Raw genomic sequence first — 72089 nt, forward strand, 5'->3', positions numbered from 1 at the left:
CACGCCGTTATTCGGAGCAGTATTGTAGGATGGCCACACCAGTGCGGCAACTTGCTAGACATCACCTCGGTGGTAACCGAATCTCAACGCCTTGTGGTGTCTTCTATTCAAAAAACATTGTTATGCTGCCTTCGACCTATTCGCCGCAAGTGCGCACACAACTCAACTGCATAGCTTGCTAGACACCACCTCGGTGCCATCCGGATCTTGGAATCTCAGCACCTTTTGGTGTCTTCTCTTCAGAAAATATTGTTGCGCTGCCTTTGGCCCCATTCGCACATCAGTCCGCTACTGACGCCATCTCACAGGCTAATGGGGCGCCCCACGCCGACTTTCAGCATTGTAGAATGACCACACCAGTACAGCAACTTGCTAGACATCACCTCGGTGCCATCCGGATCTCGGCGCCCCACTGCAGATGAAGTGCCTCTCAACTATGAAACCACCACGGTGACATCCGGATCTTGGCGCGTTGTGCTGCCTTCGGCCTATTCGCACATCGGTCCGCTACTGACGCCATCTCACAGGCTAATGGGGCGACCCACGCCGAGTTTCAGCATTGTAGGATGACCACACCAGTACAGCAACTTGCTAGACATCACCTCGGTGCCATCCGAATCTTGGCATCTCAACGCCTAGTGGTATCTTCCATACAAAAAATATTGTTACGCTGCCTTTGGCCCCATTCGCACATCAGTCCGCAACTTAGACATCACCTCGGTGCCATCCGGATCTTGGCATCTCAGCGCCTTGTGGTGTCAGTCAGAAAATATTGTTGCGCTGCCTTTGGCCCCATTCGCACATCGGTCCGCTACTGACGCCATCTCACAGGCCAACGGGGCGCCCCACGCCGACTTTCAACATTGTAGGATGGCCACAGAAGTGCGACAACTTACTAGACACCACCTCGGTGCCATCCGGATCTTGGCGCGTTGTGCTGCCTTCGGCCTATTCGCACATCGGTCCGCTACTGACGCCATCTCACAGGCCAACGGGGCGCCCCACGCCGACTTTCAGCATTGTTGGATGGCCACACCAGTGCGGCAACTTACTAGACACCACCTCGGTGCCATCCGGATCTTGGCGCGTTGTGCTGCCTTCGGCCTATTCGCACATCGGTCCGCTACTGACGCAAACTCACAGGCCAACGGGGCGCCCCACGCCAACTTTCAGCATTGTAGGATGGCCACACCAGTGCTGCAACTTGCTGGACACCACCTCGGTGCCATCCGGATCTTGGCGCGTTGTATTGCCTTCGGCCTATTCGCACATCGGTCCACTACTGACGCCGCCTCACGTGCCAACGTATTTTCTCCGCATTTTATACCCTATGCCGCATAACAGGTCATGTGACTTGTTTATAAAACTTTTCATTGGTTCATTTTACTTTTGGTTTCCTAATGATGGAAGGCTTGATCATATGACCTAAAAACAACACTTTTCATTGGATGAAAACTTTTTTTTTTCCCAAACGATGAAAGCCCCACCTTGTTTCTGGATGTTTCAGACTAAACTGGCGTCAGCATGAGAGCACCACCATCTCGTAGCTCCGTCGTGGTCATTCCGCGAGCAATCATGGCAGCCGCTCCCCACCAGAAGCCTGCAGGAGTCGGGGCCCCCAAAACTTTTGATGAATTCTCAAGGCGGAGGGGACGCTTTCGAGAATGGGGTCCAAGACCTAGCAGACAAGCGTCCGATTTCCAAGGTGTCCCAGGGCCATTTCAGTGGACCAGGCCCAAAAAGGAAAGAGCCTGCCGCCATTTTGAGAGTCCTGTGACAGCCGCCTATCGCTGCACCGCAAGAGTGGGCGCAACTCAGCTGAATTGCGGCTTTTGACACAGTGGACCAAAAACGGACGGAATGGCAACTGAAACGGTAAAGGGGCGCCCCACTACAACAGATGACACTCCACCTGGAGAGGCCCGTTCACGCCGCCTCCCCCGGGGAGCCCCACGCCGTTATTCGGAGCAGCATTGTAGGATACCAAAACCAGTGCGGCAACTTACTGGACATCACCTTGGTGCCATCGTTCTGCTGCCTTGGAACTATTCGCACAACAGTTTGCTACTGATGACCCACCCCCCGCGACGCACCACGCCGTTATTTGCTGGGTGGCAACTTACTAGACATCACTTTCGTGTCATCTAGATTTCGGCGCGTTCTGCTGCCTTGGAACTATTCGCACAACAGTTTGCTACTGATGACCCACCCCCCGCGATGCCCCACGCCGGAAATCTGGACGTTGTGCTGCATTGGGACTATTCGCACAGCCGACCGCTACTTCGTTGTTTTTCCCTAAAAATGTTTATATGTTATTACTATTTTTGTTTTCTTGTATATATTTATAAATTATTAAAGTTTTATAATCTTACTACTTTGTCGGAGTGCTATATATTTTTAATGTGACACATAATTGTAAAAACTTTGATGTACAAAGAGTCATCCCTGGAATCTTCCGCTTCACGCTCGGTCCCCTCCCCAATCACAATACAGGATGGTTTTCAGATAATAGCAACGCTTCTGCTGTGACGGATCTCATCGAGTGTGGGCCTTGATCTACTATAACTCCTTTGAAGAGGGGTGATTCTTTACAGCTGTGGCCATAAACTACATCTGCAGGGCTAGCTGATAGCCTAGGACCGGCCTGGACAATCGGACACAGAGGAAAAGGAGTGTCAGAGGGTGCGGTAGTGAATAGGGCGAAAGGGAGGTGTCGGGCGGGCACAGGGTGTGATTCTCAGGGAAGAGCAGCGCAGATGGGGGGAGGTTTATTACCCATGCATAAGACAGAGAGCGGGGTGACCACTGCCTGGGTGAGATGCTTGCGAGGGTGGGGAGCCATGCTAAGGATCGACAGCGTGCACAGAGTGGGTCTGGTCAAGGCATCTAAAATGGCTGCTGTGCACGACAAAAGTGTGGCATTTGAAAAAAGACAAGATGGCGCAGACAATGTTTTTCAACACTTCCTGATTTCCTTCGAATCGAACGTTAACAGACGTTGGGGCATATTACCAAAGTTAAGCGATATTTATCCCTAACGATGCATTGCAAAGATTTTTTTACCGTCAGAAATTATCGCAGATAAACCTTGCTATTATCAAGGTTTATCGCAAATACGATAAAAAACGACCGCAATGCATTAATATCGCTGAAAACTCAGCGATATTCATGCATTACCGAGCTAATGCTCTTAGCCATGTTATCCACCTCCCATTGCATAACATGGCTAAGAACTGCTCAGGGCAGCTGTTACTTTTTGGAGATATTCGCGCTTATCTCGAATATTTCCAAAAGTTGATAATAGGAGATAGCGATGTTAGCGACTGTTTCCAGTCGCTAACATCTTGGCATGCCCACTTTGCATGTCATTAGTGATAAATATCACTCACATGCAAAGTGGGGCCCAAGATGGTCGCTATCTCCTACTAGCCGTCGCTAACTGGTGTTAGCAACAGCTAGGTAATACAGATATAATTTTATCTCCGCGAAGCGGAGCGCTGTTACAGATATATATCTTGTTTTTGAACGTTAATTTCTCAAAATGCACTGAAGCACATATATTGAGACCTAGCAAAGGCACATCGGGCTACCAGTCCCTAATATTTTACCAAGTTTCGTGCAAATCCATTCAGCCGTTCGATTATTATTATTATTATTTTTTTTTGCCCCGCGGGCCCTTTTTAAACCTCCACATCAAACCTAGGGGGTCAGCGAGGATCTACTATGCCCCCTTATGGTCATTTGCCCCTTCGCTTTGGCCTCCTCTTGTCTCTCGATCCTACCGAGAGACAAGATGGCGGCCGCTACGTACTGTTTGGAATGTTTACAGACACCGGAGAGCCAATCAGCTTCGCTTCGCAAAGCTCCGTAACGCGAAAAGTACGCGAAGCGGTGCGCTGTTACAGATATATATCTTTTTTTGAACGTTAATTTCTCAAAATCCACTGAAGCACATATATTGAGACCTAGCAAAGGCACATCGGGCTACCAGTCCCTACAATTTTGCCAAGTTTCGTGCAAATCCATTCAGCCGTTCGATTATTATTATTATTTTTTTTTTTGCCCCGCGGGGCCCTTTTAAAACCTCCACATCAAACCTAGGGGGTCAGCGAGGATCTACTATTCCCCCTTATGGTCATTTGCCCCTTCGCTTTGGCCTCCTCTTGTCTCTCGATCCTACCGAGAGACAAGATGGCGGCCGCTACGGACTGTTTGGAATGTTGACAGACGCCGGAGAACCAATCAGCTTCGCTTCACAAAGCTCCGTTGCGCGCAAAGTACGCGTCCTGGGACGCTGCCCGGTCCGCTGTTACAGATATATATCTTTTTTTAAACGTTAATTTCTCAAAATCCACTGGAGCACATATATTGAGACCTACAAAAGGCACATCGGGCTACCAGTCCCTACAATTTTGCCAAGTTTCGTGCAAATCCATTCAGCCGTTCGGGCTAAAAGTGAGGCCAACCGCCCTATGGAAAACTCAATGTTAAAAACACGTTTTGGGACCCCCCTTTTTTCTCGGCCCCCCCTTGACGACCCCCCCCCCAAATTTTCAAGGGCTGCTCAGAAACAAAATGTCCCATTTTCCTGAAAATTTCAGCCAATTCCGTCCACAAACGCCAAAGTTATTAGACATAGAATTTTCAAAAATCCCATAGAGAAAAAATCCTAACTATATATACCTACTGGCGACCGCCAGTAGGTAATATATATTCCACAAGTTGTCGCTTCCGGTGAACAGACGTGCACCAATAGTGTCCCGCAACAAAGAGTCGACCCAAAAGGTGCTGGTGCAAGGTGAAGTTTATTCTTGTAAAGCCAGCGCTGCCGCCATGACGCGTTTCGCCTCCAGGGAGGCTTGATCACATGATATATATATAGCAGCACAATCAACCAATCTTGGTCAATAAATGGCAAGCACACGGATATCCAGTTGAAAAATATTTATTTCAAACCCCCTTCACCCTTGACAGACGCGTTTCACTATGAAAAAAAATAAATATATATATATATAACCCCAGGAGAAGGAGAAGCGTTGTTGTGGCAATTCCGCCTCACACTGGGCTCGGTGCATGGCCACTCGGATCCACGCGGAAAGGACACCTGGGTGCTTAAGGTTGTTGCGATGTGGGGACCCGAGGGAGCGCCTTTAACTCAAGAATACAGAGAAATGGTGGCACGCTACGCTCCTTGACTCACCTGCCAGCTATTTCTTTCAATGTGGTGTTTCCCTACCCTATGGATCCCTTTCGCTGGAACCGAGTATTCTGGGACGTGTAGTCCATTGAACTCTCGGGGACTACACGTCGGACATCCCGCTCCGGCTGGAGTGGGAGGGATTGGGTCACAACCTATCAGAACTGAGCAGGATGACTATAGCAGCTCAGGGAGAGGGGGCCTGTTCATTTCAGCATTACTGGGCACCGAAGAAGGCCTCACGGCCGAAATGCATTTGCCTGATGCACTCATGAGAATAAAATGGCTCCTTGGTACCCCCCCACTGTGGCTTCTACTCTTTTCTTTAAAGGAGATGCGCACATATCAATTCACCGTGTTTTGCCTGTGACACGGTACAGAAGCCCACGCTTCACAAGTGACATCGGAATCATTGGCAGCGGCAGCTCCGGCTGCTGATTGGACGTTTCTGTGGTAGCAGATTTTCCGGAGTCCACCTCATAACCCCAGGAGAAGGAGAAGCGTTGTTGTGGCAATTCCGCCTCACACTGGGCTCGGTGCATGGCCACTCGGATCCACGCGGAAAGGACACCTGGGTGCCTAAGGTTGTTGCGATGTGGGGACCCGAGGGAGCGCCTTTAACTCAAGAATACAGAGAAATGGTGGCACGCTCCGCTCCTTGACTCACCTGCCAGCTATTTCTTTCAATGTGGTGTTTCCCTACCCTATGGATCCCTTTAGCTGGAACCGAGTATTCTGGGACGTGTAGTCCATTGAACTCTCGGGGACTACACGTCGGACATCCCGCTCCGGCTGGAGTGGGAGGGATTGGGTCACAACCTATCAGAACTGAGCAGGATGACTATAGCAGCACAGGGAGAGGGGGCCTGTTCATTTCAGCATTACTGGGCACCGAAGAAGGCCTCACGGCCGAAATGCATTTGCCTGATGCACTCATGAGATTAAAATGGCTCCTTGGTACCCCCCCACTGTGGCTTCTACTCTTTACTTTAAAGGAGATGCGCATATATATATATATATATATATATATATATATAGATAGATATATGTAGATATATATATATATATATATATATATATATATATATATATATATATATATATAGATAGATATATATAGATATATATATATGTATATATTTTTCATCTCAAATGCCCTGAGCTTTACAGAGGTCACACGATGCAGCCCTTTACCATCCGGTTTAGAAGCCTCGAGGCTGCTTGCAGTTATTTGCATCCATTTCTTTTCTCGATTCCTTGCTTGATTCCCGACGCGTTTCGAGGCAGAATGCCTCTTCCTCATGGGTGCTACACAGAAACAATGAATACCTCACCAATGTTGTCTCTCTGATTATTTTATTGAGAACATCGCCCTCAATGGGCGTGGCACACAAGAATTGCCCGATGGCATGCTGGTCCATGTAGTTCTTGGGGTGAGTGTTGTATTGAAAGTTCATTTGAAAGTTCATTGTCTCTGTGTTCTTTTATTAAGCTTATTATAATCCTTAAGTAGGCTGGATTGCAAAGCTGCAGGCTTCGTTTTGCCATAGAGCTACATGCTTTCACGGAAAGAAAGGGTTTCTTTCCAAGCCTTTCCATTCAGTTCGTAGGAAATGTGCTCCTCTGCCACGGCCAGGACTGCCGTGTGTTTAATCTTCATCTCAAATGCCTGAGCTTTACAGAGGTCACACGATGCAGCCCTTTACCATCCGGTTTAAAAGCCTCGAGGCTGCTTGCAGTTATTTGCATCCATTTCATTTCTCGATTCCTTGCTTGATTCCCGACGCTTTTCGAGGCAGAACGCCTCTTCCTCATGGGTGCTACACAGAAAAAATGAATACCTCACCAATGTTGTCTCTCTGATTATTTTATTGAGAACATCGCCCTCAATGGGCGTGGCACACAAGAATTGCCCGATGGCATGCTGGTCCATGTAGTTCCAGGGGTGAGTGTTGTATTGAAAGTTCTTTTGAAAGTTCATTGTCTCTGTGTTCTTTTATGAAGCTTATTATAATCCTTAAGTAGGCTGGATTGCAAAACTGCAGGCTTCGTTTTGCCATAGAGCTACATGCTTTCACGGAAAGAAAGGGTTTCTTTCCAAGCCTTTCCATTCAGTTCGTAGGAAATGGTGCTCCTCTGCCACGGCCAGGACTGCCGTGTGTTTAATCTTCATCTCAAATGCCCTGAGCTTTACAGAGGTCACACGATGCAGCCCTTTACCATCCAGTTTAGAAGCCTCGAGGCTGCTTGCAGTTATTTGCATCCATTTCTTTTCTCGATTCCTTGCTTGATTCCCGACGCGTGTATATATATATATATGCATAAGCATTTATATATATATGTATGTGTGTATATATTATTATTATTATTATCATTATTATTATTAGTGAAATTTGTAAAGCGCCTGGTTACGCACACCGGAGTGTCCCCGTGCTTTGGTAAGTAGGGTAAACTGTCCCAGCAGCCATCACAGCCCGCCTACCTCCCGTATAGGTGAGTCTTAAGTTTCCTTCTGAAAGTGGGCTCTAAAGGCTCCAAGCGTAGCTCTAATGGCAGGGCATTCCACTGCTTAGCAGCCAGATATCTAAAAGACCTGCCCCCCATTCGAGCCTTCTTTATTTTTGGAATTTTCAGTAGCCCTGTACAAGAGGAACGCAGGTCCTGTGTAGGCTCATAACGAGTAACCAGACTCTGTAGCGGGACTGGGGCTTTGCCGCTCAGGATGCGGTGACACGTGAAAAGAGCCTTGAACTCCACCCTGCTCCTGACAGGAAGCCAGTGCAGGGCCTGGAGCGCTGCCTTTGAGGGTGATCTCCTGGGGAGCCTCAGAACTAAGCGTGCAGCTGCATTTTGCAGCACTTGGAGGCGGTTGATGGCCCTTCCCGTGGTCCCCAGATACAGCAAATTGCCGTAATCTAGGCGCGAGGTGACGAGGGCATGCACCAGCGTCCGACAAGCTGTAATAGGCAGAAGGTCCAAGACCTTCCTCAGAGTTTTTAGAACTCCGAAGCATACCCCCATATATATACATCTGCATATCTATATAAGTACAAATATAAATGCATACATATATTTATACATATATGCATACATATGCATGTTATGCACATGAAAGTTTGAAAAACACTAATAAAAGCAAAGCTAAAAAGCTACCTAATTACAAACAGAATTGCTTTAACTTAAACGAGGGTGAGACCTATTGCATTTTCAATGCTTGTTTTAACATGGAGAATTGTGTTTACAAACCCTTCTCATTTTGCAGTCAGAGAAAAAAAGTAAAGTGAATTACGTGACGATCTTTCTGGGGTACAGGAAGTGTGGAAGGAAAAGCTGTAGGATATCATTTTTTTTGTAACACACCAAAATGTAAATACCTGTAAAAGAACTGTACATATTCAGCAGTTAGGAATGCAAATATATATATATTTTTTTGCAATTCTGAAGTGTGAATGAAACAAAGGTTTTAATAGGATCAAAACAAATCAAGATACTTTACTTGGTGATCCACACATGATATTCGCTGACACCCGATTTCCTCACATTATCATTTGTGTGTGATATCATTTTATCAGTAAAAACATATCTGTGCAAATTTTGTGGCCATTTCAATTGAAAATGTACTGTCTGTAAATAACAATGCGTTACCACACAATTCTTTAGTAACTTTGAAACAATCCCTCACCTCTTATCCATTAAATCTAGGTGAGTCGCGAAAGTTTGTTCTAAAAATTGAGTTGTGGTTCTGAAATATTTGGGAAGTAGTGGCTTAACACGTTTATCCTGACACTTTTCATAATCCCCCAATGGGACCTTAATTCAGTTCTGACGTTGCTCACCTGTACCCTATTTGAGCCTATGCACAATTGTTCCTTAAGGTTCTTCACTGTCAAGACAGTGATCCGCATTGTGATCATCTCTATGAGTTACATTATTGAGCTGCAGCCTCTGTCAGTTCAGCCTTCTTCCACCACCTTCTTTCCAGACAAATTGGTGCAGAGTACCTAGGACACCTTTTTATCTAAAGTGGCATTGCTCTTTTACAAAGGATAATCAATCACTCTTTTCTCTCAGTTTTTTCTCTCCATTTCACCCCTCGAAAAAAGGAACAGATACTTTATTGGCTTGACCCCGATAGAGCCTTAAGCTTTTATGTTGAATGTATGTGGAAACATTGTGCGCATGATCAACTCTTTGTCGAGTTTGCTGGTGCTAAAAAGGAAAAAGCAGTACAGAAGAAGATTTTGTTAAGATGGATTGTCCAGTGTATAAAAATGTGTTATGCCCTGACCAAGAAGGAACCCCTTGAAGGCCAGCTGACTTACTCCACCAGAACAAAGGCCAACCCAAAGGCTTCAGTGGAGGGTGGTTATATGTTAAACATCTGCCAGGCTGCAAAATGGGCTTTCGGGCAAACATTCACCAGGCACTAACGCATTGCCAGACAGGTCTTCCAAGAAGGCCATTTTGCCTACTCTGTCTTGTAGGACATTTTAGTTGTAATCCACTCCTCATACCTACCAAGCTTTGGAAGGAACTGCTTGGGCACATATCCCAAAGAAATCTGCAGTTGGAAGTATTAATCAGAAGAACAAGTTATTTACCTTTGGTATAACTTTCCTTGGTGTATACTTTATTTAACGCAAAACAAGCACTCTCTGACCTTGACCTGAACATTTTAAAAAGGCCCAAAGTTAGAATTTTGCATACTGTCACCTGCAGTTTGTCTCAGCTGATTCGTGTCTGAGGGCGCAGAAAAAGCGCAATGCATAAACTGACATCGGCACAGAAGGGTGGCCCCTATATGCTGCTCCACTCTATTACTTAAGGGGTGGTGCAAGGTCCCCAGTGGGTCATGTGGTGCGACATGACCGCACGCAGGATCATTTACTTAAAAATCTTTACTCTAGCCTGGTTCTACAGTTGAAGTATATGCAGTTAGATAGAATATCTGCTAGAGACATCTAGCTGCATATTCCTTATCTTTGAATTTTGCAGGCGTCAGTATTGATCCAGAAGATTTCTCTTCGTTCAATACCCTTGCGCGTTATTAGGTGGCATTGGTCGGCTCCGTGTAAAGTCATCGGTGTTGTCTCCGCCATTGTGACATCCACGTCACCTACATAGGTGCCACCCCTGTTCACTGAAGTCAGTTTTTTTCTTCTACGCCAGACAGCGCAGAGCTGTGAAGAGAGCTACCCTCTGTCACTTTTTGACAAGGTTTTGTCAACATTTTGTTGAACGTTTTTTGGAGTGTAGGTTCTTTTCACCATGTCCAAGGAGACTTCTGGATTCAAGCTGTGCGGCGCTTGCCACCGTGCCATGTCAGTGACGGATACACACTTGGTGTGTCTTTGGTGCCTGGAGCGCCAAGTCATGCTCCTACTGCCGAGACATGGTTCGGAAAGCTTTGAGGGAGCAATCCATAAAGCTGCTTGCTGCCCGGCTCTCGGCACTGCATCCTTTGCCTCGGCGATCTCGTCAAAGGTCCCGGTTGAGAGGAAGGTCTGGGCATCGCTCCAGGAGCCCCAAGTCTTTGTCCTCCTACTCGAAGTCTTCGAATCGGGCAGGTAAAGCATTAAAAAAGCTGATGCGACGGTGGAGCTTTGGTGTTCTAGGCCTCGTTCCTCGGAACTTGCGCCTGGGTCGGCTCCATGCTTCCTAGCTTTTTCGGGAGTCGGAGGGTCCCCCGCCCAGATCAAGGATTTATAAGATGCCATTTGCCTCATATTTGGGTGACCAACCCCTACCGGCGCACCTTCAGGCCCCCGTAGGCCCAGACAGGGCTATACCGGTTTCTGCGCCGGCAGCTCCAGTGTCGATTCCTTCCCATGGATCCGAACTGTAGCCAGTCATACCCTTGTGACTTTCCCTCGTGCTGGTCCTGACACCGAGACTCCCAGTGTCGCACAAGCCCACAGGCGGTGCCAGACCCTTTTATATCCCCAACAGTGTGGAGCCGGATCAGTGACATCCGGTGCTGATAGAACCCATTGGGTTCTAGATTGTTTCCCCAGCCCTATTCTGAAGGGCTAGGAATGGAGGAAGATGGGAGTGGTCGCTGGACCCTTTACGTGATCAACCTTACCACGACATGGACTGGTGTGAGGAACTGGGAGAGACCAGCAGGCTGGATATCTCCAGATTCTGGCCTGCTTTCTACCCCTACCGTGCCTATGGAAGAAGGAGCATCCTACTCTATGGTGATGCGAAAGGCAGTTTATGTCCTGGGCCTTGAGCTCCCTTCGCTGGCAGTCAAGACAAACATCTTGATGGAGGTCCAGCAACCTGGTGTCTCCTCATTGGAACCCTTTCTGCCTTTCAACAAGGCCTTAACTGATGTCCTACTGGGCACCTAGGCCAAGTCCAGCACAGGTGCTCCTGGGAATAGAACAATAGAACATTGACCTGGACCGGGTGACCTATCGCTCCTCACCAACCACCTTTCCCCCAAGAGTTTGTTGCTCCAAGCCTCTCCCTCCCAAGGCGCGTTCCGTCCTGCTCCCGTAGATAGGAAATCCAAGAGGCTGGATAGTTGGGGTTAGAAAATGTTTTCTTCCTCCAGCATTGCATTGCGTTCGGTGAACACTGCGTGCTTTTTGGGCCATTAGACCTACACTATGTGGGAGACAGTTGCGCAAGTGCTGCCTCAGGTTCTGGAGGAGGCCCGGCCATCCTCTTCCAAGCAGTGTCAGATGGTAGAGATGCAGCATCCTATGTGGGCTCGACACAACCGACTCACTGGACAGACCAATTTCAACAACAGTGGCTGTGAGACACAGTGACTGGGTAAGCACTCCTGGCTTTTTGGAGTATGTCCAGGCCTCTTTCATGGACATGCCCTTTGATGGCACCTGTCTCTTCGGAGACAAGACAGACACAGTGCTTGAGCGCTTTAAGGACACCCGGGCTAGGGCCAAGTCCTTGGGCCTCTCAGTGGCCTCTCGTCCCCAGTCTGCCTTTCGCCCGTTTCGTGGCCATGGAATGGGCTTTTTGCCGTGCCAGCTATATCCCAGCCTCAAGACCGCGCAAGTCCAACAACCTCTGCGCAGCAGTGGGCGCGGCTCGTTCCAGCCCTTGGGGCGGGCGGCCAAACCTCCCTATTCTGGCCCTTCAAGATCATGGGCAGCCAGTTGGTTGCAGGATAAGTCATCACCTCCACCAATGGCACAATATCTCCTCGGACAGGTGGGTTCTTCAGACAGTCCGAAGGGGTTACTCTCTCCTCTTCAAGACTACCCTTCGCTCCATGCCTCGAACATTTGCCGGCTGATGAATGATCACCCAACTGTGCTTCTAGAGGAAGTTATGACTCTCTTAGCCAAAGGAGCCATAAAGAGTGTTCCAGCGGCAGAAGTTGGCTGTGGTTGCTATTCCTGCTACATTCTGGTACTGAAAAAAGAAAAGGGTCTGCGCTCTATCCTAGATCTGTAAACCCTCAACTACTTCTGCAAAAAGGAAAAGTTCAAGATGCTCACTCTAGCTCAGGTCTTGTCTGCCCTAGACCCTGGAGACTGGGTAGCACTGGATTTACAAGACGCCTATTATCATATTCATGTCGTGCCTGCCCATTGGCGCTACCTGCTGTTTACGGTATGGCAGTTCGGGCTGGACTGTTCCCATGAGGCACAGGGTCAGACTGATTTGCATATAGCCATGTCTGAACTGGGTGGCAGAGTGGGCAAAAGAACGGTGATGGATTAAACCCAGATCTTTTGACTGGGTGTGAGTGTTTGATTGGTTCAGATTCTCGGTCCATCACCACCCCCTTTTGTACCGCTTTTGGCCGCCATAAGCGTGGCAGGGTATGCTCAGACGTGAGTCCCTTGCTCACTTTGCCACTGGATTCAAGCAAGCCGGGCTGAAGACGGCTGTCATGCCAGAAACCGGTCCTCGGAAGCTTGTTTCCGGTCCAGGGAAGGCATGGCTTGGCAGTTCGGGCTGGACTGTTCCCATGAGGCACAGGGTCAGACTGAGTTGCATATAGCCATGTCTGAACTGGGGTGGCAGAGTGGGCTAAAGAACGGTGATGGATTAAACCCAGATCTTTTGACTGGGTGTGAGTGTTTGATTGGTTCAGATTCTCGGTCCATCACCACCCCCTTTTGTACCGTTTTTGGCCGCCATAAGCGTGGCAGGGTATGCTCAGACGTGAGTCCCTTGCTCACTTTGCCACTGGATTCAAGCAAGCCGGGCTGAAGACGGCTGTAATGCCAGAAACCGGTCCTCGGAAGCTTGTTTCCGGTCCAGGGAAGGCATGGCTTGGCAGTTCGGGCTGGACTGTTCCCATGAGGCACAGGGTCAGACTGAGTTGCATATAGCCATGTCTGAACTGGGGTGGCAGAGTGGGCTAAAGAACGGTGATGGATTAAACCCAGATCTTTTGACTGGGTGTGAGTGCTTGATTGGTTCAGATTCTCCGTCCATCACCACCCCCTTTTGTACCGCTTTTGGCCGCCATAAGTGTGGCAGGGTATGCTCAGACGTGAGTCCCTTGCTCACTTTGCCACTGGATTCAAGCAAGCCGGGCTGAAGACGGCTGTAATGCCAGAAACCGGTCCTCGGAAGCTTGTTTCCGGTCCAGGGAAGGCATGGCTTGGCAGTTCGGGCTGGACTGTTCCCATGAGGCACAGGGTCAGACTGATTTGCATATAGCCATGTCTGAACTGGGGTGGCAGAGTGGGCTAAAGAACGGTGATGGATTAAACCCAGATCTTTTGACTGGGTGTGAGTGTTTGATTGGTTCAGATTCTCCGTCCATCACCACCCCCTTTTGTACCGCGGTAGGCCACAAGCACTTTCTATTCACAATGCTTCCTTTTGGCCTCAACAGCGCACCTCGGGTGTTCACCAAGGTGATGGTGGTGATCACAGCTCATCTGCGCAGATCAGGGGCGCCAGTCGTACCCTATCTCAACAACTGGCTGTTGAAGGTGAGTTTGCCCCAGGCTAGCGGGCCCCATCCCCAAAATATGGCAATCCTTCTGCATTAATTGAGCGTCTCTATCAACATGCCAAAGTCATACCTGACTCCCTCTTAGAGGCTCCTTTTTTATCAGAGCTATTCTGAACATAGTACAGTTTCGGGCCTATCCTCCCAAATGGCGAGTCCAGGATATTCAGACTATGGTACCGATGTTTCAGCCTCTATCCTGGCAGGGGCGGCCTTAGGCATGTGCAAGCTGTGCACCTGCACAGGGCCACCAAACCCCAGGGGCCACCACGCTAATATATATCATTAATATAATAATCCTCTGAGGATGGATACATATTTGCGTGGTGGCTCCTGGCAGGGATTTGGTGGCCTACGGCTCTGTTCCACTTCCAAACATGCTGAGCCCCCCTCTTTACTGGCCTCCGCACTCAGCCCCGCCCGGACCCACTCTTCCGGGGCCCCCTACCTATGCCCCCTGCCCAGGGCCACCATGAGCCTAGAGCCGCCCCTGTTCCTGGATTTCAGAAGGAATGGTTCTGAGGCTGCTGGGTCTCATGGTCTCCTGCACCACTGCTAGTGACACCTTCCAGATGGCATATGTGGGCTCAACAGTGGGACTGCAGTTCCAGTGGGTGCAGCATCAGGGAAATCTCTCCACATCTTGGAGAGAATTGCATAGGATCTGCAGTGGTGGCTAACGGATCCTATTTGGGTCAGAGGCAGACCCCTATACCTTCCCCAACCAGACCACACATTAGTGACAGATGTGTCACTCCTGGGATTGGGCGGCCATCTGGTAGAGGTAGAGATCAAAGGTCTCAGGCCTCTGGTGGAATCCGTACTCCACATCAACTTGCTGGAGCTCCGAGCGATTTGCTTGGCATTGAAAGCCTTTCTTCCTTCAATCAAGGAAAAGCTGGTTCAAGTGTTCACGGACAACACCACTGCCATGTGGTACTGCAAAAAACGAAGCAGGGTGGAGCCGTGGACTCTTTGTCAAGAGGATCTGCGTCTCTGGACGTGGTTGGAACAGCACAGCATTTTCCTGGTGGTTCAACACCTGGTAGGTTCTCTGAACGCCAAAGTGGAAAAACTCAGCCCTTGATGCCTAGTGGATCACGAATGGCATCTCCATCCGGAGGAGGCGCAAGGTCTCTTTCAGCAGTGGTAAGAGCTGTTCACCTCCTCTGAGAACGTGCAATGTCAGCAGTTTTGTACTCTGGAGTTTCCAAGGCAGCACTCGCTTGGCAGAGCTTCTCATCTCAAGTGGAGCTCAGCCTCCTGTACGCCTCTCCGCCAATACCTCTCCTATCCTGAGTGCTCAAGAAGATTAGGAGTGACCAGGCCCAAGTCATTCTATTGGATGCGGGCTGTGCACGGAGAGTCTGGTATCTCGAGCTTCTCCAACTGAGCATCAATCCTCCTATCAGGCTGCCCCTTCGGGAGGATCTTCTGTTGCAGCAGCAGGGGAGGGTCCTCCACCCAAACCTTTCAACACTACGCCTTCTTGCGTGGAGATTGAGCGGCAGCAGTTAACAGCATTCAACCTTCTTCCAGAAGTCTATAATGTTATTTTGGCAGCCAGGCATCCCTCTATCAAGACCGGGTATGTCTGCCGGTGGCACAAATTTGTAAAATATTGTATAGAAAGAACTATTGATTCTCTATCTGCTTTCCTCTCTCAATTCTTCTCTTTATTTTGACCCTTGCCCAGCAGGGCTTTGCTCTGAGCACTCTCAAAGGATACCTTTTGGCCCTGCTTGCCTTCTCGAGGCTGCCAGAACAATCCTCTTCATTTAAATCCCCTTTTGTAAAGAGACTTCTTAAGGGGCTTGTACATATGTTTCCACCGGCCCCTTTCATCATGCCTCAGTGGGACCTTATTTTGGTTCTCACCTTCCTGATGTGTGCTCGATTTGAACCTCTGCTCAACTGCCCCCTCTGGCTGCTTACCATCAAGACAGGCTTTCTAGTGGCATAACGTCTGGACCTACGCTTCTCCAGGGGCCAAATAAGTGGAGCACTCCACTTTCTGGACCCAAACAGAGCATTGTTGTCCTACCTTGACCGCATTGAAGAGTTCCGGGTGGACAACCAACTCTTTTTGAGGTACGTTGGATCAAAGAAAGGTTGGGCAGTGAGAAGAGGACTATCTCATGATGGGTAGTCCTTTGCATCTAAATATGCTATGCTTTGGCCAAGAAGCATCCTGATGAATGCTTAAGTGCTCATTTCAGAAGAGCTAAGGGTGCTGCCACGGCGTGACAATGTGGTGTCCCAGTCCTTGACATTTTTCAGGCAGCAATGTGGGCATCCCTGCACACACTTACCAAACACTACTGCCCGGACAGTCAAGTCTGAAGTGACAGTTTTTTTAGCCACTCTGTCCTGTAGGACTTCCTGGTCTAAACTTGTCTGCAGTCCCTTCTCCAGGGAATGAAATTGCTTGGGTATTTATTCAAAGGTGAGGAATCTGCAGCTAGATGTCTCTCTCAGAAGGACAAGTTACTTACCGTTGGTAATGCCTTATCTGGTAGAGACATGATCTAGCTGCAGATTCCTTGCAGACCCACCCATCCACCTCACACTGCAGACAGGTTTTAGGGTCAGGGTTGTTCCCCTTCAGGGCCCTAGTTCCTCAAAACACACCAATGTCAGTGCACTTCATGGCTCCGTGCTTCTAGCGAGGAAAGTTGTGAAAAGTAACTGACGTCTGTGCGCCGGGGTGGTGCCTATATAAGTGACACTGATGTTACAACGGTGGAGACGCCGAAATCACGCGGAGCCGACAGATTCCACCTAATGGTATGCAAGGGTATTTATCGAATAAAAATCTCCGGATTCAGTTTGAGGCCTGGGAAATTCAAAGATAAGGAATCAGCGGCAAGATCATGTCTCTACCAGATACGGTGTTACCAGTTACCAGTAACTTGTCCATCTAGCAAACAGGGAATTATCAAAGGTAAGTAACTTGTTTAGTACGCTAGATTATTAGCGTTTTCTTCCTCCAGAAACTGGTAATGACTCAAAAAAGGGGCTTTCTCTCTACAAATGTCCCATCCGTGTAATCCCCACTCAAGAAAAATGACAGTGATTAAATTATGTAGACCATGTAATAACTGTGCAAAAACATATATATAATATATATTTATATAATTTATTAAGCGATAACAGATATATAAAAGTATTGCAAATGCAATAAAAACAAGACAATAAAAAAATGAAAGATTACCTAAAATACATGTACCCATATGTATACCACTCTTTCTTATACAAATCATATGGTATTTAATACATTCTTTTAGAATTTCTAAACACTAGACGTAAAAGCAAGAAACCAGTTCTTGGTATTCATCGATGTGTTTTGGGGTATTTACATATGATTCAGATCACCTTCTTCAGGATAGATATATTTTTGATCTTCCTCATTTCTTTGCTGTTTTGCCTAATCCACGACCTCCCCATGAAGCGCATAAGTGCTGTTTCAACTGTAATCGAAATCGGCCATTTATAATCCAAGCATAATAAAGGGGAGTTGAGCCTACTCTTACCCTCTGGATGCATCAGTTAATATCACACCCAGTTTGTGGTTTCCAGTGAGTCTATACATCCACTCCTCAAAGGTGTCTTGATTGCTAATGGTGTCTGTATTATTGCGCAATCAGTGGTATCCCGTTCTACCATCACATGTGGTATACTAGGGCTAGAGCATAGCCATAAGACAATAAAGTGGGTTTGTACTGCATAAAAATATAATTCTCAGTTCAACACAGCAGATGCTGCCTTATGATAGGGTAATGTAAATATGTATCATTGTATTCTCAGCTGTTTTCACATCCTATTCTAGCCTAATCACCTTTGAGCTGAGAGAAGCAAAAAGATAGATACCCTGTGAGTGGTATAGGAATATTAATAAGTAATTATACACACTGTGGCAGTACAACAATTTTTAGGTCTTGCACCGATCTATTTTTTCTAAAAGAAAAAGAAAACCTCTGAAAAGGGGATTTAGCCCACCTTTTACCTACCAGTGGTTGGCTTCATTGTCAATCTTATTTTCTTCCTTTTCATTGGTTAGAGCTTGTTTAGCACGTCTGCGTCACTTTGTCTCCATGGGTTTGATTTTAGGTCGAGCCTAGAGTCAGCGCGCTTGCGCTGCTCTAGAGGAGACTTGTTGTAGTGGAGTATGTAATGGAGGCTCCGCCCACATTCTGGCCATATTTGCCATTGGCTTGTGTCAGTTTCTTTCGTAAATGCTGGTGTCTAATTTAGAAACAGGCTTGCTAGTCGCTCCTGGTACCGCCCTTTCTCCATTTGTACCCTCCCATGGCGACTGGAACTTTTACTTGTGTCCTTTCGATATTGCCTGCATTAGCCCTCTGGCGAATTCTTTGCCTAATTAAATTTCAAGAGGACTGGTAGGACGGCAGCTTTAGCAATGGTGGCCGTATTTGCAGCTCGCTGTGCATGCTTTTACCTTTGCTTATTGGTGTTGGCTTAACTTTTAAATATCACCCCCTTGCCGTCTCCGCGGAGGGACGCCACGCGATGCCGCCCGGTGTTGATTACGGAAATCCCTGGATCAATTCTTTGGTAGCAGAGTTCGGTTACTATGGTAACTGACATGTTACATGGTAATTACATAGGATCTATGACTAAAACATGTTAAGTTTGTCAAGTTGTTATATGTTGTCGAAAGGTTTTTTCCAGCAGTGTGAAAATTCCTAGTTGGACCGGTACAATACAAGAGTAGTGTGACAAGTGAAGTTGCACAGTGCATTTGTTCTGTTTCAAAATAGTGGTATTGTCATATATCACTAGTGTTGTGGACGTACAGCACAAGTTTAGGGATTTTAGGTGTGCTAGGTGGTAAAATGTATAGTGAGGATTGTCTATGAAATCGTAGCTTTTGAGTATAGGGACTTGGAGCCTGTGTTAAAACTCACTGCGAAAAGAGTAGTAGAATTTATTCAAGCTTGAGGAAGGGTAAGGTAAAGTTGTTTATTTTACTGGCAAATGTGAATTTCTATGGTTGGTTAAAGTCCTACCAGGATTTCATGTATGTATGGTTAGGGAAACTTTCCGTTTGAAAGTGCGTAAATGATTTTGTAATTATGTTCAAGTCAAACTTTGAATTGTTACTTTATGTGCATTTAGAGGAAAACGAGTTTGTTTTTACCTGTTAGAAGGGTAGAGTAAGTTTACTTTATCAACGATTGAATATTCAGTGAGAATAGCGTCGTCTATTCCACGCAAAAGAATACTTGAATGTCTGTAAAAGCTATCACTTTATTTTAGTGAAACAGGCAAATGGTTTGTTTATCTGTAGTTATTAACTGAATTTCATTGAAAAGTTTTGTTTAAAATGGCGTTGTGAAAATATTTTGTGAAGGAGGGGCTCTAGGAGCGAGAGACGAGAAGCTGTAGCGGCAGTGTACGTCACGGGGTCCGCGCTGTGTTTGGCTAACATACGTCACAGCTAGCGTGCTGATTGGTTCACGTGACTAAGTCAAGCTGTCAGTTGATTGGCTTATTCTGAAAACAGCAATTCTATTGGTTGAGCAAGGTGGTGACGTAGCTTAACCTGATTGGCTTGTTGGTGAGTTTCGCGCACGGATTGGCTGGTTTTGCGGAACAACCAGAAAACATTTACGATCATTTAGAATTAAGCGGATTTGTTTAAAAACATGAGTTATTACTACAAGAAAGAGGAAAAGAAGCTTTCATGGCTTCAGAAATTGAAAAATATATTTAAACCTGATAAGAAAATTGAAACGCGAGGTGGTAAGTTACTTCATAAGTACAAAACACCTGCAGCCTATATGGAAGGTGAATATGGTTATCATACTTGCCTTTGGTTTGATAATTGGATGGAATATACCAAAAATTATGGTGTATTAGCATGGCCGGAAGACGGATCATTTAATATAAGGGTTTTGAAAAATTTGAGAGAAAAAATGATGGCTCGTGTGCCAAAGCCTAGACCTACTCAATTTGAAGCTTTAGTTGAATGGGAGGATGAGATGTTTGAACTTGAACGGGAAACCAAAGGTGTAACAAGAGGTCCAAAATTAGACATTAATAGAGAAACTCATGAAGATAGAATGCGTCGGTGGAGACGTGCAGACATGTGTGATGGTTTGTACCCAGTGAGAGTGATGGTTACTGAAATACCAGGTCAAAAGAATACCCAAAAGAAAAATAATAATGCTGAAGAAAGTGAATTAGAAGATCCAGTTTTAGAAGAAATTTATATTACAAATCAGAAACAGACTCCTTATAAACCAGCTTGTACATGGTCTTCCCCGATGGTTTCTCCAGGAATTACTCCAAGTGCTCCTCCTAGAGAGATTATTAATGAAGAATCATCCAGATTATATCCGAATAATGCAAAAACTCCCGAAAGAGTAGAAACAAGAACTAATTCTAGTATATCAGGTGAAAATAGAAATTATCCTGAAACCCCAGTTTTGAGAAATGAGACCTCAAGAAATCTAATGAGAACAGAAAGATGTGAGGAAGCTCCAAATACTTCAGAATATTTTCGATCAAAAGATGAATTAATTCGACAATTAACTAAAAGCATGGAAGCAGTAACAGTACCAGTAACAATTGGTCCTGTTCAACCAGTATTTGATCAAAGGGAAATTAGACACTCAGCATTAACTATTCCATTAAATGCAGAATTCCAGAAAGTGGCTGAAAAATTTTACTCAGATTTATCAGAAATTCACCGAGAGAAAACAATGATGCCTGATTTAACTTTTAATCAAAGTCCAGCATGTAGAACTCCAGCTGGTGCAGAATCTGATGCTGATACTCCAGAAAAGAGCATTGAAAAAATAGATTTAACGACCCCAAAACTTGATGTTGCAAAATTAAAAGCAGATTTGGAGGAATTAATTATTGGCACAATTGGACCTGACAATTTAAAGCATTATCGGGATGAAGAATTATTGTTTATTTGTAAAAGCATACAATGGAAAACGAAAAATAAGTATGATCAATTAGAAGAATTAGCTACTGAATTAGAGGTTGATTTTAGCAGGCAGAAGAATTTGGGAAAGCATTACAGAATAGAATTTTCTGAAAGGGATTTTGAAAATATGAATTCAAATGGAAGAATATTGCATTTGATTGTGTATTTAAAAAGATTAGGGGATTTGAGTAAATGGAGAGTAAAATGGACAAAGAAAAGAGAGGAAGAAAGGAGAGAAAGAGATCAAGTGGCAAATCAGTTTTCAATGAGAGAAATAGCAGGTGGTGGGTATGTGCATGTTCCCTGGACAAGACAGGACATCTTGTTGTTCACAAATGATTTTCCTCGTCTGAGAGAAAAGCCTGTGGAATGGTATCGACAGGTGGATAGATTCATTAAAGTCTCAAAAGTTCTGTGGATTGATCTTGATGGATTCTTTGACATTGTTGTCCCATCAGATCTTTGGACAGAATGTAAGGTTTCTGTAAGTTGGCCGAAAGAAGAACCTGCTCGAGATGGAATAACAGGTGCTCCATCATCAGAAGTTATGAATCTGTATGATAAAGTAATTTACTGGTTGAAAAACAAGATTCCCCCGAAAGAAGTTGATTGGGTTAAAATAGCGAGAACAAATCAAGAGCCAAAAGAATCAGTGCATTCATTTTATGAAAGGTTACTGCTGGTATTTAAACAATGCAGTGGCTATGAAAAATTAAGTGAAAAGGACATGAGCCACTTCATATATAGGTTTGTTTATGGCTTGAGACCTGAAATTGGTGAGATGATTAGAAATGGAATTGTAGGTTGGCAGTCACTATTAGTTGATGACATTTTGAGAAAAGCAAAATACTGCAGTGATGAGATAGATGCAAAGCAGAAGAAGCTTAAGGAAAAGGCTATGTGGGCACAAGTGAAGGTTGCTGAACAACAGATAGCAACATTAGAAAATAAAAATGTTCAACAGAATCAAGGTAAATTTAGGGGTAATTATAATAAGCCAAAATTTAATGTGAATATTGAAGAACTTAAGCAAAAGCTCCCTTGTTTTAATTGCGGCGCAATTAGACACTGGAAGCGCGAATGTAAAAATCTGCCCAGAAATTTTTAAAATGCATCATTAAATCCACAGATGCCGAATGAGGTAAATCTGCAGCAACAGCTACAGTGACAGATTAATGAGTTAAATCAGCAGCAACAGCTACAGCGACAGGTAGTGAATCAGCAGAGTCAGATTCCACAACCGCCACTTCCAAACTGTGTGAATGTACAGAGGTACAATACAGAAACGGGATTCTGCGGAGGTGATCAGGTAAACAGACCACAAAGAGTGAATGTGCCAAATGTTTCTCAACAATTTTGGATGACAGAGAATGGAGGAAGTGATTCAGAGGATTACTTATGACGGTGCCTGAGAGAGGAGGAAGAGTGTGTGCTTGGAGCCACTCTTGAGGTAGACCAGTCCGGTCCATTTGTAAATGGTAAAGTGAATGATGTAGAAATCACTTTTCTTGTGGACACTGGTGCTACCCGTTCTACTGTTAGATCAGTGGAAATAGAAAACCTGCCTCTCTCTGGGGACTCCATCCAAGTAGTAGGTATAGCTAATCAACAAATTAAAACAATTTACCAGAGCCTGTCAAAGTTGAAATTGGTAAATTTAAAGACAAGCATAGATTTGTAGTTTGTAACAACAGTCCTGTAAACTTGTTAGGAAGAGACATCCTTTGCAAGATGAATTGCAAAATGTATTGCTCACCGGAGGGTATTGAGCTTCATACTCTAGAAGAAGATGGTTGTACAAATTAACAATGTTGATGTTGAAGCAGAGGAAAGTAAATTATTTCCTGCATTTGATAAAGATAATCTTCCTGAAGAATTAAAAAAGACAGTCAAAGCTGAAATTTGGGATTTGACAGGAAGTGAAATGGGCTTGATGAAAAATGTAGACCCAGTTAAGATTACAGTGAAACAAGGAGTAGATTTTCCAAATATCCCTCAGTATAAAATGAAAGCGGAAACTATTGAAGGTGTTATTCCTGTAATTGACAAATTTATAAAACAAGGTGTTCTAAAAGAAATTGAAAGCAGTCCATGCAATTCACCGATTATGGGGATTAAAAAGCCAAACGGAACTTACAGGATTGTTCAAGACCTGAGAAAGGTTAATCAGATAGTTGTTCCATGTTGCCCAGTTGTTCCAAACCCAGCAGTAATTCTTTATCAGATTCCGCATGATGCAGAATGGTATACAGTTATAGACCTTTGCAATGCATTCTTTACTGTTCCATTGCATCCAGATAGCCAGCAAATGTTTGCGTTCAGGTTCCAGGATCGCATCCTAGCATGGTGTCGTATCCCTCAAGGGTATACAGAGAGTCCATCTATCTTTAATCAGTTGCTAAAGAAATCCTTGGAGAATCTAGATTTACCTGGAAAGTCAACATTGGTCAAATACATAGACGACCTCCTTGTTGCTGGTAAAACACGAGATAATTGTGTTGTAGATACCATTACTCTTTTGAATCATCTGGCAGATGAGGGACATAGAGTGTCTCCTGCAAAATTACAGTTTTGCAAACAAGAAGTAAAATACCTTGGTCACAGAATTGCAAAAGGAATCAGACAGGTGACAATTGAGAGACTAAAAATGATTCAGGGAATGCAACCTCCGAAAACACAGAGACAGGTCAAAATGTTTCTAGGAATGGTTGGTTATTGTCGCCAATGGATTAGTGGATTTTCAGTTATTGCTAAACCATTGCAGAGACTGACAAAAGCAGACATAAAATACCTGATTATTTTAACAGAAACTGAATTAGAAGCTTTTGAAAAACTAAAAAGAAATCTGTGTGAAGCACCTGCTTTAGGCATGCCAGACTATGAAAAAGAGTTTGAGTTGTATTGCAGTGAAAGGGAAGGTTGTGCATTGTCAGTTCTGATACAGAGACATGGCAAACTGAGAAAGCCTATAGCTTATCTCTCAGCAGTTCTTGATCCTGTTGCAAAAGCATTACCAGGTTGTCTAAAAGCAGTAGCTGCAACAAGTGTGAGCCTTGAGCAAAGCGAGGGAATTATAATGGGATTTCCTGTAAAAGTCTATGTACCCCATTCTGTTGAAATTCTTCTTACCAGAAGCAAGACACAGCATTTGACAAGTAACATGTTTACCAAATATGAAAAGGTTATTCTGGGATCAGATAACATCTCGATAGCAAGGTGTGTGAATTTAAATCCTTCTACATTATTTCCTGATGGTACTGTAACGGTAATCAGAAATGAAAATGACATTGATCATGAGTGCTTGGATGTATTAGAATATTGCACCAAGCCTAGGCAGGACATTAAAGATGTTCCTTTGCCTGAGTCGGATTTTGTTTATTTTGTTGATGGTTCATGTTTGAGAACAGATGAAGGTTTTCAGAGAGCAGCATATTCTGTCTGTACAGTTGCAAATGTGGTTGAAGCTTCATGTCTCGAAGGAATTCGTTCAGCTCAAGTAGCAGAATTGATTGCTTTGATTCGTGCTTGTGAAAGAGCAAAAGAGTTAAAAATCACCATAGTGACTGATAGTCAGTATGGATACGGTATAGTCCATGACTATGGTCAACTCTGGTCTCAAAGAGGTTATTTAACTTCTGCAGGAACACCGATCAGAAATGCAAAATTGATCAAAAGATTGATCGATGGCATTCAGTTACCAGAAAAAATTGCTGTTGTGAAATGTGCAGCACATAAAAAGGGCAATGATTACATTACAAAAGGTAATGCCTATGCAGACGAAATTGCCAAACATTGCGCAAAGAACAATTTTTCAATCAATCGGGAAAAAGACAATGAACATGTTTTGAATTCACTTATGCTAATATCTGTAGTTGAAACATGGCAGGGAGTAAAAGATTTACAAGATGAGGCAAATGATGAGGAAAAAGACACATGGTTAAAAGCAGGTTGTAGGTCAGCGAGAAGAAGATGAGATTTGGGTTTACAAAGATGACAGACCAGTTTTGCCAAATAGCATTATTGCTGACATGGCTAGAATGTATCATGGTCCAGGACATATTGGAAGGGATTCTATGATAAGGCTATTCAGACAGACTTGGTACAATCCAAAGTTCAGAATAATTGCAGAATCTTTTTGTCAGAGGTGCTTAATATGTCAACAGATGAACCCATACAGAAAAACAGTTGTGAGCATGGGAACCATAGGACGGGAGGGTGGTCCTTTCACAAGACTGCAGATGGATTTCATTGACATGCCACCCCATAACAAGCTCAGATATGTCCTTGTGATAATCTGCTTGTTTTCAAGATGGGTTGAAGCGTTCCCAACACGTCACAATGATTCAGTTACTGTTGCAAAATTGCTTTTAAGGGAGATCATACCAAGGTACGGTTTTCCGGTGACTGTGGAAACTGATCGTGGAACACATTTTGAAAACAGACTGTTACAAATGGTTTTTGAAGCATTGAACATAAAACAAAAGCTACACTGTGCATACAGACCAGAAGCATCAGGTGTTGTTGAGCAAGTAAATGGCACAATTAAGAATAGGATAGCCAAGCTGTGTCAAGCTACAGGAGTAAAGTGGACCGATGCACTTCCACTTGTTTTGATGTCTCTGAGAAGTACTCCAGATAAAAAGACAGGTTTAAGTCCACATGATATTGTCATGGGCAGAGTCATGAGACAAGCATTTGTATCTGTAGGGAAATTGATGAGTATAATTGATAGCGTCATTCTGGAATACTGTAGGAACCTTTCTGACGTCGTGACTTCTGTGTTCCATCAGGTGGGAACTGAAGTGATAACAAGAGAAAAAGAGCAAACACATGATCTGTTACCAGGTGACTGGGTGAGGACAAAAGTTCACCGAAGAAGAAACTGTCTAGTACTCAGGTGGCAGAAAGCAAGACAGGTGATTCTTGTCACGACAAATGCAGTATAGTGCAGGGGTTTGAAAAGGTGGATTCATGCAAGTGACACCATTCGTGTACCACCACCTGAAAATCCTGACGACGGTGAGACTACAGCAGATTCAGATTCTGAAGAAGAACCTGAGAGAAATCCAGATCCTGAAGATCGACAAGGAAGTCGACATATGGAAAGTTCAATTGCGAATGAGGCATTGAATGAAGATACTGAAGAAATCGTGATAATAGACTCTGAAAATGATGACGATCTGCTAGAAAAAGAAGCAAAAAAAGAGTCTGATCAAGTTGTTATTCAAGATCAGGAGAGTATTGAAAAGCAGATTAGAAGCTCTGAAAGCAGGAACGGAAGTTCTGAAACTGGGAAGTTAGAAGTAATTCAAGAAGAAGACGAATTACCGAGTACCAGCTATAAGGATGATGTTCCTAACAGAGTGAAACTGCCGAGTAAAGACGAACCAAGATTCAGATTTGAAGTCTCAGATACAGAATCTGATGAAAGTGATGAAGATTCTGATATAAGAAAATTCAGAAAAAGAGCTTGGAGAGCAGAGTGTAATGTGACTGAACCTAAGAAGAAATTACAGAGAAAAGGTGATAACTGGCCAAATGAAAATGAAGGCCTAAAATTCAAGTTGGTGAACAGATCAAAGGATCAGGTGAATGAAGTTTCCAGTCAAAAAGGTGACTCTGAAAAGAAAAGTGAAACAGGAAAGAAAATAGAAGTGATTAGTAGTAGGGCAAAAAGGGTTATAAAACCTAACCAGAAGTACAAGTCTCCTGAGTGGACATATATAATCATCCCACCTGTGGTGGAGGTGAACAGCAGTAGTCAGGAAGAGATAGATGACACTAGTGACAATGATTGAAATATTTCTGTAAAAATTTGAGGTTTTGTTTTTGGCATAAGGCTGAGGAAATTGTGTTAGGTGACACAAGGTCGAAGAAATTGTGTTAGCTGGAAAAACACATTGTGTAAGACGCAAGGTCGAAGAAAAGCTGTTAGAAAGTAGGGTTTTCTTTTTAAAAAAATCAAAAATAGGGGGGTATTAAAAAGTAGAATTTTGAAATATTTTGAAATTTTTTGATTTTTGTTTTCTTTGTAAGGCTTTTGTTATCAGAGTGAAAATGCCTTATACTTATACTAATACCAACTCTAGATGCTCTATCTTAAGGAAATGCTGTAAAATGTCTTCAATTTGTGTGATTCTAATAATCTTGCTTTGGTTAATTTTAGCTGTCATCTTCCCTTTTGGAGTTGACAAGGAAATGTACAAGGCTAATATGACAAGTAAAGCTACAGTTAAACAAGATAAACATGGTGCAGCAGGCAAAACTAACAGAGTTATTGATCATAAACCAGAGATCCACCAAGATAGATCTGTTGATGATTTTTCTAGTAATACTTTTTCAAGGCTCTTGGCTGAATATGTGAAGGTCATGGAAGTCAAAGACTGCTATATCTGTGTGAAATTGCCCGCTTCTGTTTCGGAGGGAGTGACCTATAATATGCTTCCTCTTACCTATGGCATAACCTGCAGTGTGATTGCTAGTTTATTTTATCAGACTGGTCGTTTAGAGTACTACTATTCGAACCATGACGAAATCTTTGTAAACCTGAAAATTGACAAAAGCCTGAATAAGCATAAACATGCTAAGCAGATGAGGGAATTTTTCATTGTAACTAATGAACTTACCTATGAGTACGCTTTTAAAAACAATTTAACTTGTAAATTGAGAACTGAAGAAAAGTCTTTCTTGAATTTAGTTGAAGAGAGAAGAGCAATTTATAAAAGAAACGAAATGCTGAAACAAACCAAATCTAAGTTTTGGCAAATTGAGGATGAAAAGCTTAATGGCAGATCTTTTGAAAATGTTGCTATTTACATAGATAAACCTGTTAGTGGGAAATTTTGTATTAGGAGAGATAATACACTTTTTGACAATTACTTTGTGGGTGCCAGTCAATGTGAGGATACTTATCAAATCATGGATGGATAGGGATTTAAAGGTGGCAAAGATTCACTTTTTCCTGGAATTTATTTTGTTTGTGGGAACAAAGCTTATTACAACCTCCCAGATCACTGGTATGGGACTTGCTTTGTTGGATTAGTTTTTCCAAAGATTTTTCATGTTGACAGAAATGCAGAGGGTTCATTTGAAATCAGCAATCATCTGAATAGATTTAAAAGAGAAAGTTTTTCAGAAATTTTAGGAGATATTTTTGAAGCAGTAATACCTTTGGTGGGTATAACCCTGAATGCAATTAAAATCAGAAAATTGTCCACAATTGTTGACAGATTGTCAACTGATACAGCTAGTGGTTTTCAATTAGTGGATACTGAACTTATTGCTATAAGGTCCATGGTAATGCAGAATCGTCTTGCTTTAGACATTCTGCTAGCTAAAGAGGGAGGAGTTTGCGGTATTTTACATGTCCAACATTGTTGCACTTATATCCCTGATAAGAGCCAGAATATTGAAATGTACATCAAAAACATCACTGAGTTGCAATCAGAAATTGTACCTTTAGAAGTTGAGGATTTTTCAGAACGTTTGAGTAAAAGATTTGCAGCAATCAAAACCTGGTTTCAAGAGATTGGTAGTTCAATTTTAGGCAAAATACTGACACCTTTATTAGTTATAGTCTTTGTGATACTTTTGTTGAAAATCAGTTGCATGTTACACAAGAGAAAGAAATATCTTAGGGAAAAGAAGAGGATTTATAAGCTCAGAAAAGAACAGGAGAAAGAAATAGAACTGGAGGAGTTTCGTCAACTCAATATGAGAGTTGCAGACAAACAGCTGAGTCTAGACTTTAGAAACACTAATACAGTGAAAATCAAAACATGTTCAAGGGATAACATTTTGCTAAATTTTTGGGTGTAGTTTGGTGATTTTGAAATCACCAGATGAGGGAGTTGATGGAGCGAGCTTCAGAAAAACATTTTGTTTTGACTCGCAAAGTTAAACTTCCATAATGAAATAATCATATTAATAAGTTTGTGGTGAAATGTACTAATCAACCTAGTTTAAAATGCATACATGACACAAGGGATTAACATATGTGCTCTATGTTGCAACTGCAAGTACGTGAAAAATAATAAACTAACCTTGTCTATTGTTTTTGTCAATATTAAATGAGTCTGTTTAATTAATGGCATGTGCTTATTTGTGTGTGCTTATGTTAAGTCTTTTTGTCTTTATGTGGCACAAGCTCGAGGAGGCTTTCGTGGCCTATGAGAAGAAAAGTAATTATACAATTGTGCTAAGTGTGCTTCGGCTAGGTAACATTTATTAATGGGTTAATAATTAGCAAAGGGGGTGGGTAACAGAATGAATCCTAATTCTCTCATTAATTGATGTCTTGTGTTTGTTTAAACATTAGTTTTCAAATGGGCCTAAGAAAATTACTGGCAGTGCTGCAGTATAAGAAACTTGACCAGAGTGAAGCCTTCACTCATGCGCAGAAGAAAGAGGTTTTTGCTGAACAATCAACGTTTATTGCAGAAGCGGTTTTGGTTGAGTTGAATGTGTTCTTGGAGACAAGTCCAAGGACAGACAGGAAGCTTGAGTTGCCTGCCAAGATTAGGAAGTAAAGTTTTGTGCTCGGGTGAAAGTATCATTTTCGAGGAAGCAAAAGGATGGAGAAACTAAGAACAATAAGGGCTTATGATGAGGCCCGGGCTTGGTCAGGAGTGAATTACCTAATGGTGGACTGACAGGGCTCAGCCAATGGCAAGTTTGGATTTTCAGAAAAGAATGCACGATTTAGTTACTTTAGCTATTCAGAAAGGTATAAAAATTTCCCCTGTGAGCAGGAGGGCGCTTCTCGCTTTCCGATTCCTGAAGGGCGTGTCGTGCTGAAGGACTTGTTAGAGCACGTAAGGATCAATAGGGTTAATGACTATTTCTTTTAGGTGAAGCGAGTTTTAGACAGGGAAATAGAACTTAGGTGATGGAAACTGTTTATTTTACTTAAATCATGCTAACTGATTTTGCTTGAATTTGCCAGTCTAATATGCTATTCCTCAATTAAATGCTGCTATTTTCATGCTAATAAAGAGAATTCAATAAAATGCACTTACCTTGAATAAATAGTTAATAAATAAGATTTTTGAAACGACAAGCTGGTCTTGTTTATTCATGGTCTTGTTACCATCAGTTGATCCATTTACCTTAGTGACTTAATTAAATGATAAGTGTTACAAATACCATGGTAATAAACGTTATACTGCAGTTGTATATAAAAGTGTAAATAGTTTGTGAATAAGTTCTGATTAATTAGGTCACATGATTCAGCCGCCCAAAAATTGTCTCGTTAGTTTATGGGCCTTGTGAGTGATTTATGATTAATGGTGAGTATTGTGGAGTTGGGTAGCGTTGGTGAGACATATTTTCTATAGGGGCGCTGGATCATTACTTTGCAGGGTTTATTTACAGGCTGTGGCACTATTTTCTGAAAGAACTTTCTCTTCCCTACCAGATGTGCGCCTGTTTTGTTCGGTGCTCTTCCCTCCTGCCCCCACCCTGCTTGTTTAATAATTATGAACATACATTTCAGCTCGGCGCCTGTTTCAGGAGCGCCGCGCTGGTTTTGCTTTCACTGTCTTTTCCCAGCTCCTCCAGCCCGTTATCTGCTCTCCCTCCTAATCACTCCCCGGGCTTCAGCTTGTTTTCTTAAACTTTTTACTACTTTCCAAACATTAAGGAAAGCTTGCAAGGGATTTCTCTATTAGACGTTGGAAGCACGTAGCTTCCAAATACATCTCCACAGCGGCCCGACCTTCTGTGTAAGTAAGTAGTGGGGCAAACCAAGAAGTTATTATGGCAATAGTTGTTATCCTAATTTCAGTAAAACATTTTATCTGAAATGCCCGCCTTTCTTTTTGCATTAACTAAAGCTCGTGTTTAAATAGGAACCGTATTCCAGCATCTGGGTCTATTTTCACATGGCTGCTGCATAACCTGTGGGGGGAGGGGGCGCTCGGTGGAGACGAGGCTGGCTCAAAATAACAGAATGAGTTAAGGCTGTTGAGTTTGTTGGGTGTTCGCAGGCACCCCGAGTTCTGTTGTCTGCCTTTTCAGTAATTGCATAGCAGGCTGTCTCGTCTGGGATGAAGAGTCTACAGCTTCCTAAAATGCGACTTGTGTTCATCTACATCATGTTGAGCCCTGTGACCCCTTTCTTCATTGCCAGTTACAAAATGTTTAGATGCTCTGTCAGATTTCAGCTATAGATATCCAGAGGGTGGTATACAACGGTAACCACGCATTTTTTACAACGTGGTACCGTTACCACGCTACTTTTACCACGCAAGTCGTTACCACGACTTGCGCTGGAGGGCGCTCCAGGATAGTAAATATATTAATTTACTATCCAACTCCTTTCCCTAGAGTCCACGGGGACTGGAGTTGGAATAGTAAATTAAAAAAATTACTATCCAGCGCCCCTCCACGCAAGTCGTGGTAACGACTTGCGTGGTAAAAGTAGCGTGGTAACGGTACGCGTTGTAAAAGTACGCGTTGTACCGTCATATATCCCCAGAGGGTCAGTGCAAGGGGTTTCAAGGTCACAAATGAATGATGTAGCGGCTTACCGTTTGAAGCATTATGGCAGGATGAATTATTGAAGGCGTTGAAGGTGATGATTTTTTTTGGGAAAAATAGGGGACCCCTACTAATATTGCATTTGCTACATGTAGGGAGTATCAATAGTTTTGAGAGGTGTAGCAAATAAATTATACCTTGTATGCCATATCCTATGGGGTGGATTTATGTGTCAATACAATACATATAACAACATGAAAACAACGATAATCATTAAATTTTGTAAAAATATATATTCTGTTTATTTATATTTTTCTTATTTTGTTTTCATTTGATTATAATCAGTTTCAAAATTCCATATTGTATCAATTAAATCTGGTCAACATTAAACAACAGAATAAAAAAACAATACACAAACAAATGACAAGATGGTTTAAAGGACTAGAGAAGTTGGTAATGCGGTGGGTTGGAACACTACGCGCGTTTCGGCCACTGCCTTCATCAGGAGACCGTCACTTGCAATCAAATAATAGAGAACGACAACACAGTGTTTAAAGTTGCAGCAGGCTTTATGATGTTGACACATCAGATATAAAAGAGCACGACGATTGGGCTACTGGAACGACCGTCAAATTCTAATTTTCTTTGGATGTATATTTAATAAATCGCGATTCCATAGACGTCTAGGTTCGTCTAGCCTTATATCAGTTCAACAGTTGAAGTAGGCGTTAAGACAGATACCAACTGACGTAAAGTTTGATTGAGTTTGAGTTTAAGGTATTTGTAGAGCGCTCATACACCTAGCGGTTTCTTGGCGCTATATGTCTACTGCTACTCAGGGAGCGGGAAAATATGGGGATGTGACAATTTAAGAGGGGAAGGCTTGGGTAAAGAGAAAGGTTTTGAGGCCTTTACAGAACAGGGGGTACTGGGAACAGGTTCTCAAATGGAGTGGGAGAGAATTCCAGAAAGCTGGGGCCGTGGTAGAGAATTTGGAGCCTCCCCACTTCTTCCGTTTGAAGCGGGGGACCACCAGAAGATGGTGAGAGGAAGAACGAAGTTCTCTCGATGGAATGTAATCATGGATAACTGTGTTAATGAAAGATGGGGCAGTGCCGGTCCGGGCTTTAAAGATGGTGCAGCCAAGCTTGAATAAGGCGCGCTGCCGGACAGGAAGCCAGTGAAGGGAAGCGAGGAGGGGAGTAACATGGTGTGACTTTGATAGGTTAAAGACCAGCCGGGCGGCTTGGTTTTGGACCAGTTGGAGGCGCCTCATAAGGTACGCCGGCATGCCATGATAGAGGGCATAGCCATAATCTAGGCGAGATGTTACCATGGCCAGAAGTATTAGTTGAAGCGCAGATGAGGAGAAAAATCATGAAACTTTACGTATTGTCCTAAGGGAGAGGAAGGCTGAGGATACGACGGCACTGACTTGAGAGTGTAGGGAAAGTTGATTATTGATTTTGAACCCAAGAGTTTTGACGGAAGGGACGGGAGTGGGTGGGGAGCCCAAGGAAGGGGGCCAAAAAGAGGAGGACCAGGGACTGGAGCAACCACCTGTCAACAACAATTCCGTTTTATCGGGATTGAGTCTCAGGTGGTTGAAGTTCATCCAGTCCTGGATAAAAGTCATGATGGACTGAAAATTAGATATTGACTCGGGGGAGGAAGAGAGAGAAAAGATAAGCTGGAGATCGTCTGCGTAATTGTACACAGAGACCTCCAGCTGCTGTAGAGCGAAAATAAGAGGGGCAATGTAAAGGTTGAATAGGAGAGGCGACATAGAGGATCCTTGGGGGACCCCGCACTGGATAGGCCGAGAGTCAGCTGAGTACTCACCCAGGCGAACAGCCTGAGTGCGACCACTCAGGAAGGAGGATAGCCATAGCAGGGCTGTCCCTCCGATTCCCGCCGCCTCGACACGTGAAAGTAAGATGGTGTGGTCCACCGTGTCGAATGCGGCGGAAAGATCAAGGAGGACCAGGGCTTGGGGCTGACTAGTATCCATTCCTTCTCGGAGATTGTCCAGGACAGATATAATTACTGCCTCAGTTGAATGAGCGGGGCGGAATCCAGCCTGCCTCGGCGCCAGGACGCTATTTCTCTCCACAAACTCACTCAAGGTTCTGACAACATGACGTTCCAGTACCTTCCACAAAAAAGGCAGAAGAGAGATGGCTGGATCTGAAAGGTCCGCCCCAGGTTTTTTTAATATTGGAACGATCTCTGCCGATTTGAGCGTTGGAGTAACAATACCCTGGGACAGCGAGCTGTTAAGAAACGTAAGGGGCGTTGAGGGGCAGTGTGTGTAAATCTGTTTCAAAATATAAGCAGGGCAGGGATCCAACAGGGAGCCGGACTTAACCAACGGGAGGATGGAAGAGAATGAATCGGTCGTGAGGGAGGGGATCGAATCAAGACGTGCTGTAACTGGAGGATAACGAGGGTCAGTGAAAGCCGGGGAAGGGGGGGGGATCTTGGCTTTGATCGTGCTGATTTTATCGAGAAAAAAGGAATTGAGGGAATCACAAAGTGATTGTGATGGGGATGGTTTGAGTGAGGCTCTATCGGAATAAGCGAGATCTTGAACGATGTGGAATATTTCTCTTGGCCGGTTCTCCGCATGCTGGATTTTAAATGAGAAATAAGTCTTTTTGGTTTCCAGAATAGATTTCTTGTATTGTGCTAGGAGGGCGGTATAGCGAATTTTAGAAGCAGGACAGTAGTTCCGCCTCCACTGGCGTTCCGCTTGGCGGAGATTACGTTTTTGGGTCTTCAAATCATCAGAGAACCATCGATTAGCATCTTTGGGGCGTTTGGACGAGATGCGCTTTAAAGGGGCGATGGTGTCGGATATATATTGGATATATATTTCTTTAAATAATAATTGATGTTTAAGAAAAGGGATTTCTTCTCATGATTCTTTAGCGTCTGCCATCGATTATGGGAGCCATCATGGATAATATGGCGTCCTCGTGAACTTTTTGAATATGCGATTGTTTCTATGTTCATGGGGTTCTATCAAATGGGCGCCGCCATCCGCGTTCCAGGAAAATGAAGGTGATAATTCCAGGAGCGGAGCAGCGAAATTCAAGGAGGATTGTCGAAGCGGCATTACAGAGTTTTGAAATCGGCTTCGGCGGAGGCAGCAGGAAGGTCTGGCGTACGAGGTGGGCGGAGGCAGCCCAAGCGCGGAGGAGGCGCAATTCAGCTCTCTGTCTGCTTCGAGTGCTTCGAGTGCTGTGGAAGGGAGTCAACGTCGGTGCCGATGTCAGGGATGGAGACGGAGACGGAGGTTCCCACATAGGAGGAGGCGGCAGCGGCAAGGGGGGTGAGAGCAGCAGCGTGTCTAGCGCTGCTGGCTCAAGTATTTTGATTAGGGTGATTACAACGTTTAGTCTCCAAGCAATAGCAGCTGAGAAAACAGCCGAGAAGGCGCAAGTAACCCCCGTGGAGGGGCACCACCGGAGATATATCTTAAGGCGTTTTTCGGGGGGTGTGGATCTAACTGGTGTGTATGAGTTGAGCTCATCTGATAAAGGAAGTGTCACTGCGTCACGGCAGAAAGGGGGATGGATGGATGGTGATATTGCTAACCCTGTGGGGGCCAAAGAGTGGGGGGTTTTGAACAAATTAAATCTGAAATAGTGGAAGACACTGTGGAGCAGACGGGAGTTGCTGCCCTGGCCCAAACTCAAGGAATAAGAGTCAATAGGTATGCTTTGAGGGCTAGGCTTACGCAAGACCCCCTACAAGAAAGCTCTGGGTATCCCATGCGAGTATCCCCTCCTATCTCTTCTGTAAGATCTTGCAGTAAGAAAGGTAGGGGTAAAGCTTGTAGCCCCGATAAAGATTTAGAGGAGGCTGGAGTAAGAACATCTAAAAGGAAGGTTAAAACCAAGAAAGGCGTTCCACTATACACAAAGGTTACACCTTTACTGAAAACATATTATAAGGCAATGGCCACCAGTACCTCCCAGACACCATCCAAATCATCAAAGCCTTTGAAAATACAGACGCCCACGCCTCCATCGGTATCTACATCCCAAAAGAATGCCACTAAGCAGGGTGCAGTGGAGCAAAAGTAACTTTCCCCAATGGGGGGGGGGGTTTGAATCTAAGAGAAAACCTGCAAAAGCCCTTGCGGATAATTCCACGAATGATGAGGCAGTCAAGGCAGATATGGTAGATGTAGCAGAAAAAGTAGATGCAGTGGGAGCTGAGACAGTCAATGTAAGCACTTTGAGCGTACACCCGGATGTGAGCTTATCTAACAAGTATTCTGTACTGACAGACAGTAACTCTGAAGAGGGGGATATCCCTCAACCATGTCACCAGCCTTCCGGAATGCCCGAGTTGCAGAGAAATCCAGCACGTATCTGTATCAGTAAATCAGTCACTACAAATTCTGACGTGACCTCTTCAACGTTGGCAGATATTCTCCTGACTATGAAAGAGGAAATTTCGAACAGGTTCACTATCTCGGAAAATAATCAATCCGAGTTGGCTAGCCGTTACTTAACATCCGAAGCCAACCAGGCAGCTATCCAGGCCTCGTGTGAAGTCCTAGCAAAGAGACTGGACGATGTCACGTTAAGGACAGAAGCATTGGAGAAGCAACTACCATTAATAAGGGATTCGGTGCATGCCACTGATGAAGTAGTTGCAAAGTTAAGTGCACAAAATCGAGAATTAAAAGAGGACATTGAGAGGTTAGAGAATCATTCTCGACGGAACAACCTGAAAATACTTAATGTGCCGGAAGCAATGGAAGGAGCTGATTTGAAGGGGTTTGTGATATCGTTGATAAAGGGGACTGATTTGAAAGGGGACGAGACGGTGGACCTAGCACGGGAAATTCAGAGGGTGCATCGAGACCCCTTTCGAAGAAATCCTGCTAGGCAGAAGCCAAGAAAAAGTTTGGTAAATTTTTTGACTTACACTGTGAAGGAGCAGATTCTCTCGTCTGCCCTGAAAGAAAAAAACAATTGTATTTAACAGTTCTAACCCCTTCAACTTTCAAATAAGGTCTGACATTTCCCATGTGAGAGCTACCAGACAGTGGGAGCTCAGGAGAAGGCTGGACGAGCCGAATGGTTTGGGGGCAAAGGCACAATTAAAGTTCCCTGCACATTTAAGGGTGATGTGGAACAACCACATGCACATGGTAAAAACAGGGGAAGAAGCCTACAATTTAATTCTGAAGATTAGGAAAGAACAGGGATCAAAAGGCAGTGAATAGGCAGGGGATAGGTGAATTGGCAGTGGATAGAAGTTCTCTTTTCCCTGGCCCTTCTTTTCTTTTCTCTTCTTTTCATTTCGCTTTTCCCCTCTTTCCTTCCACTTTTTGAATTATGCTGCTTGGTTGACAATATGCGCCAACGCCGCAATATAGAGATTATTTCACGATAGATTATTCACAGAATAAATTGAAAATAAAACTGCATCCAGGTGAGGGAGCCTAGCCAAATAGGCTTAGCCTATTGGAAGGGAGGGTTCCTCATGGGGGGGTAGGGCACAGGGGGAGTTGGCGAGGGGTGGGGTTACAGGGGGAGCACTTGGGAGGGGGAGCATAGGGAAAACATCCAAATAAATACTCATCTCACCAGAGTTAAGGAATCAAGCCTGTTAGGGAATAGAAAGAATGATGGGAGATCAAAGTTTAGGGAGTAAACAGAGCATTTTTACTACTTGGAATGTGAATGGAATGCGGTGCCCCCGTAGGCAGAGACTTATTCTCAAACACCTGCAGATGTCGAGCGCTCAGATCTGTCTATTACAGGAGACGCATCTGAGTTTAGTTGAAAGTCGTTCTGTTTTTTCTAAGACCAAATAAAGGATTTTGAGGTACAGCACATAATAGAGGAGTGGCCATACTAGTTAAACATGGTATTTCTGCAACAATCAGGGGGGTCCAAACAGATACTACTGGAAGATGGATAGTTGTGAAAATGGTATTGAATAATATCGATATAGTATGTGCTTCCTTTTACGGTCCCAATGTGGATGATCCTTCTTACCTCTTGAAATTACAATCCATATTGATGTTGGAGGCACCACCCTATATCCTGGGAGGGGATTTTAACGTATTATTAGATCCCATTAAAGATAGGTCCAATGTGAGTAATTATGTAGGGGCACCAAAGATACGGCGTGCGCTGCGGAATATGATGCACGATCTAGATCTGGAGGATGTATGGAGAGCTAAGCAGGGTTCACTACAGGGGTATACATTTTATAGTAAGAAGTCCAAACATGCCTCCAGGATAGACTATATCTTCATGGATAGACACTCAATTAATGATATTAAGAAGATAGTGGTGAAGCCCAGCCCCCTGTCAGACCATACTCCTCTGCAGTTGGTGTATGCAAAAAATTAATCGCAGATGCAGTCCAGATGGACGTTAAAGAGGTCTATGCTTTCCAGTCCAGAGATAATACAATCCATCCGGGCCTTTACTTCAGAATTCTTTTTATTTAATATGGGGTCTACAACTCTGGATTATATCTGCGATGCCTATAAGGCAGGGCTTAGAGGGAAGCTCCATGCAACTATATGTGCTAAGAACAGAATGGAGGCAGGGGTATTAAAGAAAATTGAGAACAGAATTGGTCAGCTGGAGCAGGATAGGATTAATGCGCATAGTAGGGATCAGGAAAGACTTCTCCAGATCGAACAGGATCTAGATCTGGCAAAACAATCATAAAGAGGGCATTTAGGTGCAAAGTGTAAAGCCCAGTGGGACTCAAGTAGGATGGATAATTTTGAATACTGAGAAAAAGCAGGAGCGTTATTAGCGTGGAAATCTAGAACTGATCGGGCTAGGAATGACATTAAGGAGCTAATAATTAACAATAATGGGGAAACATCAAGGAAAATAGAGGACATGCAAAGCTGCCTCCTCTCTCTATTTTCAGATCTGTATAGAGAGGATGTAAATCCGTCCACTGAAGCCTTACGCACATGGTTGGACAATAGAAATCTGCCAAAACTATCCGAGGAGGGAAGAAACAGTCTGGACGCTCCTATAACTATAGAAGAGATAGCAGCACAGATAAAGAAATTAAAAAACAAAAAAGCTGCTGGCATAGATGCACTCCCCAGCAAGGTGTATAAATACCTAATGGATGATCTATGTCCTATTTTAGAAATCATCTTTAACTCTATTTACTCATCCACGGGTAGGGTCCCAAACTCATGGAAGGAAGCTATTATTGTTCTGATTTTGAAGCCCGGGAAGGACCCCCAAAGAGCGGACTCATATAGACCAATCTCACTGCTAAATGCAGATTATAAAATCTTTGTGGGCATTCTGGCAGGGAGATTGGCCAAACTAATACCTAAATTGATACATGAAGATCAGAAGGGTTTCGTGGCTGGTAGGCATATTGAAGACCAAACACACCTTCTGCTGGGGAATATTGACCTAGCAGTGGGAAAATCAGAACCCTTGGCATGGCAGCTCTGAACGCGGCCAAGGCATTTGACAAAGTCTGCTGGAAATATCTGTGGGAAGTCCTGGAAATAATGGGGTTTGGGCCAGTATTTATTTATACTCTAAAGAACTGTTATAAGGGTGCCTCTGCTAGGATCCTTTTAAATGGCATATTACCATCAGCATTTAATATTCAGCAGGGAACCAGACAGGGGTGTTCGATCTCCCTGCTGCTGTTCAATTTATATATTGAAACCTTGGCTCAGGCAATCAGGCTCAATACTACTATAACTCCTTTCCAGTCAGGACAGTATAGCTCTAAGTTGGCCCTATATGCAGATGATCTGATCCTATACACAAGAGACCCAGGTACACCCATTCCCCGGATTGAGGAATTGACAGCAGAGTTTGGTGCATTATCAGGATACAAGGTGAAGAGATCCAAGACTGAGGTCATGTATTGGAACATAGATCATCGGTTAGGTACGGAGAGTCTGGAGTTTAGATACCTGGGGATATATATTGTGCGGGAACTGGCCCGGATTCCTAAGATAAATCTGGATAGAACAATTAGGGAAATAGACTGTCTGTTTAGCAGATGGAAGAACCTCCCATTATCTATATATGGGAAAGTGAATCTAGTAAAAATGGTTATTCTCCCCAAGCTTTCATATTTATTTTCAACCATACCACTAATATTCCCTAAGAAAGACATAAAAAAGATACAGAGCAAAATTGGGAGTTTTGTGTGGGGGGACAAAGGGGTACGCCTGACCTGGAAGGAACGTAGACGAAGATTATTAAAAGGTGGGTTAGCTCTCCCCGATATTAGCCTCTATGTAGGGGCATTTCAGCTTAAGAGCCTACGTATGCTACTTACTAGACCTGATGGTTCACCTGGGGCAAATTGTTGCAAGAAATGGTGAGAGTAGAAGGGGGAAACAATTAATTTATGTATAAATTTGGATCTCCAAGATTCTTCAAGAGGGTTCGTTTGAAGACATTAAAAACAGCCCTAGAGATATGGTACACGGTAAGGGTAAGTAGTGGGATTGGGTACTATTCAGACTCATCTCCAGTCTGGGATTCACCTGGTACCCCAAACTGCTTGAAAGATGCCCTGGCAATACCTATTAAAAGAGCTGGAATCTCGAAATGGAAGGAGTTAATGGATGAGGAAGGGATACACCCATGGGAGTATTTGAGGGCGAAGGTAGGGACAGATTTATCAAGGTTTAAATATCTTCAATTGGTGTCCTGGCACATAGCGGAATGGGGGGAGATGCGAAGCAACAAGGAATTAGAAAGGCTTAGCCAATCCTCCCCACCCATACTAAAAGAAATCTCGGTATGGTACCAACATTTATTAAAGGGCGAAGATATGGGGATAACCCCGGCAGAGGGGGTATGGAACAACTCTCCACTGGCACTGCAGGCAGAGGGTATGCTTGAACCATCTTTGAAGACCTTATACAAACATATAAAGCCTGCCTGTCTGAAAAAGAATCATTTCTTCGTGGTTAATAGGCTTTACTATACCCCTTATAAAATTGGGAAATTTGGTCCTGTACAGCCACCAAAATGCCCGAGATGTCAGGAATTGATGGCAGATGATATTCATATGTTTCTCGAATGTAAAGAGCTGGATCAATACTGGAAAGAGATAGGACAGGCACTGTCGGGACCTTTCAGTACCACGATCAAAGTAAACTCCTCTCTGGTTATATTTGGTGACGATGGTTTGTTACCCCCTTTTGTACCGCTTTGTTCTATCAGATAGCCACATGGCATGAAAGAGGGCCCCTACTCTATTTGATCCTACTGGCAAGGAGGGAAATATGTAGGAGATGGAAGGATCACCTCCCCCCCGAGAAGCGAGGACTGGTTAAAAGCATCATTTATCATGGCTCGGCTGGAATATGAGAGGGCAGAGGAGAAGCCGTCTAACATCTGGCACCCTCTAATGAGGTGGGGAAGAAACCTAAGAATGATCCAGACGCTCCAATGATTACACCATGTCCCCAATGAAATTAAAAAAAAAAACAAAAAAAAAAACCCTATCATAAGTAGTTAGTGGCAAGTTCTGCCATTAAATAATTTATTTCTCTCATCTGTTATACTAGCTAAATTGCTCTTGGGTATCAGGTCTATGTTATGCTCTATCTGAAAAGCTAAGTATCCCAACTCTTTTTTCACTGGACTCCCGTTGTGGTCTAGGTCCCATAATATTTCCTTTGCTTTCTCCTTGTAAAGAACATGACTCAATAAAGCTCCAACATCTTTTGACAGCTAAAAAAAACCCAAAAAAACCCAAAGAAATGAATGATATTCATGAATAATATTTATTGATATTCATATAATTGATTTTGTATTTTGGAGCACCCTTTCACCTAGCAACAATGGAGTGTTTGTGGCTTTGAGGCGATCTGGCACCCTCTTTCTCGTAAGAAAGACATAAGCAGCTGCTGCAGCCTTAATACAGTGAAAAATGGGTGCATATTTTTTATTTATTTCTTAACAGGCTTATATAACGCAGACAAGACCCAATAAACAACAGAGCACTTCACACGGTAAGTGTAGTACTAGTTGTAAAAGACAGCTAGTTATAAAATATGAAGCAGTAATAATATAGTAACAAGCATTTGCAATACAATAGGTCTCGTATTTGCGAGAGTTTGAGCATTGGCATTGTAAATGACAATGCTTTTTATTTGTGTGTTTTCAAAACCTGCAAGCGGTGCGTAAACAAATACTTTGTACTTCTAGTCCTTGCTTATGAGAAGCGAGGCTTGCAGTAAAAGAGGCGCAGTTACTGGCAGCTTTGCTTCTCATAAGCAACGACTATAAACACAAAGTGCGTGTTTATGCACCGCTTGCAAGTTTTCAATACACACAAATAAAAGGCATTGTCATTTACAATGCCAATAGCTCAAACTCTCACAAATGCGAGAGCTATTGCATTTCAAATGCTTGTTGTTACTGCTTTTGCTTGTGAGACAACTTGAAACGATCAGAGTTGAAGCTCAGCTTTCCGGTATTTCACGGTGCTGAACACAAACAACTAGCAATACCTAAACTTTGTGGTATGTGACCAATTTCCGAAACATGCATTTCAGATTTCAGGCGCCTGTTGCTTGCATTGATTATGAAGCTGTAGATATACTTCTTTCGTTTAAGACTGTTGCCGTACTGTAAGTGCTTTTGTAAATTAATCTTTGCCTCTGCGTCACATTTACGTATTTGTTGGTTACCTCTTTTGGAATTCAGAGGATGTTTCATTCCTCATCAAGCATAGAGTGATTTCAAAAGATTTATGTTTCACTTTTCTCTCTATTCCCCCCAAAAAAACTAAATCACCATCATCTCTACCCACCCGAAACCCTAAAATCACCCTTACCTCCTTTACCTCTTCCAGCACTGAACCCTGAATTCACCTTTTTTATTGTTTATTTATTGAATTTTATTTAATAGTTCACGGCTGTAGAGCATGGTCCAATGTCATTTGAGATTACAGCAGACAGAGTAAATAAATGACCAGCAAGAAAGTGTTACATCATTGTCTTCCGCTTAGATACAAAGACAAAAACACAACCTCATATCAAGCAGCACAACTTAACAAACAGATGTACATCACAAATTTGAAATAGGGTGATTCGGCAGTGTGTACCTAGACGGTCCATCTTGTCAAGCCCATACATTAGAGTCATAATTCGGAGCGATGACACTAATCATCGTTAGTCTCGCCACATCTCTTACCATGAGATATTGTTTATACAGGCCCCAGAAACATTTTGGGCGACTCTGCGGGGGCATTATCTCACTGTATAATTCAGACTGCGTGTTTCAGAATATCATGTCTTTTTCTCATTTAGACTTTGAGGGAGGGGGGGTCGCTTGCCCAATGCAACTCAATTCATCGGATGTATGACGTTACAACGCATGCTTTTACCACGCATGCCGTTATAACGCACACCATTACAACGCATAGCGCTTTGGGGTGCTGGATAGTGAATAGTTTAATTTACTATTCCAACTCCAGTCCCCGTGGATAGTAGGGAAGGTGTTGGATAGTAAATTAAATCTATTCCCTATCCTAGAGCGCCCCCCAGTGCAATGCGTTGTAATGGTTTGCGTTGTAATGGTTGCGTCATAATGGTAGTGCGTTGTAAAAGTTTCGCTGTAAAGGCTGTTCACCCAATTCATCGCTTGCTAGGAGCAAACCCAAACCAATGAGTTTCCTTACATCTTTATTCAGGGGGCTTTGTATATCCCAATAGGACTATCAGTGGGTCAGGGGATAGTGGAGCACCTATTATTGCCCCCAGGTCCTGAAATAGTTGGTTCCAGAAGGCAGCAATCTGTGGGCAAGAACGCACCACATGGAAAAAATCTGCTCTGCCAATGCCACAGTGCTCACAGCGGTCTGATTCTCTTCAACCGTACCTGTGCAGTCGCTCCAGAATATAATATACCCTATTAAGATACTTGAAATGGATCAATCTATGTCTACCGTTTAGTGACACTTTTTATGACCTCACAACAGTACCTTCATTTACTGTCATCTAAAGGAATGCCTAGGTTGAGCTGCCACTGTGTTCTAGATGGAGAATAATTTGTGCGTCTGAATCATGCGACATATTGTATATATTTGACACCAATTTATTTGGAGATTTAGCACGAAAGAGGTAGATAAAAGAGAGGAGAGCGGGGGGGGGGGGCTCTAGATACTCGTCACCCAGCAATGCCTTCATGGTATGATGTGCCCTGAAATAGTGAAATTGTGTGAGAATATTAGCACAATGCCCCTCTGCCACAACCTCATCCCAAGTGCGGACTCTGCCCTTGGAAAAAAAATCCCCCATAGTATGGACTCGAACGTCCTTGAGTGATAGGACCACCGTGACCTCCACATTCATCGGCAACCATTGGCACCAGCCGAATGGGAGCAGCGGGGAGTATAGTAGAGTACCTACTTCTTTTTTAAATACCTCATGCCACACATGAACTGTCGAATTAATAGAGTTCAGTATTCCGTAGTGTCTATTGGGAGATTGAGTGAGTCGCCTAGGGAGCAGGGAGGGGTTGACTGCTATTCTCTCGATGTGGAGGTGGGGAGGAGTTTGCGGACCATGACACCAGGAGTAGGCGTGTGAGCTTTGTGCTGCTCTGTAGTATAGTTCGAGATCCGGAGCACCAAGCCCACCCATAGAATATGGGAGTTTGTGTGTCCTTCCCGGGAAGATTTCCCCGCCCACGCCTGTCGTACCATCAAGGCCGTCAACCTTTTGAAGATGTATTTCGGGAGTACCATAGGAATGTTGTTAAAGAGAAGTAATAATCTAGGCAAAACAATCATTTTCATCAGCGAGATGCGACCCACAAGGGAAAGTGGAAACCTTATCTATTTCTCAATATCTTCCTCTAGTTTAGTTATCGTTTTTCCGTAGTTGTCCCGCAGTACTATCTCAGAGTCAGAGTGCACCTGTATACCCAAATAACTCACTGAGTCCGCGGTCCACTGTAATGGGAAGTCAGAAGGAACCATAGTAGTGGGAAAATAATAGATGTATTCCAGTTTATTTTTAACCCTGAGATGCCTCCAAATCTTATCACCTCACAAATCAGGGGAGCAAGGTTGATAGCTGGGTCCCTTGTGTACAGCAGCATATCATCAGAATAGGCCAACATTATCAGGTTGTAATTTGGAAAGCGGATTCCCCGATGCCCGTGATACTCCCTGAGGGAACGCGCCGAGGCCTCCACCACAATAGCATACAATAGCGGGGATAGGGGGCAGCTCTGTCTGGTGTCCTGAGATATCAAAAACGGAGATGTAACATGATTACCAGATCTCACCCTAGCTATCGGCTCGTTGTATATAACTGAGACCAATCTAAGAAAAATCTCTCCCAAACCCATTCTACGTAACACTGCAGTCATGAAAGACCACTTGACCGAGTCAAACGCTTTCTCCGCGTCTAGAAAGACGGCAGCCGCTTTGACATCCGACATGTTGTATAGCTCCAAACACTGGGGGTCATTATGATGGCGGTGAAACTGCCACCGGCAGCTGGCCGGTGGCGGTTTCACCACTATCATAAAGCACTTCTCTGCCCGCCAAATTACAATGGCGGGCGATGTGCTGACGGACGCAAACTCCGTCCGCCACGGGTCCGCCACAGGCAATCGTTACGATTGCCTGGTGGACCCACTGTGCATCAACAATATGGTGACGGTGCCTAGCAGGCATCGTCCGCCATATTACGATGCTGCCTCCTCACCAGCCGGTGTATGGTGGTGTAACCGCCATTCACAGGCTGGTGGGGATTGCATATGGGAGCCCATAGTGGGCCCCCTTGTGTTGGGGGCGGTGGGTATGAACTGGGGGGGTACTATGGTACCCCCCTACATTTCCCTGCACCAGATGCAGGCACCAGGGAAATCCAAACAGTGCATTTCGAACGTGTGGCGGTTGCTGCAGCCAGCAGGACCAGCCACAATGTCAGAGATACACAATGTGACCGCCACGTTGGCGGTTGCATCATAATCTCAATAGTGGAACCGCTGCATTACTGGCGAGCGGTCCCTAGCCCCGGCACAATGGCGGACAGACCGTCCGCCATCGTAATGACCCTCACTGTTCTTAGATTTTAAGTTAGTGTACCTCCAGTCATGAATCCTGCTTGTTCTGGACCTATGAGGGTTGGGAAAAGGGGAGCGAGCCTGTTAGCTAAAACTTTGGTGAATATTTCCATGTCCACATTGAGGAGTGAAAGCGGTCTGTAGGATGAGCAAACCTGGGGAGATTTACCTGGCCTTAGCAGAGTGACTATGAGCGCTTCCCTCATAGTTTGTGGCATTATACACGTGTCACCTATTTCATCAAACAACCTGCTGAGGTGGGACATCAACAGGTCCTTGTAGAAATGAACAGTGAGTCCGTCTATGCCCAGAGCACTGCCATCTCGCATTGAATTCAGGGTAATCTGGATCTCTGTAGAGTCCAGCGGCCTTATCAGATATTCCCTATGCGAATTAGATAGCAGATGTTCTAGGTAATTTAACACAGCCGATTCATCCACTGCGATCTGTGAGCTGTACTGATCTTCATAATACTTGCTGAATTTATTCGCAATATCAGAAGCGTCACTGAGTATATTGCCATCATCCTCAATCAGCTCTATAACCCCCTTTGTCTCCCTTTGGCGTCAAGCAAGTGCCGCTAGCACCCCTCCTGGTCTGTCTCCCACACCATAAGATTTAGCAACAGCATACTTCCCCATGTGTTTAACTTCATTGTCAGCCTCCTCGCTGTACTCTTCCAATTTTTTTTTAAAAGGCTTCAGCCACCTGAGGATCACTACACTCGAGAGCCTCCAACTCCAGCTCACCCAGTTTTTTTTCCAATGTTGAGAGTCTACCCCTAATAGAACGGAGGACACCAGCATGCTTACTGGTAGCTACACCCCTAATGTACACTTTGAATGCCTCCCAAACTGTGGAGAAATGCTCAACCAAGCCTATATTAATGTCAAAAAAGTCAGTGATAGCCATGGCTAGCTCAGCTTTAAACACAGAGTCAAGTAGTGAATACGGGGGGACCCTCCATGTAAACAGAGCAGCAATGCGTGGAGGGACTTGAACTTCTAGGAGGTATGGAGAGTGATCTGAGAATGTGCAAGGCAGTATCGTGCACTCGCACATATGAGGGAGAAGCGATCCGGCCAGCTGCATGTAATCGATTCTGGTGTGTATACTGCGAGGGGCGGAGTAATGCGTGAACCCACCCGCTTCAGAATGCCCAACCCTCCATACATCCACCAAGCCCAACTGCACTGCAATGTCGGAAATAGCTTTGACCGCAGCCGAGGGGTGTCGTGCAGGGCCCCCGGATCTATCCAACAGGAGATTCAGTACACAGTTTAGGTCACCGCCCCATAATTGAGGTAATGTAGGATAGGCTGATGTTTGAGCCAATAAGGACTTATAAAATGTGGCTTTGTCATAGTTCGGCCCATAGATATTAACAACCTGGATGTCCAGCCCCTTCCCATGACATCTAGAAATGGCGTATCTACCATTAGGATCCGTCTTTAGCTCGACTAGAGAAATCCCCGATCTAGGGTCAATCAAAGTCAATACTGCCCTGGCATGAGAGGAGAGCCAAGGCCGCTTGGAATGTGCCTTGAAGTCTCCTATTATTGAGCATGCTATTATTGGGGGTTAAGTGTGTCTCCTGCAATAAGGCAACATCTACCTTATGGCGTTTAAGATAGGGCAGTATTTTGCGTAGCTTTCTGAAGTCATTCAGTCCCCTGACATTACAAGTTATGTACTGGACTTTGCCCAGTGGGCTATGCGATGTGTCTCCTAGCATCTATTGCTGCTTTCATATCTATCCTCTGCAAGCCATTATATGTAAAGTTCTCTGCTGATATTATCACGTCATTAGCATGTACACAGGCTGTAAATACAAAATAATAAACCCCCACGCAATGCCTTCGCCAACTAAGCATATGCAAACTGTATCCCTCCCCCATAGCAATCCTGAACATTCGCAATGATACAAGAGATTATACACAAAACAAGAAACTCATCAGACCATCCAGTGGGTAACCCGCAGCGGTGGATGTTGAGCCATAGCATCTAATAACACACATGACTCCGCCGTCTAGTAAGGAGTGATTTAACAGCCTGGGGGGGGGGGGGGGGGGGTGGAGGGGGTGCCTGTTCAAAACTTATCCTAGAATAGGCCAAATGAGGAGGGAGTTGAAATACACCCTGTCTGTGCAAATGGCTGATTGGTCCCAACCGCATGGTCTGAAGGGAGCAAAATGAATTTTAACCTGCAAACCTAATGGTGGGATTAACAATCTCACCATCTATGTCCGTGTGGATATCTAACAAATATAGAAAGACAGATCGAGTTAAAATATGAGCATTAATCCAAAGCTAATCATTATAGTCTAAATTTCCATTCAAGCCAGGAGCCCCCTTCCCAGTGCTCGAGGCCTTGCTAATCTGCCAACTTCAACTCTTTAAGTGCCTTTTGAAGAGACTTGGGGTCTGAGAATATCCTTGCTGGGCTGTTAACTACAACCCTCAACCTCACAGGGTATAGCATGGCATATTCGATGTGCTGTTCTCCCAGTTTACGTTTCATTGGGACAAATTGCCTTCTGGCTTCCTGGACCTTAAGGGTAAAATCAGAAAATAGCGATAATGATGAACATTCATATCTCAATTCTCCCAGTTCTCTGGCCTTTTTAAGAGCAGCATCTCTGTCCCTGTAGTTGAGAAGCGTAGCAATAATGGGGCGTGGAGGTGCGCCTGGGGATGGCTTGGGTCCCAGAGACTGGCGCGCACGCTCCACTACAAACATGGACGAAAACGTTTCAGCACCCAGCAAAGAGGTAAGTAGTTTCTTCACAAAGACTTCCATGACCCCAGTAGTGGTGGATTCCGGAAGGCCAGAAATGTGCAAGTTACTTTGTCGAGACCTGGCCTCCAAGTCCTCAGCTTTATCCTGTAGCGTAGTCAAAACTTTTTCCATCTGCTTTTGAGTGTTGTATGCTTCAGTTTGCTCCTCCTCGACCTCCGAAATACGCCGCTCTGACATATCCAGGCGTTCTGCCTGCTGGTCTAGTCTTTCAGACATTCGGTCCATTCTATATGATAGAGAGTCAATTTTCCCGTCGATAGTGGATAGACTTTTTTGCATAAAGGTCAAGATCTGTTTAATGTTTCCACTACTGACCTCAGATTCCTCACTATACCCAGCCGCTGACGTCTCAGAGGCATCTTCCCTGTGTCTGGATTTCCAAAGGTCAAAGTGTAACTTCGGCTGGGATTTGTCTGGTTTGCCATAGTGGTGATATTACCCACCCAATTTGGGACTGTGACACCTGATGTAGACCTCAGGGAGCCCCTAGCCGTGCAGACCTAAGATTAAAGGCGGTGAAACCGGGGGCAACCTCTGCAACTGGAGTGGATAACAGCGTCCCAGATAATGCCCTTGGACCAAGGGCGTTAAGCAGCTGCACCCCACACCAAAGAGAGCCCCAGCAGCAGTCACGCTTAGCACACACAGAGCCCAGCAAGGACAGACCTGTGCGATCCTGAAACAAGGATACTTTTCGGCACAGGTACCCAGCATGGTGCCCACCGCCCTAGTGCCAGGGCCAGAGCCAGGGTACAGCCATGCCCAACAGTAAAGTGTGTCTGGAGGGGGAGGGGGGCAGAGCTCAAAGTAAAAGCCCCCTCTGGATCAGTCACCTTGAGTGAACAGCAGCACACCCCGCACATTGCCTCACCGTGCAAGGGCCCACAGGAGCAGAGACCCCTCCAGGCAGTCAACAGGGTACAGTGGCTGCCCGCAACCCCGCCCCGGTGAGGGTGCCAGTACCGGGCAGCTCAGGAAGGGCACAAGGATACCGGGTAGGGTGCGGGGGCACCGCCAGCATGCAACTCACTGCTGACATCAAGCTGGTCCGGGGAACTCTGGTAGAAGCTCCGCCTGCAGTAATTTAAAGGCCCACAACAAGCCACATCTCCAGAGTCGAGTTGTTGCAGCACTGGGCAGCCCCCGCAGTGCCGCAGCCTGCCACAGAGCACCCGGCGCAGTCAAGGGCCAAACGTCAAGCCGATGGAAGGCCACACCAGCCCCAGAGACAAGGGTGGCAAGCGGAGCCCAGGAACGTCCCCTGCAGGTCAGGAGCAGGACCAGCAGCGTACTTGCGTCTCTAGGGAGGCCACGATCCGACACCTCAGCTCTCATGGCATCATAAGGGTCGCCCACACAGCAACGTGCATCGGGGCTCAGGACTCGAGTCACGGGTCGATCTTGGGATCATTACGTAGCGCGGCGCTACATGTGTTGCATTGGCAGCTTTTTAGTCAACAGGCCCCAGGAGAAAATTGAATAATGGCGGATATCAGTAGACGGCTTACGGAGCTAGCTCAACCAGCGGCCATCTTTGAGCCTGGCAAGCTCCGCCAACCCTCTGAATTCACCCTTACCTCCCTTTACCTCTCCCTTACCTCAAACCCAAAAATAACCTTTACCTCCCTTTTACCTATATCCACCGAACCCTAACTTCACCTTTACCTCCCTTTACTCTACACCCCGGAACCCTAAAATCAGGAAGAGTATGGTCTTCATCATACAGGACTACCTGAGATTTCACAAGATATAGAGAAGTGGCAAAAAAGCAAACCATAGGGGTTGTACTTTTTGCCTGACTTTTTAATTAAATTGTATGCTAAATCCATCCAGACTTAGTGCTTTTGATAAATTCAGACTGTTGCTTATCTTTAGTATTTCTTTGGGCGAAATAGGTTAATTAAGAGCTCTTTTATTATCATCCGGAAGGGAGGGAATATTGTTCTTTTCCAGATATTAGGCACAATTCTCAAAAGTGATAGGAGTTTCTCTGAACCTTAAAGGCTTCCCATTTGAGGAGTGAAGATGTTTTTTGATTGTCCTTCAAGTGTAAGAACTTGTCAATATCTGTATGTATTTTAGCATAATATTCTGGATTTAATAAAATTACATAATGTAATCCCCACATTTTTCGGAAGTTTGGTTGGTGTGGTTCTCTGGAAAAGTGAAAAAGTGCTACAGGAGTGGTTGGATTTGTGTCTTGGCTGAATGGGGGTTTCTTCCAAGATAGAACATTTTTCCCAGTTAAATCAATTCTGTAGAATGATAGATGAGGGGTGAGAAAAATGTATAGTCGCAAGAGTCCAGTTGTTCCAGTTTCCACGTATTTTTTTAATTGAATGACATTTATGAGGTCTATACTTACTGGTGAAGGCCCTATTTAAAGTGTGATCCATTGGCAGGTTGAAAACCCATTATTATTATAGCCTATTCTGGAATAGATAGTAATTTGGATGGCAAATTGGACCAAAATTTGGGATTTTCGCCAATTTCCTTCTTTATGTAGTTTTGATATGATGCATCTACCTTCATAATCATTGGCGCTGAAGATCAGCGTGACATTAGCCGTTTTGCCTGTAAGGATTAGTGCACCATTTCTTTTACCTTCAGCAGGTGAACAGGTTACATCCTCTGTCCAACCTCTGCTTGAGGTGAGTGCTTCTGTCGATCCAATGTTACAGTCTTGCAATAAAATGTCACCCTTCATTTTGTAAGCATCAGCTATTATTTTTCATCTTTTCACTGAGTGATTAAGGCCCCTAACATTTAGAGAGAGTATATTCAATTTATTTTTAGTAGCCACTGTCTCTTAGTTGAAGTGGAATACTGTGTGGATTTTAGAAGAAATGCAAATGTTTGACGTATCAAATTTCCCAAGAGATCTATGAGAGAGTCCTTTGGTAATCATAAGCTCAACTAGGTGAAAGACGGTAAGAAAAAATCAATATATAATAAAATGAGAGTAAACAGAATAAAGAGAAAAGTCAAAGATGGTCTTATAGAATATTGACACTGGTTACGTGTTAAGCATCCAGAAAGGTATGTAAACCAAACACCCACTACATTGAACCAGCCCTCCCCAATATAATCTTTACCGGTGTGGGGAAGAGAAGCACAATGCCCTCACTGTAGAAGATAATTCAAAAATCATAAACGATATATGGAAAAGTGCATCATTATAAAGCTGTAAACATTCTTAACACCATTAGTTCTAAATATCAAGCAATATCAGATGTCAAACATAATATTATATATAACTGAGAGCAATGATATAAACCTTGAGGCTTCAATGATTGAAGATATGTAATGCTCAATAAGGGGCACAGGGAAAGGAGCTCCAAGAATAGACACCATGTTTAATAGTTGTTTACATATTATGAGGCGACATAGACCACAAGGTAGTTAGATCTGGGCGACAGCCCGAGAACATTGTATGATTAGCAGCTTGGTCAATGCCAATACAGAAGGTGACTTTGTTAGCAATAAGAAAGGATGCAGCAAGGTGGATACGATCAAAAAGAGCTTACATGTTCCATTGTCAGAACGTTACAATCACGTTGAATTTAAACATTTGAGAGAATTGTCTCATAACTATTCGACAAAATACAACTGTCAAATATATCTGTTATGAAAACTATCCCTGTTCTGAGTGTTTACATGTGGAAAATTTAATTTACGTAGCTATAGGAGGGTAAGGGCTATGGATTAAAGATTTTAATGCATAAGGGTAACCGAGTAGACAAATTAGTGTTGAAAGATTAAATAGCCATTAGACTTAGTCTAATAACTAGAACAATCATCCTGTACGGACTTTGAAAAACGCAACCTAGATCATAACAAAAGGGGTCAGCATGTATAGGTTTGGCCTCTAGGTGTAGCAGGGGCCTGTAATTAGTTAGTTTCCGTTTCATTTCCTTGTAGGTCATCAATAAATCTGTTAAGAAACAGGCAAAACCTTTGAGGGAGACTTTTACGGGGCCTGTAAAGGGATAAACTGTATTCCTGGCTTTTAGTCAAGCCCTGGTCACTAAGAATCCCTGTCTGAGATCTTAGAGTAATCCTTTGATATGTATATTTTTTCCCTTCCCAGTTGATGTGGTTGTTTTTCCTCCTGTAAGATGAATGTTGGAATCCAAGAGGTTTACATATTTTTGGCCTGGGGCTGTTTTTATTCAAATTGAGTCTAGAATAGACGTTATGTGATCTTTCTAGTTCAAAGTCTTTTTTGAAAGTTTCTTCCAGTCATTTATGGTATCCTTGCCTCCAAGAAAGTGATACATGAGTTGTTTTAAAAATAAAATCTTTTTTATTGTCTTCATCCTGCCAACTTCTTGCTGGTATAGCTCCCGTCCCCACTATGGGAGAGGATAAACCTGTCCCTGCAAAGAATAATGCAGTTTCTACATTCATCCCCCTCATTTAGAAACAGAGAAGGAGGAGAGCCGGGACCTCCAGCATATATGGCTTAATCATTGGACCCACTTATTTGATGTTGCCAATTTACATATGGTGCCCAGACCTTCTCCAAACTTTTGGCGTCGCTAGCAATATCGCCCTGGCTCGTATATTTAATACTTCGAAGGCAGTCAGCTATGAGTGGGTGGGTTTCCAAATTCCAAAGCCTTCCAATCTCCCGTCTTGCCAACAAGATAACATAGAAGACAAATTTTGATATGGTGGAGGTTACTCATAGACATACTTCTGGATGCAGTCCAAAATGTATATGTCGAGAGCTTTCCTCTATCTGTTGTCCTATCACCTCCCTAATGAAGTTACATACCAACATCCAGAAGGAGGCAATCTTCGGACACTGCATGAACATATGCATATTGTCTGCCAATGAAGACACGCACTTCGAACAGCCATATACTTTTCAAGTCACGCTTGAGAGCTTGGCCGAAGACCAATACACCCTGTGGGTGGTAAACAGGTGATTTCTCTTAAGTGAGGCAGGTTTCACCACTGCGCGTAAAATGGAGAAGGATACTTGCCTTACTTGCTTTAGATTTCCTTCCAAGTCTTCCTCTTCCCACATGTTGGTAGTGTCTGGCAAGCTCTTATCGTCTGGCTCCAAGAATGTCCAATCCCAAATTGAGACTTCGTTCTTTAGTGGGCCAATTCTCATTGCATGTTCTAGCCATGGCTCATCTTCCTCTTCAGCCCACTCTTGAACGGTCCACCATAACCGTAACTGATAGTATTTAAATCTCGTTAGCTGGCCCTTGGAGCACTTTTTTAACACCTCCCAGTCCACTAAACTTTATCCTGTTCTGAGATCTGCCTAATAGCTTAAGCCTGCAGAATTTAGGGGTTGACTAAGCTGGTCTATCAAACAATCTGTGGTACCCGGGGAGTCCCAAATTGGTGCAGAGGACGTATAGTACGGTATACCCAATGTCCCCCAAAACTACATCCATGTTCTTTAAAGCTGTTTTAAAAACCTTCAACCTGATCTTTTAAAAATATTGTGACTCTCCATATTAAACAAAAAGTGACAATGACCCAAATCTCAAGACATTGCCTCAAAAAATCTCCCCATTGGTGAACTATCCAGCCTATTCGCTAGCATACAAAAATTCTTAAAGTGGAAAGCATGACAATATATAAGCAGATCCGGAGGAGCAAGTCCCTCCACCTCCAGCCTTCTCAGTTTTTTCCAAGCAAACCTGAGTCTCTTTGATGCCCAAATAAAACTGCTGATTTTACCCTGCAGCTTAGCTATATCCTCCCTCTGAAACGTTAATTGTATAGAATTAAAAAGAAACTTAATTTTGGGAAGGATAATCATCTTAATAAGTTTAACTGTACTATAGATATTCAATGGTAAATTAGCCCATCTTACCAGAAGTCTCCTCACCTCCTGATTCCCTTTTTTCCAATAAACCAGCTGACTTGAAGGGGATTATGGTGGGATCCGCTCTGATCTGATGTTCTAGGGGCTCAATATACGAGTTAAAAAGAAGAGGATACAAAGGACAACCCTGCCTCGTACCTCTGGTAATGTGGAATCAATCAGAGAGCTCCCCATTAACTAGCCCCCTAGCTTTGGGCAGCCTATAGAGATGTTGCAGGACAGTTACTACATTCTGTGCGTATCCAAAGCTTTTAAGGGTTTCCCAAAGATACACTTAGTGTACTTGATCGAATTCTTTTGCCGTGTCTACCGCGGCTACTGTTGGAGGGGATTACTGAGCTTCCCCCATGTAAATGACTCCCATCATCAAATATGTGAGCTCATTTAGCTGCCTCCCTGGAATAAAACCTCTCTGATCAGAGTGTACAATACCCTTGATGACCTGCACCACTCTTGAAGCTACTATCCCTGAAAAGATCTTATAGTCGGTATTCAAGAGCGATATTGGTCTATATGAATGTGCTCTTGCAGGATCTTAATCCGGTTTCAAAATTAGGACCACCGTTGCCTATGACCAGGATGCTGGTGCTCCCTCACCCCCTAAATATATTGCATTAAATACATCTTTAAGAAAGGAGATTCATTTCTCAATAATTCTGGTATATAGCTCTACTATGAGGCCATCTGGGCCAGCCGCTTTCCCAGCACTCATTTTCCTACATTTTGCCCTGAACTCCTCCTCAGTAATCTCTGCCTCTTGAATGTCCCTTTGCTCCCTCGTCAATGTCGTAAGATCTGACTTTCTTAACCAGGCCACTATAAACTCCTTTCTTGGATGTATATCTTCTCTGTATAAACTACTCATATACCTCCAAGGTTCCCCTCTGATGTCTGCGTTTATTTTTAAAAGCCCCCCGTTTCTGCGTTCATCAGATTCAGTGTCAAGTTCCTGGCTCTATCCATCTTAGCCTTCCATGCCAACAACGAGCTACACCTTTCGCCATCAGAAAAATGCTGTAGCTTACTAACTTTCCATCTATCCTGTATTCTTTTCCCAACTGTGTTTCCTACTCTACCTGCAGGTCTTCCAATTCCCTCTGAAGCTCTGGTACCCTAGGGGTTCCCTCAAGCGAGGCCTTCTGAAGTTCGCTTTCTTTGACCGTAATTTCTGTGATTTCCCCCTCATCTCTCAACCGTGCAGCTCGTCTTACCCATCATGGTGGCGCATAATATTGCCCATAAGTATGCTTTAAATGCATCTCAAACTATTTGTGGTTTTTCAGAGTCTCTGTTAAGGTGGAAAAAGTCAGCTGTATTATCCGCCAAGTCTAATACCACCCCCTCATCTAACAACATAGTCCTATCCAGGGTCCACCTTCTTTGCCCCATTTGTTGATGATTTTCTAAATACAGGATCACCGGATAATAGTCAGAAAGCACTGCAGGGGCATGAATTACAGCCTCTACCTCATCATTCAAAGCGTGGTCCACCAAGAATTAATCTATACGTGAATGATGGCCATACTTTTTGGTGTACAATGTGAAACCTCTGGCTGCCCCCATCCTCCTTCACCCAATATCTACCAAATAAAATTTGATTATCATGTTTTTTAAACTTGAGAGTGTCTATCAATCAATCAATCATGCCATTTGTATAGCGCACTACTCACCCGGGAGGGTCAATCAATCAATCAAGGACATTTATAGAGCGCACTACTTACCCGGAGGGTCTCAAGGCGCTAGGGGGGGGGGGTGCTGCTATTGCTCGAACAGCCAGGTCTTGAGCTTCTTCCTGAAGGAGAGGTGGTCTTGGGTCAGGCGCAGGTCGGTCGGGAGGGAGTTCCAGGTCTTGGCGGCCAGGTGGGAGAAGGACCTTCCTCCTGTTGTCGTTCTTCGGATGCGGGGGACGGCGGCGAGGGCGTGACTGGCTGATCGGAGGTGGCGTTTGGGAGCGTAGAAGTTGATGCGGTTGTTGAGGTAGCTCGGGCCTAGATCGTGTAGGGCTTTGTGTGCGTGGGTGAGGAGACAGAAGGTGATTCTCTTGTTGACGAGGAGCCAGTACAGGTCTCTCAGATGTCCGGAGATGAGGCTGCGTCGGGGGATGTCGAGGATGAGTCTGGCTGAGGCGTTCTGGATCCGCTGGAGTCTCTTCTGGAGCTTGGCGGTGGTTCCGGCATAGAGGGCGTTGCCGTAGTCCAGTCGGCTGGTGACGAGGGCTGGGGTGACCGTCTTCCTGGTCTCGGTGGGGATCCACCGGAAGATCTTCCGTAGCATGCGCAGGATGTTGAAGCATGACGAGGAGACGGCGTTGACTTGTCTGGTCATGGAGAGGGAGGAGTCCAGGATGAAGCCCAGGTTGCGTGCGTGGTCTGTCGGTTTGGGTGCGGTGCCCAGGGCGGGGGGCCACCAGGAGTCATCCCAGGCGGAGGGCGAGGAGCCCAGGATGAGGACTTCCGTCTTGTCTGAGTTCAGTTTCAGGCGGCTGGTCGTCATCCACTCGGCTACATCTTTCATCCCTTCGTGAAGGTTGGCTCTGGAAGCGGCGGGGTCGTTGGTCAGGGAGAGGATCAGCTGGGTGTCATCGGCGTAGGAGATGATGTTCAGGTTGTGTTGGCGTGCGATGGGCGCGAGGGGGCTCATGTAGACGTTGAAGAGGGTGGGGCTCAGCGAGGATCCTTGAGGGACGCCGCAGATGACTTTGGTGGCCTCTGACTTGTACGGTGGTAGACGGACTCTCTGTGTTCTTCCGTCGAGGAAGGAGACGATCCATTCCAGTGCCTTCTCCTGAATTCCGACGTTGCTGAGGCGCTGCACTAGGGTGCGGTGGCAGACAGTGTCGAATGCCGCGGAGAGGTCTAGGAGGATGAGGGCCGCTGTTTCTCCGTTGTCCATCAGGGCTCGGATGTCATCGGTGGCAGCGATGAGGGCGGTCTCGGTGCTGTGGTTGGCTCGGAAGCCAGACTGTGAGGGGTCGAGGGATCCATTCGTCTCGAGGAAGGCGGCCAGCTGTTTGTTGACGGTCTTCTCGATGACTTTGGCTGGAAACGGGAGGAGCGAGATGGGGCGGTAGTTCTTGAGTTCGGTGGGGTCCGCTGTTGGTTTCTTTAGTAGAGCGCTGAGTTCGGCGTGCTTCCAGCTCTCCGGGAAGGTGGCGGTGTCGAAGGAGGTGTTGATGATGTCCCGCAGGTGGGGTGCGATGACAGCGTCGGCCTTGTTGAAGACGTGGTGAGGGCAGGGGTCGGTCGGAGATCCGGAGTGGATGGAGTTCATCATGCGGACGGTGTCATCGGTGCTGATCGGAGTCCAGGCGCGGAGGGTGGTGGTGGGCGGCGTTGCAGCGGTCGTTGTGTGCGATGGTTGAATGCTGAAGCTGTTGTGTATGTCCGCGATCTTGTTGTGGAAGTAGGAGGCAAAGGAATTGCAGAGGTCTTGCGATGGGGTGATGTCGTTGTTTCCGGCGTTGGGGTTGGAGAGCTCTTTCACGATGTTGAAGAGTTCCTTGCAGTTGTGTGAGTTGTTGTCCAGTCGGTCCTTGAATGCAGTTTTCTTGGTGGCGCGGATCAGTTGGTGGTGCTTCCGGGTGGCAAGCTTGAGGGTGGTCATGTTGTCCGGTGTTTGTTCCCTTCTCCAGACTTTCTCGAGGGCTCGGCAGTTCTTCTTGGAGCTCTTGAGTTCGTCGGTGAACCATGGGGCTTTCTTGCTGCCGGGTCTGCTGGGCGGGGTCCTCAGAGGGGCGAGTTCGTCCGCGCAGTTGCTGATCCACTTCGTGAGGTTGTCGGCGGCCTGGCTGGGGTTCGCTGAGCTGGCGGGAGAGTGCTGACTCAGGGAAGCGGCGAGCTGGTCGGCTGTGATCTTGTTCCAGCTTCTTCGGGCAACCTGTTGCTGGTGGTGGTGGGTCGTCGTTCTTCTGAAGGTGAAGTGGACGCAGCTGTGGTCCGTCCAGTGGAGTCCTGTGGCGTGGCTGAAGGCGATGTCTATGCTGGATGAGAAGACGGCGTCGAGTGTGTGTCCGGCGAGGTGGGTGGGGGTGGTCACCAGCTGCTTGAGTCCCAGGTTTGCGAGGTTTTCCAGCAGGGTGGTGGTGTTGCAGTCGTCGTTGTTCTCCAGGTGGAAGTTGAGGTCCCCGAGGAGGATGTAGTCGGCTGAGGGGAGGGCGAGCGGGCTGATAAAGTCGGCGATGTCCTCGCTGAATTGTGTGCATGGTCCCGGGGGTCTGTAGATGAGGGTGCCTCTGAGGGTGGTCTTGGGGTTGACGTGGATCTGGAAGTGCAGGTGTTCGGCGGGTGCGATGGTGTCGTCAGTGTTGGTTGTGATGCGGATGGTGTTCCTGTGAATGATGGCGATGCCTCCTCCTGTCTGGTTGACGCGGTCTCTCCGGATGATCTTGTAGCCGTCCGGGATGGCGATGGCGATGTCGGGCGCTGAGGAGGCGTTCATCCAGGTTTCCGTGAGGAAGGCGACGTCTGGGGTTGTGGTGTCGAGCAGGTTCCAGAGCTCGACGGCGTGTCTGTGGACGGAGCGGGTGTTGAGCAGGATGCACTTCAGGTGGTTGCTGCTGGTGTTCTGCTTGGTGGACGCTGGTGTAGTGCAGGTCCGGGTGCAGGAGAACTTGCAGGACTGGCAGATGAAGGGTCCGTGGGTGCGTCTCGGGGTGGCTCGGTAGCATCCAGGGGTTTGTCCGACGTTGAGGGTGGCGGCGTCGTACGTCCGGCGGGTGGGCTGGGGTCTGCGGGGGCCAGGGGTCCTGGTGCTGGGCGCGGTCCAGGCGCGGACGGGCGTAGACGGGCTTACCTTTGGCGCACCTTCGGCGCTCAATCGGTGCTCCCGCTGCGCGCGTCCGCTGCGCGGTCGCTCTGGGGACGTCATAAGAAGGGAGCCGGTCGGGAGGGTCTGCGGGGAGGCGGGAGCGCGAGCCAATCGGCTGTCAGGGGGCGGGGCCACGGGCTGGGGCGGCGGGAAAAGCTGGAGCCGGCTTGGCGGCCCTCGGGAGGCTGGGGCGGCGGGAAAAGCTGGTGTGGGCTCGGCGGCCCTCGGGAGGCTGGGGCTGCGGCAGCGGCAGCAGGCACAGGAGCGTGGGGGTGACCAGGCCGAAGGCGCAGTCTCAAGGGTCTCAAGGCGCTTGGGGGGAGGGGTATGCTACTGCTCGAACAGCCAGGTCTTGAGTTGTTTCCTGAAGGCGAGATGGTCCTGGGTCAGCCGAAGGTGGATGGGGAGGGAGTTCCAAGTCTTGGCAGCCAGGTAAGAGAAGGATCTTCCTCCGGCGGTGGCTCTTCGGATGCGTGGTACGGCTGCGAGGGCGAGGCTGGTGGACCGTAGCTGGCGGGTGGGCGTGTAGAAGGTCAGGCGGTCATTGAGGTACTTGGGGCCCAGGTCGTGGAGAGACTTGTGTGCGTGGGTGAGGAGCCGGAACGTGATCCTCTTGTCGACGGGGAGCCAGTGCAGGTTCCTCAGGTGGCTGGAGATGTGGCTGCGTCGGGGGACATCCAGGATGAGTCGGGCGGAGGCGTTCTGGATGCGCTGGAGTCTTTTCTGTAGCTTGGCTGTGGTTCCGGCGTAGAGGGCGTTTCCGTAGTCCAGTCGGCTGGTGACGAGTGCCTGGGTGACAGTCTTCCTGGTCTCGGTCGGGATCCAGCGGAAGATCTTGCGAAGCATACGCAGGGTGTTGAAGCACGATGAGGAGACGACGTTGACTTGTCTGGTCATCGAGAGAGAGGGGTCCAGGATGAAGCCCAGGTTGTGTGCGTGGTCGGTTGGCTTGGGTGCGGTGCCCAGGGCTGGGGGCCACCAGGAGTCGTCCCAGGCGGAAGGCGAAGATCCCAGGATGAGGACTTCCGTCTTGTCCGAATTCAGTTTCAGGCGGCTGTCCTTCATCCACTCGGCGACGTCTTTCATCCCTTCGTGTAGGCAGGTTCTGGCGGTGTCGGGGTCTCTGGTGAGGGAGAGGATCAGCTGGGTGTCGTCGGCGTCAGAGATGATATTGAGGTTGTGCTGGCGTAAGGGGAACTAACATATTTTACCTTTGATGTTCTATCCAGATATTTATTTAGAAATATATTAAAATCCCCCCCACCCCAAGTATAATAGGGGCCATAGCCTCCACAAGGCAGGATTGCAACTTTGCCAATGCATCTGGCGTGTCGTTACGTGGACCATAATATGTTGCACAGGATACCAACCTACTCTGGCTCTCCATGTTAGCCACCAACCATCTACCAGAAACATGAGAACCATACTTTGATAGGTGTATTCCTGAATTATTTTTAATAACTAAGGCTACTCCTCTGGAGCTACCTCTCTGATCTGAGCACACTACATCCTGTACCCAACTTAGCTTACTAAAACAGAACCTACACTCCTTCCATTCTAAGTGAGTCTCCTGGAGCATTATAATATGCACCCCACTATTCTTAAGATATTCTACCCCTAACGCAAACTTCTTCCTGGATCTCAAACCATTTACATTCTAGGATATGAACTGAATCCTGCCAACTTTATTCATATTTGACTCTCCTTATCATGTACGAATTAAGCACCGTCTGCAGGTACTCCTGTTTAGGCATGTTCTTTTTTTTTTTTAATATATTTTTTATTTTCCAATTTGCACAGATTATACATCATAGCACACTTGACATCCTAATGTATCAGTAGTTAATAAACAGTACATTTTGTTTGCAATTACATTTCATTACAACCTTATTATGACATAGCTTCACCTATTGGCTAAAAACAAAAACAACAACAACAAAAAAAAGAAAGAAGAAAAACCAACAAAAAAGAAAATGAACGACACCATATAACGAAAAAATATCACATAAGCTAGTTCAAGCATTATTCCATACCCTCAGAGTAGCTCCAGACCCTCCTTCCATCTATTAATGGGCTCCCATATTCTTAGACACAGCTGCCTCCCTTTCCTGCCTTTCCGTACATAGATGGGTTTTTCCAAGTTATATACTGCCAGAAGATTAGCCAACCATACTTGCAATACCGGGGGATTTTTATCCAACCAAGCCCTAGCTATACTTAATCTATACACTGCCATAGCAATAAACATAAATTCTCTCTGTGGGGTATTGACCTCTGGGCCTGTCCCTAGTGATATTCGCGTAGGATTAAGCGTTGTTTGTATATCTAAAGATACATCCAGGAACTTCTCTATATCTCTGATTAGAGTATGTAGTTGGGGGCAGGTTGCAAATATATGTATCATATCTGCTTCTAAAGAATTGCAACGCGGACAAGAGATACCCGTGGTGCCGCCCCATTTTGCTATCCTGGCTGGTGTAAAATACAATGAATATAAGGTTTTATAATGCTGTGATTGTAGGGGAGCTGAGCAGAGAATTGTACGCCCCAAGTCCAGAGACTCCTGAAACCAGCCTACTTCACCATCCAGTTTCTCTGCCCACTTACTACTATATTTATCTCTATCATCAAGTTTCCCTTCTGCAAGGCTTGCGTAGAAACTACAGATAGTACAGTCCCCCCCTAGCCTTATTTTCTCCAGTATTTCAATTTTGCCAAACCCCGCCGGTCCTCCCCGCTTAATGCATAAAAAGCTCCTCACTTGCAGGTATTTGAAAAAGTCCCGCCTATCTAAACCATATTTTTTTGCCAAATCTGAAAACTGCACGAGGCCCTGAGTCCATCACATCCCCAATCTGGCCCATCCCCTTCTCAACCCACCCTGCCATTGTCATATCTGCAAAGACTGCCACTGGAAAGGATCTGTTTTTATACATCCTGGTGTACCAATTGAATCTCCCCAAGCCAAATTTCTTTAAAAAAGCATTCCAGATTTTAATTGCTGCACCTACTGTCTTAAACCTCGTCCTCTTGTAATATCCGAAGTTAGTACAATTTAAAAAGCAATTTTCCGCCTCAACCCCTAAAACGGCAGTATAGACTTTGGTGGAATTACTAGTGATTCTTTGATCGAGACCACCGCCCCCAATCAACCCCTGCATATATTGTATGGCAGCTGCCCAATAATATAGTCTAAAATCTGGTGCACCTCACCCGCCCCTCTCTCTCGGGAGGGAGATGAACCTATAGGCCCTCCGCGTTTTACCCTGCGCCCAGATGAATCTATTAAGAATTATCTCCAATGCATTGAACTATCTTCCTTCAAAAAATAAAGGAATCGACCTATAAAAATACAAAAATTTGGGCAATATCAACATCTTTATAACGTTAGTACAGCCCACTAGGGATAGATGCAAGTTATTCATTCTTTCCACATCTGTCTTCACCCTGTTCATTAAGGGAACCATATTATTCTGTACCACGGTATCTAGATCTGCTGAGATTACCACACCCAAATATACAGCCGAACCTATCACCCTTTGATCATTACAACCTACATACCTATTGCCTACTATCTGGGTCTTGGTTCTATTCAAACTATACCCCGAGGCCTGCCCAAACCGCTGCGCCTCGGCTTCCACTTCTCTGATAGCCACAGACGGGTTAGGTGTCAAAATGGCCACATCGTCCACGTAAGCCAACGTCTTAACCTCACACCCGTTTAATCTCATTGGCAGAATCTCGGGGTTGCCTTCCAACCTTCGCAAGAGAGGGTCCAAATATAGCGCAAACAGAAGGGGGGATGATGGACAGCCTTGCCTGGTCCCCCTACAGATCTTAACTGCTGCTGAATACCCCCTGTTGACTCTGATCCTTGCTGTTGGATCTTTATATAAAGTCTGTATAGCTTTTATATAGCCCTCTCCTATGCCGCTCCATCTCAGAGTTTGCCACAGGTAGTCCCAGGAGACCCTATCGAACGCCTTCTCAGCGTCTAGAAAAAGCGCTGCCATAGGGTCTCCCAGGGTACCTGCCGCATCAAACATTGTGATCATCTGCCTCACATGTTGGGTATTGCCCTTGCCAGGAATAAACCCGTGTTGTGAGGGGCTTACCAAACACTCCATAATCCCAGCTAGCCTCATGGCCAACATTTTGGAATACATTTTGGCGTCGGCGTTCATTAGTGTGATGGCCTATATGAGCCAGGTGCAATTGACGGTTTCCCTTTTTTTAAAATCACAATAATATCCGCTCCCCCCCATGAATCAGGTATCGGTTCCCCCTTTTGCGCCTGCAGCATAACATTAAACATATCTATAATAATCACACCTTGGAACACTTTTTAGTACTCCACCGGTATCTGGTCCGGGCCCGCTGCTTTACCAGAAGGGAGACTACTCAAAGCTGACATGAATTCCTCAAGGTGGTATGAGGAGTCTAACCCCTCCTTTTCTTCCTCTGTTATAGGCGGCGGAAGAATATCCCTTAGGTAGCTCTCTATCTCCACTAGTCTTCCTACGTTACCGCTAGCATATAAGTCCGCATAGAATTGCCCGAAGACTTCCCTCACCGAGTCTGCTTCGGAGACAGGGATACCCTTCCCGTCCATTATTTCCTTAATATCTGACGACGCTAGTCTCTGCCCGGTTCGTATGGCTAATATATGGCCCACCCTCTCGCTTAACTCATATGCGGCTTCCTTTTTAATCGGATAGTTCTCTGCTGCCTTCTTGGCGATATTTTCTGTGGCTTCTGCCCTGAGAGCCACAATTTTAAGCAGATGCTGGTCTAGAGGGAGATGCTGCTGTATAGCTAATGATAGTTCATCCTCTTCTTTAAGAAGATTTTTACATAGTTCCTCTATCCTGGCTTTTTCCCTTTTCTGGCTGGACAATACAAAACTCAATGTCTCGCCCTTGACCCCCCACCCTAAAAGCATCCCATACCACCCCCGGGGACGCTGTTTCTCTATTAATATCCCAATAGCTCTTGATCCACCTCTCCATATATTTTCGATATGCCTCGTCCTTCCATAGCGCTCTTTCGAATGTCCATTGTGTATCCCTTCTTTGCGTCTGACCTAATCTAACAGTTAAAATTAATGGACTATGGTCAGAGATAACTCTGGGTTGCCTTTCGATTTGTGCACCAGTCATCAGGGAGTTGGTGATCAAAAAATAGTCCAACCTAACCATGACTTTATGGGGATCTGAAAAAAAGGTACTTCAATCCATATAAGGGTGTATCTTGACCCATGGATCATCCAGGGAGTTATGTAACACCATATCTGAGAGTGCCCTATGTGTCCTCTTTTTCCTCCCTGTATACTGTCCACCTGGCTGTAAAAAGGTGCTACATGGGTCATGTATATTAAAGTCACCACAGCATACAATTGGCTCTGGCCACTGCACCAGCTCTGCATCCAGATATTGGAAGACCTCGGGGTCATCCTCCGTTGACCCATAGATTGTGGCCAGTGTTAACTTCTCTCCTTTGAAACCTATCTCCAGTAACACCCATCTACCCCATTGGTCCTCTTTCTTCCTTGTCACCACCACATCCCTACTTCTCCCTAATACGGCTACCCCCCTAGTTCTTGATCCCTGTTTAGAGTTTGCCTGAACTGTAAACCCTAGGTGCTCCAACAGGTATCCCTTTGAGGCCTCTATGTGTGTTTCCTGCAGGCAAACCAGATCCAACCGGACTGTTCTAAGTAATGCGGCCACCCTAAGCCTTTTATTCATATCATTAAGCCCACAGACGTTAATTGTAGCAATCCTACAAGTCATTAAAACACAACAAAAGTCTTGCCCAAAATAGAAAAACGTTCATAAAACATCGACTGATACTGGTGCTGATACCCAATTGCAAAAAAGAATAAAACCAAGCCATACTGTATGTACTGTGTTGACTGTGCACTACTCAGTCCTGCTCTGTGCTGTACCATACAACATGTGCCATTTCCTTGTAGCCGTTTTACTCCCCCCCTTACTCCATTTACCCCCCTTACCCACCCTGACACTTCCCACCCGGACTACCCCCCTCCCATTTACTGGCAAATAGGTAAAAAATGACCTATGTGTGGCTGCTTTAGATTGTGAATGTCGCTCCCCTCTCCCTCCTACCATCCTGCTGCCCTGTGCTACCCATAAGCCTTATGTCCTGTGTCCCCAACCCTCCTCTAAACCCAAGACCCCAGTCCTGTTTCAAAACATTACGTGAACACCCTCTGTTTTAACATTCTCCAAACATCCTTACTGGCAAATTAATTAATTAATTCTAAGCCACTTAACCCCCCTTCTGGGATTTGAGCTCCTCCATAAATTGCTGGGCTTTAATCTCAGACAGGAACATCCTCAATTTCCCCCTTGTAACTACCTTCAACCTCGCAGGAAATAGGAGGTATGCCTCTGAACCCAAGGACTGAAATGGCATTATTAGTTGTCTAAGCCTCCACCTTCTTTCTACCGTGACATGGCAGAAATCAAGCCTAGCAAAGAAGGTGGTGCCCTCAAATGTCCGCCTGCTATCCGGTCTTGCCTTGTCAATTATCTCTTGTCTGAGGAGGTAGTTCCCTACATTTATCAGAATTGCCCTGGGCAGACCTGCCTGACCCCCTCCCCCTGCTCCCCGCTCCTTCTTTAACGTAAATGTGAATCTATGAGCTCATTCACCTCCTTCTCCCACTGCCACTCAGAGTCAGGGAAAGCCCCCCTCAATAGTTTCACCACAAATTGCATGATGTCCTGGCCCTCTGTCCCTTCTGCCACACCCAAAAGACGGATGTTATTACGCCTCTGGCGGTTTTCAAAATCTTCCAGTTTCCACTGCAAGTCCTCTGTCAGCTTCTCTTGCGTTACTTTAAACGTCTGCCAAGCTCCAACATCGTCCTCCAGTTTCCCTGTTCTCTCCTCTACCTCCGTGACTCTGTCGGCAATCTCATCATAAAGTTGAATAACTTTCCTCAGTGTGTTATGGATTTTTTTCGTGGCTTGTCTTGCCCTGCGACTTTCCGACCTTGCCTCCCCCTGCATCTGCTTAAGTGTACTGACTAGCAAGTCAAAGGGGGCCTGAGGGGAAGCAGGATCCGGAGGGGCTTTTCCAGATAGCCCCAAAGAGTTACTGTCGTCCTGATAAGTCTGTGAAGTGGCAGAGTAGTCCCATACCAGCTTTTTCTCAGCATCTGCAGGGGACCCAGACCCCGAGCCATGTCTCCTTAGTCTAGGCCATCTCTTCTTTTGCGTACTTTCTTTACCCGAGGTACTGGACCCAGAGACTGACCCCTCCTACAAACTAACTTCACTAGTTTGGGTTGAGTCTGTGTCCTCGTTAAGGGAGAAGAAGCATTCCCGTTCCATTGAGCCACCATCGCCTCTTTCAAGCGCCTCACACATCGTACCATTTGAGAGTTCACCTTTCTTTGCCAGGCTGACACTACTGCCCCAGGTACTCCTAGCATGCCGTCGTGATTTCATCTCAGCCTCAACCAGCATGAGGGCCTCCAACATATCTGCGCTCCCTGCCGTGGTATTCTCTGCTCCCACTCCACTCTCTATGCATTTTACTATCCCCGCAGCAGTGGTTCTCTCACCGTAGTTTGGTTCTGCCATTGCAATCTCCTTGCTCGAAGCCGCGCTGCTGCCGGAGCCGCAACCAGAGACAGAGCATTGCCTAGCAACCGTGATCTCCACGGCCGGAGCGTCTGCGGCGTCCTCGAGGACATTTCTACTCTGGACCGGCTTTTCCTTGGATTATGCTTCATCTCCCGAAATCCGATGACCCAGCTGGCAAATTTTCCTTTTAACCAGGCCAAGCCTAGCCTGAGCGGTAGCTGTTTCCTCGTAGACTTACACGCTGTTAAGCCTGCCTGAACCAAGGATATTAAGGCCATCGGGGGGGGGGGGCACAGCATCTTTCTCAGAACTCCATCAGCAAGTATATTGAAGGGAGAGAGGCTCGGTGCGACTGTTCACCACAACCTTACGGCGGCCATCTTGCCTAGAATCAGTGGGGGCTGTTTAGGCATGTTCAACCAATGAGTCTCAGTGACGGTCTTAGATTGACCACAATTTAGCAAGAAGAGGACAGATTTTATCTTTTTTTCCCCATTCTCCCACCACCCTGTGCCCCCATCACTCACCCCCTCTGGGGAACCCCCCTCCTATCCTTGGGCGATAGAATCCGCCATTCAACAATCCCCCAACCCCCAAGGAGAGAAATATTCTAACTAAACAAAAGTGAATCTATTCGGGCTGGCTTCATCTATAAATTGTCCATTTAGTATTTCTTCACTACAGTAGTGGACCACTAAGAACTGGATTTGGCGGCCATGGTTCCCTCCATCTGGGCTAAGAAAGAGTCCACCTCCTCAGGGTCATTGATATTATGCATCTTGTTCCTCCACATGATTTTTAACATAGCTGGGAATTTCATCTGGACCTGAGCACCTTTACCACGCAAATCAATCATCCTGGTGCCTAACTCCCATTGCCTCTGTGCCGTACTCTTTCCTATATCGGGCCTCACTTGATAGTTAAAGTCCTCGAACTTCAAGGATCTCTCCTTCAGCACACAACCCAAAGCCAGCTCTTTAATCGCATAGGTAAGAAAGTTAATCAGAATTTTCCTAGGTGACTTTCTATTGGGGTTTAGTTTAAATGGATCTCTGTGGACTATTTGAATTTCATTCTCGAGATTGAGATCCCATCTGTACAGTAATCTCCCTTTTCTTAGTAATTTACAAAGGAGGCCTTTCATAACTCCTTTTTCTGCACCTACTGGAATGTTGAGAGCCCTCAGGTTGTTCTCCTTAGATTGAGTTTCCAGTCGTTCCAGATCATCTTCTAGAGTTTTGTTTTGCAGTTTCAATACCTCAATGTCCCGAGAATTCTGGCTCATTCCTATTGACAGAACTTTCACCTCTTCTTCAAGATTTGCAGTATGTTCTGCAATACTGTCCAGCCTTTCCTCCAGCACCACACATTTTTCCTGTATACCTCTTTGATTGACCTCTGAGATCTTGAATTTCTTAAAGATGTCTGACCTTAGACCTAATATTATGTTTTCCAACTGATTTTCATCTCTCTCCTCACCCTGGGGGCTAGCCTCCAGCTGACCAGGGCTCAAGACAGCCTGTGTTTCACTCACTCCACCACCATCCCACTGAACAAGTGCTGCAGCCTTTGTCTGATCCATGATTTTGAAATAGGAGTTGAGTGAAGGTGAGGGTTTAGGAAATGCATGCCCTTCCTTCAAACCACGCCGTTTAGGTCTCCCCCACCTTTCCCTGATTTTCTAATGGGAGACATGGTGATCGTCTCACAAGCCTTACACTACCTCCGTCTCAGACTCTTGACTTTTTTCTCTGGGTCCGATCTTAGCTGATATCTATTTCTTGTTTGCGGTACCTGAGGTGTATCCGCTGGGGTAGCTCTTTCCACTATGTTCCCATAAGCTCCAATACCAGCTCCAATACTAGTACCTTCCCCTTCCAGGCCCTCCAAATGCCCCTTGGATGTAAAAAGTACATACGGAAAGGGTTCCTTTCCATCGATAGCTGCTGTACCTGCTGGACTTGTGCACCACCTTCTCCCTTCTCCCTTATTCTCTTCAGCCTCCATGTGTCAAGATTTGTAACCTGCAAGAGGCCATTGCAGACCCTCTGTTCCTCTTCTCCCAGGAGCTGCTGCCTGCCTGCAGGACTCTGCGCTGTTCTGACTCTGTCGGAGCACACCCAGAAGCCAGCACACGCCACAGCAACCTGAGACACTTCCAGAGAGCCGATGCCCAATACCAGGAGACCTGGTGCTGCCTCGCGTCGAGTTCGATCAGCATCTGCAGAGAGGAAGCAAAGACAAAGCGAATATCACCTAAGAACCGCGGCAAACGAGAATCATGGACACCAAGCAGAAAATAATGAAATCACCAAATCTGGTAAGACCATGCTCAAATATCGGAGGATAAAATTACGTCCCTCTCTCAGTCTGCTCAGCAGCTAGAGTGCTATCCAATATGGCTAAAGAATTTGAGAAAGCCAGTAGTTCTCCCATAGGCGGGACCTATTGGTTTTACCAATACTTTTTATGTGTTGTCTTCCCTGCTATTGAGAGGGCCAGTCTTACCCATCTATTTATTTTCACACATAGATCCTCCTCAAGTGGGCTATAATTGTCCATATTTACATTTCCTATGATCTTTCATCCCTAAGTATTGAGCTAATTTTGAGCAACATCTAAGTGGGTACTCAAGTAAAACAAGTGTATCATCTTCAAAAGTCTCAGTAAATTTTGTAGAGATGTAACTGGCAAGGCACCACTTTTATACAAAATATGTTCATGCTTCAACTCCTGTTTCTCCTTCAAATTTCATCTGCTAGCCTTCTTGGTGAAGCTAAAAACCGTCATGGCAAACTCTCTCTTTTTCAAGAAATCCATCTGGTCTTTTGCAAGATGTGAAAAACATAATATTTACAGCCTCATTGAAAACACAGCTAATTAGTGCTGGTCTGGTCCTCAGCACCAGGACACCCTTTAGGTTAATCCTTGTGTTCTACAAAATTGCTTTCATTCATACTGCAGTATCGCACAAGCTACACTTTAATGTGGCTTAAACTCCATGACTAGTCCTTTATTCCGAAACACTGTAGCTCCTGAAGGGCTAGAACCAGCCAGTAAAGAGGGGATTGGCAAATGGAAAAGAGGCATCCCTGAATTGTTGCCAACCTTCATAAGGGGATAAGCACAGTCTCTTTGGCCTTCAGGGGATCACCAAGATCATTCTTGGCACCTACCTCTCCTGATCTTGTTTAAAACTCCCAGAATTACACTGAAGGGAAAACAAAGCTTTAGGCAACGGAACTGTTCCCCAGTCCCAGCAGCCTGAGATTCTGTAGCTGAGATGAAACATGTAGCCAGTTGAGGAGGGAAACTATGCTCAATTTGTCTAAGCGACAAAAGAAAGAGAATCTGGGGTATAGGGCAATAGTGACCGCACTTATCTATGTTATCGTCTATGTATTAAGATGGTATAGGTGCCAAGACCTGAAGCTAAATTCCCCTAAGCTTTCGAGGGAGTAGAGCCCACAAATTACAACCAAGCACTATGGTCCGGCACTCTCCATAAAGAGTCAACAATAAGCAAGTAAATCAACAAATGTAATAAAGTTTTCATGGAGTCCGTTCAGCAAGGCTTAAAAAATTATTTATTCTTTTTCTTCACAAACAATGGTAGCCAACGTGTTTCGTCCAGAGGACTTCTTCAGGGATACAAACAAGTGTACAAAAAATACATATTATGTACAATCCTATTTACATGAAGTTAAAAACACATGCTTTGTTATAAAACAGTTTTAAATCTATTAGTGTCTATTATACATGGTCAGTCCGGTTTCAACAATTTCTTCACCAGATATTTCAAATTCATAACAAATCCATACAATAGCATTCTGACGGATATATAATCCCCAAGTAAATGAATGGACACAATTTTGAAACATAAATGAGGGTAAATTGAAAAAAGCGGTCGAATAAAAGTTTATTTTTGAGAAAAGAACAATTTCTAAAGAGATTGAGAATTGTCTATAGTTAATAAGCTGTTCACACTTATTTCCAGAAGGGGCCTTGTCCTTAATAAAGGAGTCCCTTTTTTTAGAAAATATGAATATAAAGAAAGGGCGAATTGAGGAATACTAATCATCTAAAACCTGTTAGCTATGCTCTTACCAATAAAAAGTGGTGATTCTGACTGCTCTGGTAAACTTGCCACCTTATTAGCAGGAACAGATATTCTTTTAAAGCAGCACCTTATAATGAATATAAATGAGTATTGGTAGACAGGTATTATCTAATTTGTACAATATTGACGATACCATAGCTAATATTTTATGTGTACCTTGTGGCAATGCATATCCGTTCTTTCTTGTAACAACTGATCCACCTATATTTGATAGTGTGTAAGGTACTGCGATATAATATTCAGCCCATCAGTCTCTTGCGCCGGGGAATAACCACCTAATACAAAATAAAATAAATGTATTCCCCTTATTAAACCATAATTTTACCATTTTTATGGCGCTAAAGACGTATTAAGATGCCAAACATACCTCACTATATGAGAAAGTTTCCGTAAAGATCCTCCATATATTTGAAAGAGTAATAATGTTCTATCTGTCATGCACTCAACGTACAGTTTCTGTGGTGTTTCAGATCCCCCCTTAATCTGAGAAAAGAAAACAACAAACGGCAAAAAAGTTAAAAAAGTTTTTTAAAAAACGGGAGTTGCACTTACCGCCGCCACCGCCGAGAGTCCCGAAAAGCTGCCAGAGGCTCCAGCCGCCACCGCCAAGAGTCACGAAGCCTACAAACACCGCGCCGCCACTCCGGGGACTTCAACACCCGGCAGGCCTCGCGGCGGCGCGTAGTCTCTGACGCCAGATGCGGGGAGCAAGCGCCAGGAGGCGCAATAAATTCCCTGACACCCCGGCAGAGCGGGGGAGTTGCACTTACCGCCGCCACCGCCGAGAGTCACGAAAAGCTGCCAGAGGCTCCAGCCGCCACCGCCAAGAGTCACGAAGCCTACAAACACCGCGCCGCCGCTCCGGGGACTTCAACACCCGGCAGGCCTCGCGGCGGCGCGTAGTCTCTGACGCCAGACGCGGGGAGCAAGCGCCAGGAGGCGCAATAAATTCCCTGACACCCCGGCAGAGCGGGGGAGTTGCACTTACCGCCGCCACCGCCGAGAGTCACGAAAAGCTGCCAGAGGCTCCAGCCGCCACCGCCAAGAGTCACGAAGCCTACAAACACCGCGCCGCCGCTCCGGGGACTTCAACACCCGGCAGGCCTCGCGGCGGCGCGTAGTCTCTGATGCCAGACGCGGGGAGCAAGCGCCAGGAGGCGCAATAAATTCCCTGACACCCCGGCAGAGCGGGGGAGTTGCACTTACCGCCGCCACCGCCGAGAGT

This window comes from Lissotriton helveticus, chromosome 1_1, assembly GCF_964261635.1.
Source record: "Lissotriton helveticus chromosome 1_1, aLisHel1.1, whole genome shotgun sequence".
Lineage (NCBI taxonomy): Eukaryota > Metazoa > Chordata > Amphibia > Caudata > Salamandridae > Lissotriton > Lissotriton helveticus.